The sequence below is a fragment of the Saccopteryx leptura genome, chromosome 1, assembly GCF_036850995.1.
Source record: "Saccopteryx leptura isolate mSacLep1 chromosome 1, mSacLep1_pri_phased_curated, whole genome shotgun sequence".
In the NCBI taxonomy this organism is placed as follows: Eukaryota; Metazoa; Chordata; class Mammalia; order Chiroptera; family Emballonuridae; genus Saccopteryx; species Saccopteryx leptura.
The window spans coordinates 48,274,931-48,342,363 of NC_089503.1; the positions used below are offsets into that span (position 1 = coordinate 48,274,931).

A 67,433-nucleotide genomic window follows, 5' to 3' on the forward strand; every position below is an offset into this window, starting at 1 on the left:
GCCAAGGCTCCATTGGAGCAAAGTTGGCCCAGCACTGAGGATGGCTCCATGGCCTCCATCTCAGGCACTAGAATGGCTCCAGTCGAAGCAGAGCAACGCCCCAGATGAGCTGAGCATCGTCCCTTGGTGAGCATGCTGGGTGGATCCTGGTCGGCCGTATGTGGAAGTCTGTCTGTCTGCCTCCCCCTCCCCCCCTACTTCTCACTTTGGAAAAATACAAAAAAAAATCATTAAGTCAGGATACAAATTTATATCAATAAATTGAAATTGGCCCTGGCCAGTTGTCTCAGTGGTAGAGCGTCGGCCCTGCATGTGGATGTCTTGGGTTTGATTCCTGGTCAGGGCACCCAGAAGAAGCAACCATCTGCTTCTCCATTCCTCTCTTTCTCTCTCTCTTCCCCTCCCACAACCATAGCTCTATTTATTCAAGCGAATCATCCCTGGGTGCTGAGGATGGCTCCATGTAGCCTCTGCCTCAGGCATTAAAATAGCTTGGTTGCGAGCATGGCCCCAGATGGGCAGAGCATCAGCCCCAGAGGGGAGTTGCTGGGTGGATCCCAGTCAGGCTGCATGCGGGAGTCTGTCTCTCTATCTCCCCTCCTCTCACTTGTAAAAAGAAGAAAAAACCCCCCAAATTAACTTATTAACCATGAGATTTGATAACATCATGGACGTTATTTCAAAACAGTTGGCAGCCCCTATTGGTGCCAAATAGTACAACCAGCTCTATCATGTACGTGTTATGAGTGTCCAGGTGAAAATAAGAAGAAAGCAAAATTCTGGGAGCTATGAGATGGAACTTGAGGACTGCTCAAATGTTGAGTAATACTGAGTTCTTGAGAATAGGTATAAGACAGAATTAATAAAATGACAAGAAAGTACAAAAGAAAAGTACATTTCTAAATCTGGAGCGTATCCCTCTCAGGGTCAGGGGTGGCTAGTTTCCTTTAATTATTCTGGAAAATATGGAGGAAATTACTCTTCTTGGTCTTTATTTTCAGTTCTCTGGTCTGGGTTTAGTCATTATTTCAAGACCACAGGACCTTTTACTGGGAGTTTTTGCTGTGATCTGATAACTTGTAGCTCATGAGAGTGAGAGTGCTCAGAATCTAGGATCGGATGAATTTGGCTCTGACCATTGCTGACTATTTTCCATTCCAGGCCTGCACTAATGTGTAATCTTAGGGAAAGTTGTGAAGTTGAGTGTATTTATTATCCATGAACTTATTCTATCTTGTCTGTACCATACACAACTCTCAGAGTCTATCATTTCCTTTTCGATTAAGCTTGCTACTCTCATATTTTCTGCCTACATATAATGGCATCTGGGCTTTGCCACTATGATTTCAATATGATGAACATTCCTGGTTCTTAGCTCTGGCCTGTGTAACTGATCCTGTGCAAAGACGCGATTCTAATAATTAATTAATTTATTTATTATTATTATTTTTTAGCTAGAGAGAGAGAGAGGGACAGACAGGAGGGAAGGGAGAGAGATGAGAAACATCAATTCTACATTGTGGCATCTTAGTTGTTCATTGATTGCTTTCTCTTATGTGCCTTGACTGGGGGGCTCCAGCAGAGCGAGTGACCCCTTGCTCAAGCCACCAACCTTGTACCTCGAAGCCAGTGATCTTGGGCTTCAAAGTGACCTTTGGACTCAAGCCAGTGGCCATGGGGTTATGTCTATGATCCCACACTCAAACCGGTGGTCCCACCTCAAGCTGGTGACCTAAGGGTTTTAAACCTGGGTCCTCAGCATCCCAAGCCAACATTCTATCCACTGCGCCACTGCCTGGTCAGGCTTTATTAAATATTTTTTAATCCATTTCTACCTCTCCAGCCCCTCACCACTGTCATGGTTCAGGAGCTCATCATTTCTTACCTGCATCACTGCCTTATCCCTGCTGCCAGGCTCTAACTCTCTGTTCATCCTTCACACGCAGGCAGGGTGATCTTCCGAACACACACATATGATTCTGTCAAGCCTTTACTTAAGAGTCTTCATGGGCAATGTGCTGTCTGGCCATAGTGGCTCTCAGCCTCTGTTGTCATAATACACTGGTTTGTCACAGTTGTAAGGCAGATTCATTATATAGTCATTCAACAAATATTTATCGAGCATCTACTATATGTCAGTTACTGTTGTAGGTTAGCTGGGTATTTGGGGGTACATCAGTAAAAAAAAAGACAAAATCTCTGCATATTGTCAGAAACTTGTTAGAAATAAGAGTAAAAGTCCTGTAAATTGTGGATGATTTATCTGTTTGAATATATAGTAGATACATGTTTATTTCTACAGTAACATTGTCCTAAATCACTGGCATGGTTGAGGTGTTCCTTGAAGGGGAGTGGAAGGGGAATTTATAGCTACTCGTTGGGGAATTATGTGTAAATCTGCATATGCCTTTGGCAGTGTGTGTCTGAACAGTATCATAATTTGTCTATAGAAAAAATGTGAAGTATCGCTCCTTGCCTACATGGGAGAGTACAGAGCTTTTAACTCTCGTTATTTGGCCTCGGCTTACCCCATCAGCCTCATTCTCTGCCACTCCCTGCCTTGAACTGTACGCTTGCAGGTCCTTACCCCTTAACACTGTTTCATATTGATTTAACTTTACACCAACAAAAGGGTTTGGGTTATAGATAACTGAAATAAGTAAATAATTTCCTTACAAGTCTAGAGGTTGTATTCTTGTGGGACAAGGAGCTAAGTTCATATTGTAAACTGAAAATGAGGAGTGAAAGGGGAGTTTGGTGGGACCATCAGATTCCTGAGAAGACATTACATTTCTAGTGTTTTAGAAAGGTACATTTCCTGGCATTTAGATATAAAATAGACACAGTTTTATTATAATAAATCTGAAAAATTTATTAGTATATGTATATTATTATTCAATCATAAGTATAGCAAATACATTGGAGGATGGGATAGCTTTGGAGGATAAGAAAGAAGTAAAACTTTGCATAGGCATTAGTCTAATTTGGTCCATGTATGAGAATGGAATGGACAGGAATGAACTGGAGAAGAAGACTGTTACTACCCACAGGACTTAAGGAAACTCTCAAAAGATGCAAAGAGGAGCCAAGGCTGGTAGATTCCTGAAAACATCAGAGTTGCTCTTCGTTAAAAAGTGGGATTGCAATCAAGCCTCAAGTCGAGCCACATGCCCGACTCATCTCATTCTTAAAATAAAGTTTTCCTCTTAATTCTTTCAACTTCTTTTTTTTTTCAAATAATTTTATTTTATTAATGGGTCAACATCAATAAATCAGGATACATATATTCAAAGATAACATGTCCAGGTTATCTTTTCATTCAATTATGTTGCATACCCATCACCCAAAGTCAGATTGTCTTCTGTCACCTTCTATCTAGTTTTCTTTGTGCCCCTCCGCCTCCCCCTTTCCCTCTCCCTCTCCCCCCTCCCCCCATAACCACCACACTCTTATCAATGTCTCTTAGTCTCACTTTTATGTTCCACCTACGTATGGAATAATGCAGTTCCTGTTTTTTTCTGATTTACTTATTTCACTTCGCATAATGTTATCAAGATTTCACCATATTGCTGTAAATGATCCGATGTCATCATTTCTTATGGCAGAGTGGTATTCCATAGTGTATATGTGCCACATCTTCTTTATCCAGTCATCTATTGAAGGGTTTTTTGGTTGTTTCCATGTCCTGGCCACTGTGAACAATGCTGCAATGAACATGGGGCTGCATGTGTCTTTACGTATCAATGTTTCTGAGTTTTTGGGGTATATACCCAGTAGAGGGATTGCTGGGTCATAAGGTAGTTCTATTTTCAGTTTTTTGAGGAACCACCATACTTTCTTCCATAATGGTTGTACTACTTTACATTCCCACCAACAGTGTATGAGGGTTCCTTTTACTCCACAGCCTCTCCAACATTTGCTATTACCTGTCTTGTTAATAATAGCTAATCTAACAGGTGTGAGGTGGTATCTCATTGCAGTTTTGATTTGCATTTCTCTAATAACTAAAGAAGATGAGCATCTTTTCATATATCTGTTGGCCATTTGTATTTCTTCCTGAGAGAAGTGTCTGTTCATGTCCTCTTCCCATTTTTTTATTGGATTGTTTGTTTGTTTGTTGTTGAGTTTTATGAGTTCTTTGTATATTTTGGATATTAGGCCCTTATCTGAGCTGTTGTTTGAAAATATCAGTTCCCATTTAGTTGGCTTTCTGTTTATTTTGTTATCAGTTTCTCTTGCTGAGCAAAAACTTCTTAGTCTGATGTAGTCCCATTCATTAATTTTTGCCTTCACTTCTCTTGCCATTGGAGTCAAATACATAAAATGCTCTTTAAAACCCAGGTCCATGAGTTTAGTACCTATGTTTTCTTCTATGTACTTTATTGTTTCAGGTCTTATGTTTAGATCTTTGATCCATTTTGAGTTAATTTTAGTACAGGGGGACAAACTGTAGTCCAGTTTCATTCTTTTGCATGTGGCTTTCCAGTTTTCCCAGCACCATTTATTGAAGAGGCTTTCTTTTCTCCATTGTGTATTGTTGGCCCCTTTATCAAAAATTATTTGACTATATATATGTGGTTTTATTTCTGGGTTTTCTATTCTGTTCCATTGGTCTGAGTGTCTATTTTTCTGCCAATACCGTGCTGTTTTGATTGTCGTGGCCCTATAATATAGTTTGAAGTCAGGTATTGTAATGCCCCCAGCTTCATTCTTTTTCTTTAGGATTGCTTTGGCTATTCGGGGTTTTTTATAGTTCCATATAGATCTGATGATTTTTTGCTCCATTTCTTTAAAGAATGTCATTGGAATTTTGATGGGAATTGCATTAAATTTGTATATTGCTTTGGGTAATATGGCCATCTTGATTATATTTATTCTTCCTAGCCAAGAACAAGGTATATTCTTCCATCTCATTATATCTTTTTTGATTTCCCTTAACAATGGTTTATAGTTTTCATTATATAAGTCCTTTACATTCTTTGTTATGTTTATTCCTAAGTATTTTATTTTTTTTGTTGCAATCCTGAAGGGGATTATTCTTTTGAGTTCCTTCTCAGTTGTTTCATTGTTGGCATATAGAAAGGCTATTGACTTCTGTATGTTAATTTTGTATCCTGCGACCTTACTGTATTGGCTTATTGTTTCTAGTAGTCTTTTTGTGGATTCTTTGGGGTTTTCGATGTATAGTATCATATCATCTGCAAAAAGTGATACCTTTACTTCTTCTTTTCCGATATGGATGCCTTTTATTTCTTTGTCTTGTCTGATTGCTCTGGCTAGAACCTCTAGTACCACATTAAATAAGAGTGGAGAGAGTGGACAACCCTGTCTTGTTCCTGATTTAAGGGGGAAAGCCTTCAGTTTAGTGCCATTTAATATGATGTTAGCTGATGGTTTATCATATATGGCCTTTATCATGTTGAGATATTTTCTTCTATACCCATTTTGTTGAGAGTCTTAAACATAAAATTGTGTTGTATTTTATCGAAAGCCTTTTCTGCGTCTATTGATTAGATCATGTGGTTTCTGTTCTTTGTTTTGTTGATATGGTGTATTATGTTAACCATTTTATGTATGTTGAACCATCCTTGAGATTCTGGGATAAATCCCACTTGATCATGATGTATTACTTTTTTAATATGTTGTTGTATTCGATTTGCCAGTATTTTGTTTAGTATTTTAGCATCTGTATTCATTAGAGATATTGGTCTGTAGTTTTCTTTTTTTGTGCCATCCTTGCCTGGTTTTGGTATGAGGGTTATGTTGGCCTCATAAAATGTATTTGGAAGTATTGCTTCTTCTTCAATTTTTTGGAAGACTTTCAGTAGAGTAGGAACCAAATCTTCTTTGAATGTTTGATAAAATTCTCTGGTATAGCCGTCTGGGCCTGGACTTTGATTTTTGGGGAGGTTTTTAATGGTTTTTTCTATTTCTTCTCTACTAATAGGTCTGTTTAGGCTTTCTGCTTCTTCTTGACTCAGTCTAGGAATGTTGTATTTTTCTAGGAATTTATCCATTTCTTCTGGGTTGTTGAATTTAGTGGCATAAAGTTTTTCATAGTATTCTACAATAATTCTTTGTATATCTAGGTGTCCGTGGTGATTTCTCCTTTTTCATTTTGGATTTTGTTTATATGAGTTCTTTCTCTTTTTTCCTTGGTAAGTCTTGCCAAGGATTTGTCAATTTTGTTGATCTTTTCAAAGAACCAGCTCCTTGTTCTATTAATTTTTTCTATAGTTTTTCTGTTCTCTATTTCATTTATTTCTGCTCTGATTTTTATTATCTCCTTTCTTTGGCTGGTTTTGGGTTGTCTTTGTTCTTCTTTTTCTAGTTCCTTAAGGTGTGAAGTTAAGTGGTTTACTTGGGCTCTCTCTTGTTTGTTCATATATGCCTGAAGTGATATGAACTTCCCTCTTACCACTGCTTTTGCTGCATCCCATAGATTCTGATATGTTGTATTGTCATTTTCATTTGTCTGTATATATCTTTGGATCTCTGCACTTATTTCTTCTTTGACCCATTCATTTTTTAAAAGTTTGTTGTTTAGTTTCCACATTTTTGTGGGATTTTTTTCCTCTTTTTTGCAGTTGAATTCTAGTTTCAAGGCTTTATGATCAGAAAATATGCTTGGTACAGCTTTGATTTTTCTGAATTTGCTGATGTTGTTTTTGTGGCCCAACATATGGTCAATTCTTGAGAATGATCCATGTACACTGGAGAAAAATGTATACTCAGTCACTTTGGGATGAAATGTCCTGTAGATGTCTGTCATATGCAGGTGCTCTAGTGTTTTGTTTAAGGCCACTATATCTTTATTGATTCTCTGTTTGGATGACCGATCTAGAGCAGTCAGCGGTGTATTGAGGTCTCCAAGTATGATTGTATTTTTGTCAGTTTTTGTTTTAAGGTCAATAAGTAGCTGTCTTATATATTTTGGTGCTCCTTGGTTTGGTGCATATATATTAAGAATTGTTATGTCTTCTTGATTTAGTGTCCCCTTAGCCATTATTAATTGGCCATTTTTGTCTCGGAGTACTTTTGCTGTCTTGTAGTCAGCATTATCAGATATGAGTATTGCTACGCCTGCTTTTTTTTTTTTGGACGTTATTTGCTTGGAGTATTGTTTTCCAGCCTTTTACTTTGAATTTGTTTTTATCCTCGACACTTAGATGAGTTTCTTGTAGGCAGCATACAGTTGGATTTTCTTTTTTAATCCATTCTGCTACTCTGTGCCTTTTTATTGGTGAGTTTAATCCGTTTACATTCAGTGTAATTATTGACACTTGTGAGTTCCCTATTGCCATTTTATAGATTGCTTTCTGTTAGTTTTACGTCTTGTTTGATCCTTCTCTTTCGTTTTTCTATTTTTTGTTTTTATTTGGTTGTATTCCATACATCTTTTCTCTGTTGCTTTTTTAAATCATGTGCTTCTGTGGTGGTTTTTTCAATGGTGGTTACTTTTAATTAATGAAAAGGGTTCCGACCCTGTTCATTGTAGTGCACTATTTTGTGAGTACTTTTGCACTCCATCGTCCTTTTCTACTGTTAATCTTCATCCTCTCCCTCCCTTTCTTTTTGTTGTTGTCACAGTTTAAATTTGGTTTTATTGTGTTCTTCTTGGAGCTTTTACTTGTAGCTTTATTTTTTTTGTTCTTGTATCTGATTGGAGAACCCCCTTTAGTAATTCCTGGAGTGGGGGTTTTCTGGTGATAAATTCCCTCATCTTTTCTGTATCTGTGAATGTTTTTATTTCTCCTTCATATTTGAAGGATAGCTTTGATGGGTATAGTATTTGTGGCTGAAAGTTCCTCTATTTCAGGACTTTAAATATTAGGGTCCACTCTCTTCTAGCTTGTAGAGTTTTTCTGTTGAGAAATCGGATGTTAATCTAATGGGCCTTCCTTTATATGTTGTATTCTTCTTTTCCCTGGCTGCCTTGAGAATTTTTTCTTTGCCGTTGGTTTGTGCCAATTTCATTATGATGTGCCTTGGAGTAGGTTTGTTGGGGTTAAGAAAACTAGGAGTTTTGTTTGCTTCTTGAATTTGAGGCTTTAGTTCTTTCCACAGGTTTGGGAAGTTCTCATCTATTATTTGTTTGAGTATGTTCTCCATTCCATTTTCTCTCTCTTCTCCCTCTGATATACCTATTATTCTTATGTTATTCTTTTTGATGGAATCAGATAATTCCTGTAGGGCTATCTCATTTTTTTAAATTTTTGAGTCTCTTTCTTCTTCTTTCTGTTGTGCCTCAAGTTGCTTGTCTTCTATTTCACTAATCCTACCTTCTATCTTGCCTGTTCTATTAGCTAAAATTGTTACCTTGTTTTTCAGCTCGTGAATTGAGTTTTTCATCTCTGTTTGATTTGTTTTTATAGTTTCAATTTCCTTGGAAATATATTCTTTGTGTTGTTTTATGAGCTCCCTAAATTGCCTTTCTGTGTTTTCTTGTATATCTCTGAGTATTTTTAGGATTTCTATTTTAAATTCTCTGTCATTTAACTCCAAGGTTTCCAATATATTAAATTTTTTCTCCATAAATTTTTCCTCATCTATCTGTGTTACCTCTCTTTATTTTGCATCCATAATATTCGATTTTCTCTTCCTTAATGGCATCTGAGGGTGGTTTTGTTGGTAGTATTAATGAGATTTAATAAAGAATAAAAGTTAAAAAAATAAAAAATCGAAAGAGTTGTTTTTTAAAAAATTAATAATTAAATAAAGAAAAATAAAATAAAATTAAAATTAAAAAAAGGAAATTATCTCCCCCTCATTTTTTCCTTTCCTCTCCTCTCCCCTCTTTCTTGAGAGAATCTTGTGGTGAACTGTGAATTATATTGTACTAAATAGAACAAAACAATGCCTGTAATGGAGGGCCTGAATTGGGGAGAAATAATAAAGGGGCAAAAAAAGGGTGTATGGACCCACAAAAAGCAAATAAGGAAAAAATTTGGGTCAAGAATAAAATGATTTGCTTTTAGGTGTTGGTTGACTAAGAGTTATGATGAGAGGAATAAGAGGGAAACAGGAAAATGGAGGGACAAATTAAAAAATTACTATTGTATTTAGTGGAACAAGAACTAGATAAAATGGAGAGCCAGGGATGGGAGCACTGCTAGTGAGTTAAAAAGGTGAAGTAAAAAGCCCCCAAAATGCCACAAATATAAGTTTGAGTCCCGGATAAGATAATTTGTTTGTTATTGAGATTTGAATGAGAGGAGACATAAAGGAGAAAGGAAGAAACTAATATAGAGGGAGAAAAGGAAGAGAGAGAGAGAGAGAAAAAAAGAGGGAACTACTAAAAGAAGAAAAAAGTAAAAAGAGGAGAGAGAGAGAGAGAGTTACGGGTTTTGGAGTGCAACCCTCATAGAGAGAAAGGAAGAGGAAAGAAAAGATAATGGGAGATGTAACTATTATGGGTAGTGTAGTTCAAGGAGAGGAGAGAGTAAGACTGGCAGAGAGTTAAATGATCAAATTGGAGGAAGAAAAAAAATCAAGAATGAAGATAAGAGAAACAAACGAACAAATATAATAAAATGGGATAGGTTATAAAGTCTGTGGATTATTCTTGATTTTGAGAGGTTATCTTCTTGCTTTTTCTTTTCTCTCTCTCTTCCTGGTCGGTGACTCTGTACCCCGGGTTCTGCCCCTTTGGCACGCTCAGGTAGAGGTTTGCAGTTGATAAGTCTCTATGGCGATGTCATGTATTGTGCTTCAGTCTCGTTGGCAGTTGAGGCTCATTAGCATTTATAGGCTCTGACAGTGAGAGAGTCCGTGTTCCTGGAGCCTCTCTCCTGGTATTTCCTTCCTCAATTAGTAGCCTGATAATCCAGCTATGGGGTTGCTGCTGCCTCTGCCTGGATAGTAAGAGGCTCAAAGAGCTGGCAACTCCCCACTCTATTCCCACTCAGCACAGGGCTCTGGGTAATGCTCAGTCAGTCAGAGCTGTTAGCATAATCAGGCAGGGCTTCCACCCACTCAAAGACCTCTGGCTCTGCCACTCTGTCCGGTAACACAGGCAGGTGCCCACTCCCGGGGCACTTGGAGGAAACTCTCGCTCACTATCTTCAGGTGTATTGTAGAACATCTGGAGGCTCAAGGATAGGTTTTTCTGTTTCTGGTTGAAGATCTTGTTGAATTTTGGGGGAGATTTATCGATATCACTTCCTACCGCGCCATTACTCTGACGTCATCCGCCCTGAAAGCATTTCTCCCACACACCTGCAGCCCTTGGTGGGGTGCGGGAGCCAATGCTGAGAGGACTGAGAACCGCTCCGCACCAGCGCCTGTCTCCTCTCCCCTTCTTTCAACTTCTGATGTTGGGACTTGTCTTCTCATTTTAAAAAATGTAAGGGAAAAAGGAAGGTATCAAAGATACCATTTTTACTAGGTTTTTATAGAAAGGGAAAAATTTAGGTAACACAGATATGGCTTATTGAAAATAGTCTGGCTGGAAGTCCACAGATGGCATTGGATAGAGACCCCCCATGCTGTTTTCCCCATGACATTCAGTATGGCTGGTCGGTGGTTCATCAGGGCGGGATTCACTATGATGGGTGGGAGAATGGCACAACATCCAAGACCGCCCCCCAACCCCGGGAATGTTTCCATTTCTTGAAGTAGGAAACAAAGACTCAAAGCCAAGAGACATTAGGGGGACATAAGGAAGAAGGGTATAGTAAGCAGGTGAAGGGGTACAGAGCCTATGAGTCTTCTGCTGTTGGGGTAACGTTGGTGGTTATACCACAAGGTTCTCAGGCACAGGGTATATCAGACAGCTGGCCCTCCCCGCCTCTTTCTGCCCTACAGACAGGGCTGGCAGTTCTCTCTCCCAAAGGGCCACTATACAGTTATTTTGGTCCTTGCAGCCAAGGCTTCCATGCTTGGCTTCTCTCCAACAGCGGGTGAAATGCAGTAAGGGGTCATTCTGGGGTGGCTCTCACTTTATAATTAACCCTCCTTACTAACATTTCTCTTGCTTCTGATGGGGCAGTGCACATGTTACTGGTTATGTAACTGCCAAATAGGGCTGGGCCAGCTGTTTGTTGGCATCCTAATTGTCTCCAATCACAGGGAAATGAATTGCAGTGAGAAGAGTAATGAGGAGTGGAGCACCCTGGCAGCAAGCCAAAGGCTCCACACTGTCAGCTGCAAAGCCCAGGAATCTGCCATCGAAGTAGGGCACTGGAGGTGGGTAGAAGCCAGAATCCAGGTGCCAACCTGCTTAGGGAGGTCTGTGGGGACAAGGAAGAGGGGACTGGGACCCTGGGAAAGAGCCCTTGAGTGGTGGACAGAGGAGGAGAGATCTAAGCACTTCCTCTTCTTTGTAGTCTTGCTGTCTTCTTTATTTCTCCCCTATCTTCTGATCCCCAGCAGCCTCCAATACCATCTTAGCAGTGATCTTGAGAGCACAGGGGAGTGAGGAGAGGGCAGGGCAGGGCACAAAACAGGAGGGAGTTGGTAAAAGGGGTTGACATGGATTTAAATGATGAAGAGAAGCAAAACCATCTCAAAGAACAGTTCTTCTTCACCCCGCCTTGAGTTTCCTCAAGATTACTTTCTGTGAGTGAAATTAGGAAGAATACAAATGTCATAGAATGAGATTAGCGCTCTATAAAAACATTCCGAGTTTATAAAATGGGAAGTTAGTAAAAGGCAGTCAGTAAAAAGAAGTTTAGAAGAACCTAGTCTATCAAATCTCAGTCAAGCTGGAGAATCTCACATATTCATGTGCATTAAGTTGGCTGCAGCTGAAACCTAACTGCAGACTGATGACTGAAGGAGATTTGCTCTAGAGAAGGCTGGCGTACACTGAGCTTGCAGGGGGAGTCCCATATGGCCAAATTCGTCCAAGAAAGCGGGTCTAAACATCAGCAAGACAGGGTATTCTTGACCTGGAGAATCACTTCTGGTGTAGGCAGGGCTGTTTCATAGGTGCTCACAGTGTGGTTGGGTGTAAAATTCTTCAGAACTATTCAGTTTCTGTTTGTAGGTTGGCTCATGAATCTATCCCATATTTATTGGGCACAAACTGTACGGCTGACACTTTGTTAGTCCCTGGGAATAAATCAGTGAATAAAAAAGATACAGCTCCTAAAATCATTGAGCTTTTAGTTGAGCAGAAAATTCTTTTTTATGCAAGAAAGTCCTGAGGAGAGAGTGAGCATGGTGTGTTCTGGGCACTGAGACAGGGAAATGGCAGGAGATGACACCGGTGAGGAAGGTGGGGCCCAGGCCATGTGGGGCCTTTGCTCTGTGCTAAGGGGGTTGGGCCCTATTCTGAGTGCAAGCTGTGTGAATCAGAACATTTTTTGATTGCAAGTGAAAGCAATTTAACTCGAATAACCTGCAATCAAGAGGGAAATCTACCGGCCTGGAATCTAAGGAGGGGATGAACTCCACACACTGATAGGAGGATCTGCGATGAGGTTGAGCTGAGGACACTAGGGGGTCAGGCACTTGAACCTGGCTGAGACTTTCCCTGCCGCTCCCATATTGCTGGCTTCTAGCTCTTTGCCTATGCACTTTCTTAAAATGGTAGAGAAAACAGACACCTGTAGCTTCCGAGTTTTACCCTACAGCCTCCACCCCTGGAGAAGAATTTACCGTCCTTTCTCTTGTCCCAGGTCAAGACAAGAGGAGGCTTATATCCCATTTGGACCAAGTATCCATCCAGGGCCAGTCATGTGTTCTAGAAGTGAAATAAATGAAGAGCTTGAAAGCTACACTAGGAAAGTGGGTAGGTGAGGTGGGGGTGCTAGTTTCCCATGGATGTCCACTACAGTCAGGGCCCACCACCCAACCTCTGGACTTAGGAGTCAGGTTCCCAAGATACACTGATTATGGAACAGATGCAAATATTAGTGGTAGCATTCCTGGGAAATGCTATCACATTTGGCAAGTAATTGATTAATAATTCCTATATATGACTGGTGGCTTACAGTAGAGCCTGGCACATAGTAATACTATCTGTTAGTGTTTGTTGTCATGATAACAATGATAATAATTCTTCATCTCCTTTGAGTCTATGGACATAATTCAGTTCTGGACCCACACAGCTGACAATCAGGGTTATGGTGACCCCATCAAATCAAGGTAGGGATAGCCTGAACTAACCACCAGTACCTTCCACATGTCATACTTATCTCCTTTTTTTTTTTTAATTATTATTATTTTTTACTTTTTTTTTTTTAATCTTTCTCTATTCTTTACAGAGACAGAGAATGAGTCAGAGAGAGGGACACACAGGGACAGACAGACAGGAACAGAGAGATGAGAAGCATCAATCATCAGTTTTTCATTGCGCATTGCAACACCTTAGTAGTTCATTGATTGCCTTCTCATATATGTGCCTTGACAGCAGGCCTTCAGCAGACCAAGTAACCCCCTGCTGGCACTCAAACCAGATGAGCCCATGCTCAAGCTGGCGACCTCGGGGGTCTCAAACTTGGGTCCTCTGCATCCCAGTCCGATGCGCTATCCACTGCGCCACCGCCTGGTCAGGCTTTTTTTTTTTTTTTTTTTTTTACAGAGACAGAGTCAGAGAGAGGGATAGATAGGGACAGACAGACACGAATGAGAGAGATGAGAAGCATCAATCATCATTGCGACACATTAGTTGTTCATTGATTGCTTTCCCATATGTGCCTTGACCACGGGCCTTCAGCAGACCGAGTAATCCCTTGCTGGGGCCAGCGACCTTGGGTCCAAGCTGGTGAGCTTTTTGCTCAAGCCAGATAAGCCTGCACTCAAGCTGGTGACCTTGGGGTCTCGAACCTGGGTCTTCCGCATCCCAGTCCAACACTCTATTCACTGCGCCACCACCTGGTCAGGCTCACTTATCTCCTTTAAGCTTCAGTCTCAGGGATGTCATTACTAGGAAATAAGAAGTCTATAGCAGGAACCATATTTTCCTCTGACTTTTACTACCAAGCATAGTATATGCTCAATAAATACTTGGTAAGGGTAAGTGATAAATTAAATCTAACTGGATAATTCTTCCTATTGTTTGTGTGGCTCTATTTAAATAAGCTAAGGGTTTTCCACTAAATTTTTTGTTACTTGAATCTCCATGGATCCTCTAATAACAAACTTGACAGGCAAAACTTCAAACAAACAATAATTAAGTCTCTCTCTCTCTCTCTCTCTCTCTTTCTTTTTGTTTAGGTAAGAGGAAGGGAGACAGTGAGGCAGATTCCTGCTTGGGCCCTGACAAGAATCCACCCAGCAAACCCATCTGGGGCCAATGTTCAAGTACCAAACTATTTTTAGTGCCTTAGGCTAATGTGTTCCAATGGAGTCATCCTCAGTGCCCAGGGATGCACTTGAACCAATTGAATCACTGGCAGTGGGAGGGGAAGAGGGAGAGAAGGGAGGCAGAGAAGCAGATGGGCACTTCTTCTGTATTCCCTGACTGGGAATCAAACCTAGGACATCCATTTGCCAGGCTGACACTCTATCTACTGAGCCACTCACTGGTCAGGGCAATTAAGTCTCTTAATACCCCTGTAAATCAGTGAGCCATATGGAAATTATAAAAAAAAAAAAAAGAGGATCATTTTATGGAGCAAGAAATTGAAAAATGATTGTTTATCATAACAGAGGAATAATTTACATACAGTATACACAAAAATGAATATTCAGAGTCACAGGTAAGACAGAAATGCTTGGCTATTTTCTGATGAACCAGAATCAACTAGGTTAAATTTTAGTCTCCTTGAGGAGAAAGATATATATATTCTCTGCTTTATATCCCCAATCCCAACTCGTATGCCTTGTCCTAGACCCACACTATCTAATAGAACTTTCTGTGATCATAGAAATGTTCTGTATCTGCAATCTTCAATATGATAGCCATTAGTGGCTAGTGTGACTGAGGAACTAAAATTTTAATTTATTTAATATAATATAACTTAAATGCCACATATGGCTAGCAGTCACCATATTGGCCAGTATAAACTTAGACCATTGTTCATGGATCTGGAAAATTCCTGAGATTTGGGAGGGAATGTTAATATAGTGTTAACCACATCATGATCTACAGGAAGGGGACAGGGACATCATAATGGTGAGATTGTATATTATCTTAATCATCACAGGTCACTCATTCATTCAAAGACCATATATTGAGTGCCTACTATGTGCCAGGCTCTGCACTGATTGGGGGACTACAAATAAAGATTAATTATTGTCCTGACTTAAAGATGAAATGAGCAGATTAAAAGACATACAGAAGTTTGTGATGTGTTGTTTACATTATGGGCAAGCATGTGAGCTGTGAGAATATAGAGGAGGGGCAACTGATTCATCCTGGGGGGTATGGGTTGGGGTGGGTAGGTCACAGAATTGTTCTCAGAAAAGTGAGCTGATTCTTAAAGGACCCGTAAGAATTCTTTCAGGTGATGAAGATTGGGAGAGGGGGACCTTCCCAGGCAGAGGGACTGGCACAGGCAAGGGTACAGTACTATGGAGTTTGGACCTTTGGGGGATCTTCCAGATGTGTGAATGTGTACAATAGGGTACATGTGGTGAGTGGTCAACCATGATCCCCAGGCAGAGAGCAGGAACAGTACAAAGGAGTTTGGATTTTATCCTAAAGAGAGAGAGCAGTCATTCGAAGGGCTTTAAGCAGGGGAGCTATAAGATCAGATTTGTTTTCTAGGAAGATGCCTTGGCAGCAGTGTGGATAATGACTTAGAGGGAGTGAGAATGGAGACAGGAGTTCCTGGGGAAGACAAGCTTCTTCTGTGAGACACTCTGAAGTTGTATTTACTGTAGTAAGTGCTGCTGGCCAGATGGAAAAGTCACTGCTCTCTTACATAAAATGGTGGGGATCTCCAGGGTGCAGAGTGCTGGGAGGTCTGAATGTGGCTTGAGGGAGAGCAAAGAGCCTGGCATGGCCCTGGGGAGACCATCCTTTGGAGAGAAAGTGTTTACTTGAGCAGCCTGTGTATATGGGGGTGGGTGCCTGCAGTAGGGGGGCCTTAAAGTGAGAGAGCTGGCTGGATTGCTGCGTTCCATTCCTTCCTGTCTTTTTTATTGTGCGCATGAACTTGATTCTGGGTTACCTGCTGTATTAGTCTGCTCTGATTGCCTTACAAAATAGATTAGACTAGGTGACTTAAACAACAGCTATTTATTTCTCAGAGTTTTGGAGGCTGGGAAGTCCATGATCAAGGTGCTAGCCAGTTTGGTTCTTGGTAAGAGCTCTGTTCCTGGCTTGCAGATGGCTACCTACTCACTATGTGCTCACATGGCCTAAGTGTGTGTGAGCAGAGGTATCTCTCCTCTTCTTCTTCTTTTAAGGCCACTATTCCCATCACTATTCCCTACCCTCATCACTTACTCTAACTCTGATTACCTGCCAAAGGCCTCCTTTCCAGATGCCACCATATGGGGAAGGAGGGCTTCAACACGTGAATTTTGGGGTGATACAAAGATTCAATCCATAATACCTGTATCAGGCAAATGACCAGGTTTGAGACTTGGCACACACAGTTGAACTTCCCAAAGGTACCTGCAGAGATTGCCTCCACTTGGTATCTCAAGAGCATTGATAAGACTTGGGCAGGAGCAGAGACGCTTCTGTGTCTAGATGTAGCATAGTAGATACTCTACTCCCTGCCAAGTGGGGCAAGGATCCAGATCCAGACCCAACACCTATCCTGGGCCCAAAAGAGATTTATTCATCATCTCCCCCACCTCGTGGTTTGCCTTTATCACTCATCTCTCATTCAGAAAGCAAGAGTCTGTATTCACTGCATATGCACATCTGACTGGCCAAGGAGATGTGAAGTCAGAAGAATTTGAGTGGTTGACAGTGGTCAGTTTGGGTTGAGAATCTTAAGCAGTTTTGAGCTGCTTACATCTACCTGTCATTCTGACAGTGGTGGTCCCCAGTGGCAAAGCCAAGGCCAAGAAGAGATGAAAAGAAGAAAGATTGGGGGTTGCTAGGAGAATGCACTTTTAACTCTCTAGTGATAACATGGAGGTCTAGAAAAGTTGTGGGTTCTCCATTATCTAAGGCGTGAAGGTATAGACTTGATGACAATTTGGCAAAGATGCTGTAGGAAGACAAAAGCAACAAATGAGGAGTTAGACTGGGAAAGCAACAAATAGAACAGACTGTGGATCAGAACATTATTTATAGTCTCTGCTGCATCATCTAAGTAAACAGCTCATAACAAGATAATGCTCAGTAGGGCAGTTCAGGGTGCCTTGGGAGCACACTGGAGGGGATAAGTCAGCTAGACTTCAGGAAGGCTGGTAAGACCATCCAGAAGAAATGATGCTTAAGCAGAAACCCAAAGGATAAGTAGAAGTTAGCCAGGAAAAGGGCAGTGAGATTGCGGGGCGCAGACCACTCCAGTGTGTGATTCCTACAAAGAATCATCTGGCTTGAAATGTCCATTTGCAAAGAACGCTTCATGTAGAGTCAATTAGAAATTCCTGTCTTGTGAGAGATGGCAAGCCTCTTGGTACTACTATAAGCTATTTGAGTGAGTTTATTTCGTTTCCTCATTTCAATATGTTCTCTGTTCATCAAATGTAACAATTTTTGACAGGACCTAAGACATAGAAAAGAGAATAGGACCATTGGGCCATTCTTTGCCATCCTGAATTCTTTGTAGTACTGTCAGTCCTGGGAAGGCAGTGAGGCAAATGTGGATAATGCAATGAAATGTAGCCATGGCCAATAAACCACAGAAACCCTGCTTCTCCCACCCCTTGGCATCTTCTTAGAGATAATGCTATTCAGTCACGAGTCATTGCAAAGTTCCTTTTTACTGTCCCCTGTGATTCCTCCAACCGTCCAGGCTGTCAGAACTCTGAAAGGCACAGGCCGAGCCAGAGCTGTTTATGGAGGAAAGGAAGGGAGAATGAGAAACAGACTTATGGGAGGCATTAAAGACCTGGGCAATTTGGGGGGAGGGGGAATGGACTCTTGACCTGGTTTCCATGGCCAAATTCCAAGTTTGGACTTTCTCCCTAGGGTAATGTACTCATAAATGTTCAGTTAAATATTGAGAGAACTGAAGCTCAGTTTTATGATTAAACCTGATTTTATTTGTCATAATCTTTTATATTTGCCACTTGCAGATTTTATGGTCACATCTAACCTCCTCTACTTTGTGGTTATTTGAAAACTTATCCTGCTTTAACATGTTGGAGAGATGGCATGATATAAAAAAGTTAGCATGGAATTTAGAGACAGATTATAAATCTCAACATCCACATGATTAGCTGTGTGACCTGGGTCACCTATGTAACATCTGTGACTGTGTTTCCTCATTTGAAATTTAGGGATAACCTCTTTCTCATAGAAAGTGTCTGGTACAGTATCTGATACATATTATCATTAGATACTCAGTAAATATCTCCTTTTTCTTTTCTATGTTGCTGTGTCTTAGGTACTGTGAAAATCTGTCACATTTAATGACTGCAAATCATATTTAAAATGAGGAAGAAAAAACCCTAAGCCACATGGCTTAGAGTATCAAGAAGTGTGTTATATCTTACAAGACAGAAATTCCAACTTGACTCCAGAAAGAATATACTATTTGTCAGTGTTCAACATCCATTTCCTTTTAAAGATTTGTGTAAGAACAAAGAATTGGAAGACAGGTTCAAACTACCACATTTTTGATCAACCCCAAAAATTCAGTTGTGCAAACATTTTATTTTGAATAAATTTGATTTTTAAAAATCATGATGTAGGTTCATTTTTTTCATGCATAATTCAGAGCTACCTCAATAAAATGTTGTAGACTCTTTGAGCTGAAGCAACTTTAATGATAACTTGTAATCAAGGCAAATGACAGTGGCATAGGCTATTATCAGGAATATTAGTTGTCCCATAAACTGGTCCAATTAGGATACAGACTCAGTGAGTAGAAGCTGCTTGATCAAGATGAGGTGACAGGGTTAGTGAGAAAGACATTGTATTGGTCTGCTTAAGGCTTATGCCTCATATGGCATTTGGGAGCCTCTCTTCTTGACCAATTGGCAGCAGCAGAATATGCAGGGGGACTGGTTTCTCTGACCTCTGACCTTCCCCCTGTGCCCTCCAGTTGTGGCCTAGGTTTGCCTGCCCAGTGAAGCTCGAGTGATACGTTGTGAGTTGAGCATATTTACCAGGTTCCCATATTTTTCTCTTGAACTAATAGAATAAGCTCTGGCAGAGACTGAAAGTCAAAGCAAAGGAATATCCTGGTGGGGCTTACATGCGGCAGGAGCTGGGTCAGGCCAGGCCACCCAGCGGAAGGGGCGTGGGTGGTGCCTAGCTCAGAAACATGCTCAGACGGGAGGTAATTGAGCCTGCACAGCAGCCGCTGAGACGTGTCACTCAGTGGCACTGCGGTACCTTGACAAAGCGTTGCTGATTGGAAATTAAAATGCATGGGATTGTGCGGGGAGTGTTTTCAAGAAGAAACAGATCAACTTAGTGGCACCAATGAGGCTCCTACAGCCGAACACCAGATGCCAGGATTTTTCAGAGAAACCACAAGGCTGTCTTCCTTCCCAGCGCAGAAGTTTCAGTGTTTAGGTTGGTTAGAGTAAAGCTGTTTTCAGAGACCTTGCCAAAACTCGAGTAAGAGGTGTCAGAGAGCTGTGTCAGAACTGACGCAGGTCCAACCTCGGGGCCAGTTTGGACAAGTGGCCCTTTGCTTCTCTCTGGTCTGTTTGCCTGACTCACTTGTGGGCGTGGGCTCTTCTGGCTGCCCACTGTCCCAAATCAAACATCTGCTATGCTGTGGGGCCCAGGGGATGTGTGTGTCCAGTGAGTCACCATTTCTTTTCCTCACCTTGCTGTGTTAGACTAGATCAGTGATTCCTGCCCATCTGGCAGGCCTGAGACCCGAACTCCCTGGGCCCCTCATCTCCTGGGCAGGGGGCTCAGCCAGATACCTTTTTCCCAAGCTCAGATTTCTCCCTTTAAAAAGTATATGGATGAGCCCTGGCCAGTTGGCTCAGTGGTAGAGCGTCAGCCTGGTGTGCAGAAGTCCCGGGTTTGATTCCCGTCCAGGGCACACAGGAGAGGCGCCCATCTGCTTCTCCACCCCTCCCCCTCTCCTTCCTCTCTGTCTCTCTCTTCCCCTCCCGCAGCCGAGGCTCCATTGGAGCAAAGATGGCCCGGGTGCTGGGGATGGCTCCTTGGCCTCTGCCCCAGGCGCTAGAGTGGCTCTGGTCGCAACAGAGCAACGCCCCGGAGGGGCAAAGCATCGCCCCCTGGTGGGCAAAGCGTCGCCCCCTGGTGGGCGTGTCCGGTAGATCCCGGTCGGGCACATGCGGGAGTCTGTCTGACTGTCTCTTCCCGTTTCTAGCTTCAGAAAAATACAACAACAACAAAAAAGTATATGGATGGCCCTGGGCAGATGGCTCAGTTGGCTGGAACATTGTCCTGAAGTACAGGGATTGCCGGTTTGATCCCCAGTCAGGGCACTTACTTTAACAGATCTATGTTCCTCTCTCTTTCTCTCTCTCTCTCTTGCTTTTTCTCTTGCTAAATCAATAAAAAATTTTAAAAAGTATATGTATGGAAATATACACTATGTCTAATGAGCCATGAAGGCAAGTGAGCTATTAATCAGTATATATTATGTATGTGTAAAAATTACCACATCCTAATCCCTGCAACCTGAGTGTATTACTTTACATGGCAACAGGGACTGTGCAGATATGATTTATTTAAGAACTTTGAGGTGGAAGATTATCTTGGAGTATCTGGGTGGGACCAATGGAATGACAAAGTCCTTACAAGAGGGACAAAGGAGGACTCAGAGTCAGAAAAAGGAGAGGTGATGATGGAGCCAGAGGTTGAAATGATCCACTTAGATGATGAAAGAAGAAACCATGAGCCAAGGAATGTAGGCAGCCCGTAGAAGCTGGAAAGGGCAAGGAAACAGATTCTTTTCTAAAACCTTCAGAAGGAATTCAGGCCAGCTACCACCTTGGTTTTAGACTTTTGGCCCCCATAGCAATAATATAATTTAAAAAAACATAATTTTTATTGTTTTAAGCACTAATGTGGAACTTATTACTGCAGCATTAGGAAACTAATACTACATATATGTGTATGTAGATGTACATAGACATATATATGTACTACACATACGTATATGTGTATATATACATATATATTCTGAGTTAAAAAATTCAAGGAATATGAACCATATGTATTTGTACATATTATATAAAATGAAAATAGCAATAATATACCTAGAGTACTGGTTATGACTTATAATTATAGTCCCTGGAGCCAGCTCTGCCATGTTTCCGTATTGTGACTTGGACAAGTCACAGAATCTTTTCGCATCTCAGTTTCTTCATCTCTAAAATGAGAATATGATCCTACCTCATAGGGTTTAAGTGAGGATTAAGTGAGGAAATATGTATTAAGTACTTATAAGAGTACCTGACATTTGGGAAATACCATATTGGATAATAGCATTATCCTGATTTTTCAGATAGAAAAACTGAAGTTGATTTTCCCATGGTCACACAGCTTTGTAGCGACACAGCCGGGTTAGAACCTAGCCAGTTCAGCAGCAGTATGGTTTCTGCACCATACTTTCTTACTAATGAAGGAAAATATTTGTTATGGACTGAATGTTTGTATTTCCTCAGAATTCATATGTTGAAGTCCCAATCCCCAGTGTAACCATATTTGGAGATGGGCTTCCAAGGTTAATTAAGGTTAAATGAGGTCAATGCGTGGGGCCCTGATTGGATTGGATTAGTGTCCTTAGAGCTCAGTCCCCTTGGTACCCCCCCCCCAACACACACACAAACACACACTGAGGAAAAGGCCATAGTCAGGTCAGGAAGGGAGGCCTCACAAGAAATCAGACTGGCCAGCATCTGGATCTTGGACTTACAGCTTTCAGAACTATGAGAAATAGATCTGTTGTTTAAGTCACTCAGTCCGTGGTATTTTGCTATGACAACCTGAGCAGAATAACAATATTATCCTTACCAGGCTCCAATTCCTATTCTACAACCATATATTTCTACTAACACCTTTGTGTATACTCGTTACAGACAGACAGACACACACACACACACAAATTTACACAAAACAATATATAACTTTAAATAACATGTGGTTTTGTAACTTGGTTATTCATACATCATGAATACCTTTTTTATTACATTTATTTTAATTATAGAATAATACTTGGATACAATTTTTTTTTACAAAATTAGAACATTATGAGTAACACTAAAATCTCCTTTGGCCATCACTTTTAATGCTGGTCTTTTCCTTTAAACCTTGAAATAACTGTTTGAGTTTAGTGCTTATCCTTCCAGATTTTTTTAAAAAAAAATCTTTGCACACATGCACAATTATATGTAGTAATGCTTAATTTGTGTCACGTTGTAAAAATTGTTTGGAAACTTGGTATTGTGTTTCTGAGGTCTGTTTATACTTATGAACATAGATTTGCTTTATTTCTTCTGACTTATGAGTCTCATTCTGTTACATGCATGTATTAAATATATTTGTCCATTTCATCACTGATGGACCTTTAGGTCATTTTCAATTTTATACTATTATAATGCTTCAATTAATTTCCTTATCTAGTCTTCTTGCATGCATGTTAAAGTAGTCCCTGGAGTAGAGATGTAGAATGGAAAATTCTGGGTCATAGGATATGCACATTTACAATTTTAATAGACTGCCAAAGGACCTCCCAAAGTAATTGTCCTTATATTTTCCCCAACAGCGTGAGAGTACTCTTTTCTACAATACTATTAACACATGATTTTGTCAGTGTTTTAAATTTTGAAGATCTGATGATAAAAATAGAATCCTGTTTTAGTTTTCATTTAGAAAAGTTAATTAATTCAGTGGTCCCCAAACTTTTTACACAGGGGGCCAGTTCACTGTCCCTCAGACCGTTGGAGGGCCATCACATACAGTGCTCCTCTCACTGACCACCAATGAAAGAGGTGCCCCTTCCGGAAATGCGGTGGGGGGCCGGATAAATGGCCTCAGGGGGCTGCATGCGGCCTGTGGGCCGTAGTTTGGGGACACCTGATTTAGTTAGTTGAGAAACTTTTCAAGCTGGCTATTTGAATTTTCTCACTTATGGATTGTCTTTTTATATTTTTTCCTCAATTTTATTGTGGTGTTTGCCTCTTTTATAATTAGTAGGAGTCCTTGTGGATATCTTTCCGTATAAAAACATGCAGGCCTACTTTATATACTTTTTAATGGTTTCTGGCTTCATAGTATTTAACTATATATATCAAGGGTCAGCAAATCCTAAGGTCAAATCTGGCCTTTCATATGTTTTTGTAAATAAAGGTTTTCTAATTTTTATTTTTAGACATAGCCATGTCCATTTTTCTACATATTGTCTATGGATGGTTTTGAGCTACAATAGCAGTGCTGAGCAGTTGCGACATAAGCTGTATGGCCAACAAAGGTCAAAAATATTTTTTATTTGGCTCTTTATAGAAAAAGTTTTCTCTGATATAGATAAATCATATTTTTTCACTATATTCTTTGGATGCATATAGCTTGCTTCCCACTTCCCATTATTTTTATAAATCATCTGTAGTAACTATCATTAGCACATACATCTTTCTCTGCAGATGTGAGCATTTTCTTGAGCTAGATTCCTAGAAGTGAAATTGCTGGCTTATCAGAAGGCTGCATTTAGTGAAAATTGCTTATTTGAACTGGTAAGATGTCTGAATTGGAGGATATTTTGCAGAAGTATAGTTCTTTCCTAGGAATGATAGCTTCTCTTTATTTTTTAAAAATTTTATTTAGAAAATTAACTTTAACACGGTGACATTGATCAATAAGAGTACATAGGTTTCAAGTAAACATTTCTATAGCATTTGAATTGTTGATTATATTGTATACCCATCACCCAAAGGCAGATCATTTTCTGTCACCTTGTATTTGTCCCTCTTTACACCCTTCCTTCCACCCACTTCCACCATCCCTCCCCCACACCCCTTTCCCCTGGTAACCACTTCACTTTTATCTATGTTCATGAGTCTCAGTTTTATATCCCACTTATGTGTGAAATCATACAGTTCTTAGCTTTTTCTGATTTACTTATTTCACTCAGTATAATGTTCTCAAGGTCCATCCATGTTGTCGTAAATGGCGCTATGTCATCATTTCTTATGGCTGAGTAGTATTCCATTGTATATATGGACCACATCTTCTTTATCCAATCCTCTATCTAGGGACACTTAGGTTGTTTCCATGTCTTGGCCACTGAAATAATGCTGCAATGAACATGGGGGTGCATTTAGTTTCTGCTAAGTACTAGGTGCCTTACATATATTATCTCATTTAGTCCTCCCAGTAACCCTGAAATTGGTACTGATAATTGCCTTTTATGTATGAGGAAATTGAAATTTGATGAAGTTAAGGAGCTTGTCCAAGGCCACAGAACTGGTGCATGGTTGAGCCAGGATATGAACCCATTTCCCTGGCTCTTATATTTGCTACTACACAGTAAATAGTGATGTCTTTCAGTAAATAGCTAGGTGATGTGCACTATTGACATAACATCATATTACAAGCAGTGATTTTGCATCTTATTTCTTCTTTAAACAAATAGGTAACAACATTTGTAATTAATTCAGTATGTTTTTGTAGACAGATGGGTTAAATTAAAGTGATTTTATAGACTCTTAAAACTGTTGGCATTCTTAAGTAAGCTAAATGTATCCTTTGCAATTTATTTCTGTTTCTATAAATAAAGGCACAGCTGTGATGCAGGGGAAAGAATACTGGATTTAGAAATCCAAACTTAGAAAAACTACTGTTTCTGCCTCCTTCCAAGGTCACTGTGTGATTCTGGGCAAAGTTCCTACCCTCTCTGTGCCTCTGTTTGTTCATAGAGTTTGGAGAAATTAGAAATCTAAGAAGTGCTTGACACACTATTGGCATGTAATAAGGATACAGTATGTGATGGTCCTCATGTGCTGAGGATATTCCCAGAAGGAGGGTTCAATCTAATAAACCCTAAGTATACTTCAGGGAGCTTCTATTTTGTAAGCTCTGCCCTGCTCTGAAGCCTTAATGTTACATTCTTGAAATAATAGTAACGAAGATGCCAGACATTGTCCATTTTCCAGAATGTACCTAATGCCTGCAGTTCAGAGAGTGAGGCCAGGTTGTGACCTCTGCTGGCATTTCAATATTGCTATACCTTGTCTGTGCTCTTTTGCATGCTGAAAACATTAATATTAACGGCTACCATTTACTCAATACTTATTGTGCCAATTATCTTATTTAACTTCTACCACAATACTGGTAGACCAGTACTCCTTCTATTCCTGTGAGGGATCAAATAGATGAGGAAACAGAGACCTAGACAGGTTACAAAGAGGCATGTACTAAATAGGTAGAAAAGCTAGCCTTTGACTCTACATTTCTCTGACACTTAAGCCTGGGCATTTAATCACTGTGCTATACTTTTCCTCTCAGTTGGGAAGTAAGAGGATCCCTTGCTTATTTCAGCTGCAGGCTTTGAGTTGGGAGGGTTTCCCCCATAGGCATACAGTGCATCCGACTTGTGCATGCTAAATGGTCATCTCGTAACATTTGGAGGATAGCATTGCCTCTTGACAGTCTGGTGCCACGAATCAACACATTTGCCTTAGACACATCGATTTTTCTTGCCATCTCAGGGAAGCCACCCCAAGCATCAGAAAATGAGATTGGGTGGCTGATCATTTTGCTTTTATCACTGTCTCGCTTCTGTCAATGGAGGAGTCTCTTTCACCCCAAATTGCTGTGTAGCATCCATGTCAGAACCAGATCAATTTGTCTGGGCTACTCTTTTGGGATTGCTGTCATCTTTTTGGTTTCAGCTGCCTCCCAGACCATCTTATTCGCAATATAAGCTTCAAACAGCCTGGAACTTGTCTTTTATGGCCTCTGCCAGATTAAACATTTAGAACATAATATACCCGGCTTCAAAAACAATTGCACAGCCTTCCAACCAAGCAACATATTGATTTTAATTTAGGCAATTGCACACGTTGTCAGGTTTTAGGAGGGACTCTGGGGCCCCATTCTGCCAGTGGCTCACGGGCCTGCTCCCCCTCCATTCCTGCTTCTCCAACGAGGGGCAGGAAGAGCCTAGAGATCGTAGGATTGGAAACACAGGCCTCATTCATTGTGCCACTTTTTCTCTTTTGAAATTGAGAACATTTGAACCTCAGTTCCAAAATGGCTATAAAGTTGAAAAGCAGCAAGGTAACTGGGATCAGACTCTGCCTTACCATGAGATGGCACGTGACCTTGGGCAAGTCATTTCACCCTTGGGACCTCGGCTTCTCACCAGTAAAATCGGGCAATGCAGACATTTAACTCAAAAACCCGATGCTAAGATTAATTATCAAGTATTAAAAGATTCCTCAATAAAAATTTGGTGAAAAAGTGGACTAGACTGTAAGACATATAATGCTTTTTCATTGAGTAACTAACCATGGCGGAATATTGTAATGTCCAGGAAGGTTTTCTTTCCCTTACCCTAAAGGGGTATTGATTCAACAACCACTGCATGGAGACAATGGGGACTGGTACATTGTGCATTTTGATAATGATAACAGCATCCTATATACAGCGCTGATAGTGCATAGCTTCATTAATTAGCTGGTTTCAGGGACTCGGTCATTAATACCGGAGCCCAGCGCAGTTTTCACTTGTTCGAGAAACATACATTTGTAGAGTTCTCACCTTGCTAGGTGCTGCTACATAACTGTGAATGTTTGCCTTCAAGGAAGTCATTATTTAGGATGAAAGGCTGACACGCATAATAGTAATTTCAATGCACTGCTCTAGTGGCTGTTCCCAAAGAAACATCTGCCAACACTGGGGAAAGTCGTTCTAGGTCTCCTTATTTTCCACTGTCACAGGGGGCCTCACAGTAGCAGAGCTGTTAGGAACTGAAACTCAAATACAGTGGCTTAAGCACATTATCAGATGGTTTTGTGACTTGTAAAAGAAGCCTGGAGATCAGGGGGTAGGGGTGAGGAGCTCCAGCTGTCACTTAACATGTCAGCAGGAAGAAGAGAAAGTGTGAAGGGACAAACGTGTTTACTCCCAGCTCAGTTGGCCCTCTTTGAAATGGTTCCCAGGAGCCCTGGCCACTGACCTCTTTTTGAGGCCACGTGAGTCTGCTAGCTGGGATAGAGCAAAGGAGAGTGGGTACTGCATAGACAATTACTGGTCATGGCACACCCACCAGTGGAACATTAGCTTTTCTCACCACCTCGAGATTTCTTACATGTTTAAAAATGAAGACGGATGAGGGAGATGTCAGACTGAGCCAGTGACAAAGTTCTGTGGCACCATGGCTTTCAATGGCATGATTAATGTTGATTTATAGTCCTGGTGTGATGAGTGCGGAGTAACAGGGTGAAGGATGGAGATGAGATGGAGAGGCAGAGCTGATGGGAGGCTGCCTCAGGAGGCAGGGGCTTCCTCGCAGGAGACTTTGGGAATGAAGCACCTGAACAGCTGTGTCTCCCGCGATTGAGGAGCACGTTTTCTGTCTGCAGTGGAAATGGGGAAAGCTAGAGAGAACACCAGGATATAGTTGGTCTTCGGGGCTATTTCTTTGGCTAAGATGTCCTGACCCAAATCTATAGGAGCAGTCAGAGGAGTTCTGCTACTTCAGCAAACTGCCGGAGAGGCCCCAAACCACTGGGATGAGGTTTAGCTCTTAGAAATGAGCCTGAAGTTACTCTCTCAGCCTCTTATCTTCCTAAGTTGGCCTGTCATGATGGTATGAAGCAATGGTGTCTTTCAGATCAGAATAACTTATGCTTAAAATACAAAACAAAAAAAACCCCTCTGACTCTGGTTGCAGAAAAATTAAATTAGAATAATGAGTAGAATTTGATAAGTGAAAATCTAACTTTGCCTGCTTTTAGAGAAATAATTGAATGTCAGCCAAAAGTGAGGGTTTCAGTACCTTGGAGAGTTTGATAAACAATAAGTAATAATAACCCGTTTTGTGGAGAGGTACACAAAGGTATGGGAAGACATAGGCAATGGGGTCTGTGATAGCATTCATCCTTATCACCCTTTCCCATTTTACTCACACAAAGCTATTGACTACACAGCCATTGTGGAAGTCCACACAATCGAGTGCCTGTCCTCCATCCCCACTAGGACATCTCAAACTCAGCATGTCCAAAACCGACTATCATCCCTCCTCTTAAATGCCAGGTAGCATTTATTTATTTATTTATTTATTTATTTATTTATTTATTTATTTAGACAGGGACAGGCAGACAGGAAGGGAGAGAGAAGAGAAGCATCAACTCATAGTTGTTGCACCTTACTTGTTTATTGATTACTTTCTCATATGTGCCTTGACCAGGGGGCTCCAGCCACACTAGTGACCTCTTACTCAAGCCAGCAACCTTGGGCTCAAGCCAGTGACCTTGTGCTTCAAGTTCGCAACCTTTTGGCTTAAGCCAGTGACCATGAGGTTATATCTATTATCGGAAGCTCAAGCCAGTGACCCTGCATTTAAGCCAGATGAGCCCGTGCTCAAGCTGGCAACCTTGGGGTTTTGAACCTGAGTCCTCAGTGTCACAGGCCAATGCTCCATCCACTGCATCACTGCCTGGTCAGTCATAGTTAGCATTCTTGACTTCATCTTGTACACCCAGTTCTGATTAATTACAAAGTCCCACTAATTCAAATGCCAGAAATTTTCACAAGACCATTTTCTCCTTTCCACCCTTATTACAATGGCCTACCTAGTTCATACTTTTCTTTCTCCTGTTCTACTACCAACCTTCCAATGGACACTTCTTCCCTCAGATCTTCCCCCTCAACTCTGTCTTCATATACATGTGATGTTCCCACTCTGTAGAAAATTCTTCAGTGGCTCCCTTTCCTTTACATGATAACATCCACTCTCCTAAGCATGGCTTACTCCAGTAATCTATCACAGAACGAGTGGACTGTGGCAGTTATGAGTTTATTTATCTGGAGACAGCCTGCAACTTGCTCTGTGATTTTGGGCAGTTAGTTATACTGCCTGTGACTTGGTTTTCTTGTCTGTAAAATGGGGATGATCACCTTATCTCATTAGATTGCTATGAGAATTTAGTAAATAAATAAAATGCACGCGCGCGCACACACACACACACACACACACACACACACACACACACACACACTAGTGCCAGCCACATAGTAAGCACTGCATAAACATTTGTGACTATGACCCCTTTCCTATACATTATGCTCTATATAACATCTTGTGCTTTCCTCCTCACAATGTGGTTTTCTCTCTCAGTCAGCCTATTCTTTATTTTCGTTTAACCTTTGTTCACATTGACCCCTTTGCCTTGGAAGTTCTCCTGCACCTGGATAACTCCCTGCTATCCTTGGTCGGTTCAGGAATTGCCTTCCAACCTCCCATGACACCTCAGGCGCATCCTTGGCTTCACGTTTTACCTTTATCTACTGGTTACCAGTCTCTATCCCCCACTAGCTCATAGAAGGGAGAAGTTGCATCTTATTATTATTTTTATTTCCTGTCCCTAGCTCAGTGATTGGTATTTAGAAGAAATGCAGTGAAAGTTTGTGGACTGGAAGATGTTATAGCACTAATAAAAACCCCACTGGCAGAGCTATCTTTCTGAACACAGATCTGATGAAAACTTTTCTCTACTCAGAGATGTTTATTCTGAAACAATGAGGACTATATTGAGAATAAACCACAAATCTGGCAGCAGCCCACTTCTTTGTAAGACCAGGGGGGGCCTGTGGGGATGATGTTTAACCCAGGTGACCTAAGGTGGCATAGCCAGAGGAGAACAGAAATCATGAGTTGGAGAAGCAAAGTCCCAGCTGGGTGACCGTCCTGCTTTGTTAGCCATTTCTCGAGGGAACAACTGCCTTAGCTCTTCTTATGACAAGTCAGCTCTGCCTACTTAATCCCATCTGCCCATTAGGTGACAACAATGTTCAAAGGTGACAGAGCTGTCAGTCACAACCCAGGAAGCTATAAAAAAACGAGCAGAGCAAGCCCCACTGTAGGGCAGTGACACCCAGCTCTCGGCAGCACCCAAACCTCACTATGTCCAGACAGGACCCCCAGGAACTGAATCAGAATGGCTGGTGTTGGAACCCAGGTGTCAGTTATGTTGAAAACTGTCCAGGTGATTCCAGTATACAGCGAGGTCCCCACCTGTAGGTCCCACTGCTGTAGGAGTGGGAGCGGTGCTGGGCATAAATTAAACTCGTTAACTTGTCTTTTTTCCCCTCTGGGCCAGATGTGCTTCCTTCTTAAAAAACACTTACAGATTAAGCTACTTTCCCAAATCTAGTCTGTAATAGGCAAATTGTTGTTTACTTTCTAGCTTTCATTCATCTGTTTGGTTGTATGTTTTCAGGGTAACTTGGGCTAGCCATTACTGCTGTGACCCATAGCACAAGTTCCAGCTTAGATGGTAGCTCAGGCAGGTTCTTAATTGCAAACAACAAAAATGAGTTTGTTTTTTGTTAATTGAAAAGGAAAGTTAAATAGAAAAGGGATTTAACACACACACACACACACACACACACACACACACACACACACACACACACACAAAGGGAGGGAGATGAGAAGCATCAACTCATAGTTGCAGCACCTTAGTTGTTCATTGATTGCTTCTCATATGTGCCTCAATGGGGAAGGCAGGGTGCTCAAACTGGGACTGTGACCCCTTACTTAAGCCAGTGACCTTGGGCTCAAGGCAGTGACCTTGGGTTTCAACCCAGCAACCTTTGGGCTCAGTCCAGCAACTACGGGGTCATGCCTATGATCCCATGCTCAAGCCAGTGAGCCTGTGTTCAAAGCTTGGTGACCTTGGGGCTTTGAAGCTGGGACCTCAGCAGCCAGGTCAATGTTCTATTGACTGTGCTACCACCTGGTCAGGCTAGAAAAGGGATTTTTAAAGAAAGTTTTTATAACATGAAACATAAATATATATATAACATAAAATTTGCAATTTTAACTAGTTTTAAATTTGCAGTTCAGTGGTATTAATTACATTCACAATGTTGTGCCACCATCAGCACTATTTCCAAAACTCTTTCATCACCCTGTGCAGAAACTCTGTACCCATTAAACAAGAACTCTTCTTTCTCCCTTCCCCCAGCCCTTGGTAACCTGAATCCTACTTTCTGTCTCTATGAATTTGCCTATTCTAGCTATCTCATATAAGTAGAATTCTGAAATATTTGCAGGGTTTTTGCCTGGCTTACTTCACTTAGCATAATGTCTTCAAGATTTATCCATGTCATAACATGTATAACTACTTCATTCTTTTAAATAGCTGAATAATATTTAATTGTATGAATTTGTCACATTTTTTTTTATCCAAGGAAATGAATTTTTTTAAGGGTATTGAGTAGGTTCTGTAGAAGAAAGCCTGAAGCCTATCTAGCCAATGTGGGGCTTCAGGTTCTGTAAGGGCTTTCATTCAGAATGAATCACTGCGTGTTGAATCAAAGCTTCCTCTCTACTCTGGTCTTGAGTTAACTGCTCTGAGCCAGCCCTTCATCTGTAAAACAGGGATAAAGAATCTTGTTTAATCATTTGAGATAATCCATGTAAATCACAACTCAGCACAAACTGTGACAAATGAAAAAGGGCTCATAAATGTTGCCTATCATTACGGCTTATAAAATCATTGTTTATGCTTCTCCTTAATCCAGAATCAGACAAGTAGAACTTTTTCTAAAACGTATCCTCCTAAGGGCAGAAATTAAGCTAAGTTGCTTTTCTTGTACATGATTCCAATTGATTTTGGGGGGTGCTTAGAACTTCTGTGGAAAGGAAGAAGGTTTTCTTCTGGCTAACAGGAGCCCTGCTCTGGTCAGTCCAGCCTGGTATTCTCTTTGGATGGAAGTGGCTTTAGGGCTTTACTTTCCAAGTACAAGCTCACCCTGGGGAAGCATGAAAGGGTCACGTAGGTGGAGGAGATATCTAATGAAAGGAAATAAGAGATAGTTCCTTTTGGCATAAAGTCCTGTTGACTCGAACTGGACTTTCCTGCAATGGGAACTGGTTATAGACTGGGAGGATGTTATACATGGACCTGGATTCAAATCCCAGCTCTCTTGTTTGCAGGTCAAGCTTCCCATTTTATAGGGCTGAAAGAGGTCACCCGTGGGCACTACACAGGTGGGTAATACCCAGGAGATCTGCTACACAGAGTTGCTGCGGGCAGAGGAGCAAGCACGGAGCCCCCAGGAGAAGCTAGAACATCAGGCTGAGGTGTCGTGTTGCTCATTAGTCTTTCACTCCCTCTGGCCTCTTCTTGCATAGTCAGCTCAGACAGGTTGGCAGCGGGAGCCTTTGGTGTGGTCTTTCATCCTCAGCAAGGAAGGAGCATGACGGTTTTCCATCCATTACTGATTGAGATCCAGTAATTCTGGGTAGAGCCTCAAGCCACCTTGAGTGACCTTGTGATGTAGCCCTGCCCTCTGATTCCCAGAAGTGTTTTATTTAGTTGTAATCTTGATTTTTTGTTTATGAATCTTGTTAGAACAAAATAATCTTCACCCACAATTCAGACGCCCCAAGAAAGCAGTATGCTGCACTCTGACTTTGCTCTTGCCATTGACCAGCCAGGCCATGTGAGTGCTGGCAAAACATTTACAAGGTATGTTCTGAGACCTACCATGGGCACTCCTAACAGCGGTATAGAGCAGTGGTTTCCAACCCTTTTTGGGCCACGGACTGGTTTAATGTCAGAAAATATTTTCACGGAACCGCCTTTAGGGTGGGACGGATAAATGTATCATGTGACCGAGACAAGCGTCAAGAGTGAGTCTTAGACGGATGTAACAGAGGGAATCTGGTCATTTTTTAAAAATAAAACATCGCTCAGACTTAAATATACATAAAATGGAAATAATGTAAGTTATTTATTCTTTCTCTGCGGTCCGGTACCAAATGGCCCATGGACTGGTACCAGTCCGCGGCCTGGGGGTTGGGCACCACTGGTATAGAGGACAGACTGCATTGTAATAATGCCTATAATAATGATAATCTCTCACACAATACAGATTATTTAACCCCATCGCTTAATTTAATTATTTTCAAAAACCCTTTGTGTCTACCCTGTGATGGAAGCCTAGCCTCCTTTTTACAGATGTGGAAACTGGAACTCAGATATTGAATGCGAACAGATAGTCCATCTGGGTTCAGTATATACACTTCCGACTTCTGGTTCAGCGGTCAATTGATTTCCCCTACTATGAGGTGGGCAGTATGAAAACTCTAAATTTTATTGACTTGGTGGTTTGTGATATGGTTCCAGGGAGGTCACTTAACTTCCTTCTGCCTGGAAAAGGAGCAAATCTGTGATTTTTTTCTTTCTTTCCCAATTTCCAAAGAGGAAGCAGCTCTCAGCCAGAGCAGGCGCCTGAGCCTATTTTGCAGGCAGTGGGGTGTGCAGGTGGCTCATTGCCTGTGCCCCAGGGCAGCAGTAAATTGTTATTTGCTGATCTCTAAGCCTCTGGCAGAGATGGGGGGAGAGGGCTGGAAAGTGACATTTCTGTAAATAACCACACCTGGTTCTAAGAGTAGAAGGATTGACATGTCCCTGTAGCCTCATCAATTACCATCAACTTTTGCAAAGGGAGCCCCAGGAGAGAGAATCTCTTCACACTCTTATGATTATTTATAGACACCTCATCCTGTCCATTCTTTGGGGGAAGTTTGGTTTGCTCACAGCAGCCTCCTTCCAGGTGTGTTTATATACCTCCGGGCCCAGAGGAGTGCATCCTGCAGCCCCTCCACTACACGGGGCAGAGGGGATGCCCAACACTGGGCCATAGTGAAGATGTGGAAGGAGAGACATGGGCAGGATGCCCAAATTTCTTAGTTAGACACATGTATCTCCCAGTGAACATTGATTGAATAGCCACCTTGCTGTTAAAGAAGGCAATTCAGCATAGTGGTTAAATAAACATGCTTTGTGAGCAGATAGACCTGGATTTAAATCCCAGCTCTGCCATGTACAAACTGTGTAGCTTTCGTTACATTACTTAAAACTTTTGCCTCCATTTCCTTATCTGTAAACTGGGATAAAAATACCTCCTCTCAGAGTCATTGTGAGGTGAGAATGCAATGCTGGACACAGAAGGTGATAGGTAGGTAGATGATGCTTATTCTATTTTTTTTAGTTTTAAATATGGAATACTTTATGAATTTTCATGTTATCTTTGCCTGGGGCCATGCTAATCTTCTTTGTGTCATTCTATTTTTAGGATATGTGCTGCTGAAGCAAGCACTAGTGCCTATTCTTAGGACACTAGTTATTCTGTGTGTGTGTATGTGTGTGTAGAAACCCATGGACAGGGCCGGTCAGAGGGTACTTCTTGGCAGGAGAGGTGATTAAGCTACCTGATTGTCCAAAATGTGTTACTGGACAAGCCAGCAGGGTGCCCGCCGCCTGATTGTGGGTTGGCAGAATGCCTTAGACCAGCTTTTAGGAAAAGCTGTTTTGACTTGGGAAGGTGGCCTGGGCTCCCCATGACCAGCATCAGGGCTTGGCAGCTTCTCCAGATGGAGAGTTCTGTTGCCATGCCACACTGAGTGGATCCTTTGTTCAACGGCTAATCCAGCCCCAGCAAAAGTGAGGCTGCCTAAAGACATAAAAAGAAAAGGTACATTTTGGGGAGTTATCAGCAGTTAATGAGTTTAGCAGTCAGTATTCAAATTTCCATATTGTTTCTGATTGTTGTTGTTTTTTCAGTTGAGTCTAAATAAGATTGACATACGACAAGTGGTTGATATTTCTCTTAAGTCTCTTCAGTTGATAGATTCCTCAGCTTTCTTTTTATCCCCTTGCCATTCACTTGTTGAAGAGACCAGGTGATTTCCTATTTTCTAGATAGGACTGCATCCTGTGGTTCCCTTGCTCTTTGTCCCCTGCATTTCCTATAAAGTGGCAACGAGACCTCATGACTTTGTCTGATTCGGATTTGTTCATTTATTTGTAGATATACATTGTAGGTATTCTCCTGTGTTTCTATCAGCTGAGCCACACATTGACTTGTTGTCTCTTTTTGTGATATAACAGCCATTGATTAACCATTGTCCAGATTCACTATTTCATTTATGCGTTTGCAAAATGATGGCATTCTAATTCTAGCATTCTCCTCTCATTTATTACATGGGCTATTTCTGTAGAGATTGTGTCCTTGTCAACTATTTGATTACCTCATGCTATAGTTTAATCAAGAAAAACAAGTTAAATGCTTGGTTATTTCCCTATATTTTCCAGCACTCAGAATAGCAGGTTGGGTCCCTAACATCTGCCAGAAATGACCAATGAGATGTTTTTGTTTTATGGCATCATTAGGAACTCATCAATTTAAACACAGTCTATGTGCTTCAATCCATTGCAGTTATTGTTCTCTGATGCTCAGATATTCCTGTCTCTGGCCCGTGGGAGCCTCCGTCCTGAGTTGCTTCTCAAGTTCTGATAGGATTATGACCCCAGTAGTTGTTGATAGGTTCCTTGATTTCCGGAAAGGAAAGATATTCAAGCTTGGAAATAGAAATATTTCTTTTTTTTTTTTTTTGTATTTTTCTGAAGCTGGAAACGGGGAGAGACAGTAAGACAGACTCCCACATGCGCCCGACCGGGATCCACCTGGCACGCCCACCAGGGGTAACGCTCTGCCCACCAGGGGGCGATGCTCTGCCCCTCCGGGGCATCGCTCTGCCGTGACCAGAGCCACTCTAGTGCCTGGGGCAGAGGCCAAGGAGCCATCCCCAGCGCCCAGGCCATCTTTGCTCCAATGGAGCCTTGGCTGAGGGAGGGGAAGAGAGAGACAGAGAGGAAGGAGGGGGTGGGGGTGGAGAAGCAAATGGGCCCTTCTCCTATGTGCCCTGGCCGGGAATTGAACCCGGGTCCCCCGCACTCCAGGCTGACGCTCTACCGCTGAGCCAACCGGCCAGGGCCAGAAATATTTCTTAAAGAAAATACATATTATGAGTTTATACTAATAGCTTCTTTCTTTCTCTCTTCCTTTCTTTCTCTTTCTTTCTTCTCTTTTTTTCTTTGTCAATGATTTCTAAACTTTTCATTTTTTTATTTTTAAAATTTTTTTTACAGAGTCAAAGAGAGAGATAGATAGGGACAGACAGACAGGAATGGAGAGAGATGAGAAGCATCAATCATCAGTTTTTTGTTGCGACACCTTAGTTGTTCATTGATTGCTTTCTCATATGTGCCTTGACTGCAGGCCTTCAGCAGACTGAGTAATCCCTTGCCCGAGTCAGTGACCTTGGGTCCAAGCTGGTGAGCTTTGCTCAAACCAGATGAACCCGCACTAAAACTGGCGACCTCGGGGTCTCGAACCTGGGTCCTCTGCATCCCAGTCTGATGCTCTATCCACTGCGCCACCGCCTGGTCAAGCGATCTCTAAACTTTTTATTGGCTTGTCCCCCCACAAGGGGTGCCCCACTTCTGCTGGCTTTAATACCTCAGAACTTTGGTGTCATTAACCTCAGAAACCACTTTGCCATACAAAATCCTGCAGGTAGTGATCTTTTGGGTGGAATGTATGGAGTTGCTGTTGTCCAGGGCATTAATAAGATCGAAGTCCTCCTCTACTTCCAGCAGGTGGCGGTAGGTGGAGATCTCAGCCTCCAGTTTGACCTCGATATTCCACAGTGCCTGTATTCCTTCTGGGTCTGGCGCTGCCCCTCTGCCTGGGTCTGGGCCAGGTCTGACTCCAGGTGCAGCGGGATCCCATTGAGCTGCTCCACCTGCATGGCAAAGTGCGTCTGCACCTCCTTCAGGCTGTTCTCCAAACTGGTCTTCAGATTTCTCATGGAGTCCAGGTCAGTCTCCAAGGACCGTATCATATATTTCAGCTCCTTGAGTGTCTCTCAGCAGCTGCTATCTTAGTGGTCTGTGAGGTGACCACTGTGGGGCTCTCCTCAATCTGCTGGGACCACTAGATCCTCTTGGTTCTTCAGAGCCGGCTTGTCATACTGGGCCTGGAAGTCCACCATGATCTTGTTGAGGTCCTGAGATTTGGGGGCATACAATTTCATGGTCAACCCAGAGTTGGCAATTTAGTTTGTAGGCCATTTACTTCCTCCTTGTGGTTCTTCTTCATGAAGAACAACTCCTCCTTAAGAGCCTCGATCTCTGTCTCCAGCTGCAGCCCCGTGATACTGGTGTCATCAGTGACCTTTTGGAGCTCATTGAGTCATTCTCCACAGATGGAGCATGGCCAGCTCTGTCTCATACTTGACTCTGAAGTCATCATCAGCAAGATGGGCACTGTCAATCCGCAGAATGATGTGCACATTGTTCACAAAACCTGCAAAAATCTGAGTCCTCAGGTCCTCGATGGTTTTGAAATAATACCGCCAGTCTCTGACCTGGGGTTCATTCTTCTGCAGGTGTTCCTGGATTTTGCTCTCCAGTCTCTGATTATCAGCTCCATGCCCCTCACCCTCACTAGGCAGGAGGCCAGACATAATCTCCTTCTCAATCTGGGTGCCCCCTGTGCTTGCCAGACTCTGGCTATCCCCACAGCCAGGCTCTCAGGCCCCCAGACCCCTGCATGCTTGTGGAGTAGGACACAGAGATTCAGGAGCCCGAGCCTCCAGCACCTGCACAGACATTGGCTGCACTGCTGGCCGGCCGGGCCTGGTGCCTGGGCGACTGCATGAAGTCGACCCATAGTTTGTACAGAAGCTGGAGCAGGTGCTGAAACTCATGTTGTTCAGGGAAGAAGGTGAGAAGCCGAGTCAGGCTCAAACAATGTATACAGATGTTTTCATTCAAATTTAGGATTATAGGGCTTTCCTTAATATTTTTTATTTTATTTTCAACTTTTTCCCTTATGCTAAAAATCTTGCTTTTTAATAATAGCATAATTGCTTATTTGCTTTATCTTAATATATATGTAATTAGAAAAACAATACCAAAATTATATTATTATTGCTTGCGGTTCTTGGGTATATATCATTAGAGACAGAGTTGAATTACTATATTCAAAGCATTTAAAATAATATATCTGCATCAGTAAGCTATCAGCTCAATGCACAGTTAAATTCATTTATTTTACTTTGCCCTTGACTTTAGGAATTGCCTTTTTCATTTTGATTTACATATTTACAATCACCTAAGACATTTTTATGGTTCGAAAGTAAAATCTAAAAAATAAGATATTATTCAGAGAAGTTCAGCTTCTCTCCCCAACTCACCTCTCTTTTTTCTTCTTTCCATTTAGCCAACAATTTTATTTAAATGTTTATCTTTTCAAGCTTTTTTACATAAGCAAAACTATACATGAATACCTACCTATGTACCTATGTCTGTCTGTGTGCATATATGTATTTGTACACATTCCCTAAGATATATGGTAGTTTATTATATATACTTTAGTCTACCTTTTTCCCCCCTTAGCATAATATTCTGGAGATCATTGCATAGTAATAGAGATATTCTGCATTCCTTTCTATAGTTGCATGGTACTTCACTATTTAAGTGTAATTATAGTTTATTTAACTAGTTCCCTGTTGATGGACATTTGGGTTGTTGCTATTACAGAAACATGTATTCATGTTTTGTGTTCTCTAGGACAGATGTCTAAGAGGAGACTTCCTGGGTCAAAGGACAAGAGTGTATTGCATATATATATATAATCTTGCTATCTATTGCCAAATTCTGTTCCACAAAGGGGATTTTCTCTTTAAATATAAATTGATTTTTGTTTGTGTATATGAAGACTTGATTTTTGTATATTGGTTTTATAATCAACTTCACTAATTTTCTTGTTTGTAAAAGTGTTCTGTTGATTCCTTTGTGTTTTATATACCTACTTAAATAATTCTTAGTGCTATTAATGTAATGGTTAATAGTAATGGATTTTAGAATATTAAATCTACTATACTTGGTTATGATGAATATTTTAATGTGCTGTTAGAGTTGGTTTGCTATTTATTTAATATTTTTATTGATATTTACAAGTGTGATTGGCCTATGCTTTTCTTTTGTTGATATAATCATCTTTAGGTTGAGATTGATGTTATATTCACTTCATAAAATAACTTTTAGCAATAAAATTGCCCTAAGAATAGTCTGGACCTGGTGCATTTTGTAGGAACGCTATTTTTCAATTTCCTCTATATCTTCTGTGGCATTTTATGTTTAGACTTTCTGTCTCCTCCGGGGTTGATTTTGACAAGTTGTATTGTCTATAAAATTATCCATTTCGTCCTGGCCAGATAGCTTGGTTGGTTCGAACATCATCTGGATATGCAGAAGTTGTCAGTTTGGTCCCTGGTCAGAGCACATACAGAAACAGATTGGTGTTTCTGTCTCTGTCTCTCTCTTTCTCTCCTTTCCTCAAATCAATAAATATACTAAAAAACACACAAAATTATCTATTTCATTTACTTTCCCAAATTTATTTGCAGAAATTAACACAGTAGAATTGTATCATTTTTTAAAAAGTGCTGTTTTTATGGTTATTTTCTCCTTGTTATTTCTAATTTTATGTATATGCTTCCTTCTTTATTTCCTCAATTATGTTATTGTTGATTTTTTTAATAATTAACTTTTGGATATATTTATTCGTTCTTTTTTTTTTTTTTTTTGTATTTTTCTGAAGCTGGAAACGGGGAGGCAGTCAGACAGACTCGCGCATGCGCCTGACCGGGATCCACCCGGCATGCCCACCAAGGGCGACGCTCTGCCCACCAGGGGGCGATGCTCTGCCCCTCCGGGGCGTCGCTCTGTCGCGACCAGAGCCACTCTAGCGCCTGGGGCAGAGGTGAAGGAGCCATCCCCAGCACCCGGGCCATCCTTTGCTCCAATGGAGCCTTGGCTGCAGGAGGGGAAGAGATAGACAGAGAGGAAGGAGAGAGGGAGGGGTGGAGAAGCAGATGGGTGCCTCTCCTGTGTGCCCTGGCCGGGAATTGAACCTGGGACTTCCGTACGCCAGGCCGACGCTCTACCGCTGAGCCAACCGGCCAGGGCATTTTTTTCTTTTTTTAACTCATACCTTTTTTGAGATAGAATTTACTACTGTAAAATGCATTATGAGGAAAGTTTAATGATTTTGATAAATTGAAACACCTATGCAACAGAAGCCTAATCATATAGAAAACAATTCCATCATTGTAGGAACTTTCTTCCTCCTCCTTTCCAGAAAACCTCCTACCCCAACCCAGAGATCACAATGTTCTAATATCTATCAACATAGTTTAGTTTTATCAGTTTCAAATATTATATAAGTGGAATCATACAGTTTGTATTATCTTGTGTCTGATTGCTTGTACTAAATAGATAGTTTGAGTTGCATACATTTTCTTGAGGGTATCAATAATATATTCCTTTTAATTTCTGAGTAGTATTCTATATTAGATATACCACAGCTTATCCATTCATCTATTGATAGATTTGGTTTGTTCCAGTTCAGGGCTATAAAGAATAAAGCTGCTGTAAAGATTTTTGCACAAGTCTGTTTGTGGACACATGGTTTCATTTTACTTGAGTGAATACCTAGAAGTAGAACAGTTGACTCATAGGATAGGCAAATGCTAAACTTAGTAAGACATAGGTAGTTCCACTTCTGTGTATTTATCTGAAAGAAAAGAAAATACTAACTCAAAAAAATATATGCATTCCCTTGTTTACTGCTGCATTATTTACAATAGCCAAGACAAAACTATCTAAGTATTGATCTATGGATGAAGAAAATGCGATATGTATATCTAAATACAAGGGTGGGCAAAAGTAGATTTCCTATGCTATTGTAACGTTCTTTTAAGTTAATAAATCTATTGTTGTAATCATAACCAACATGTATTGTTCCATACAAATAACTATTAACCTACATTTGTCCATCCCTGTATGTGTGTGATGTATATACACATACACATATACATATATATACAATATAATACTATATATATATATATATATACATACATACACACAAAATGGAATATTAGTCAGCCATAAAAAATAAGGAAATCTTGCCAATTCTGACAACATGAATGGACCTTGAGGGCATTATGCTAAGTGAAATAAGTCAGGCATGAAAAGATAAATATCATATGATTTTACAGATATGTTGAAACCAAAACAAACAAACAAACAAAGCCCCCAAACTCTTAAATACAGAGAACAGATTGGTGATAGGGGGGAAAATGAGTGAATGTAATATATAGTGTTGTGACTACAGTTAATAAGACTATATCGTATATTTTAAAGTTGCTAAGAAAATGCCCAACCTGTGGTGGCGCAGTGGATAAAGTGTCGACCTGGAACACTGAAGTCGCCAGTTCAAAATCCTGGGCTTGCCTGGTCAAGGCACATATGGGAGTTGATGCTTCCTGATCTTCCCCCTCTTTTCTTTCTCTTTCTCTTTCTCTCTCTCCTTGCTAAAATGAATAAATAAAATCTTAAAAAAAGACATATATGTTAAAAAAATTAAGTTGCTAAAAAGTAGGTTTTAAAAGTTCTCATCACAAGAAAAAATTATAACTATGTGTGGTGACATGTTATATAGACTTATTGTGGTGATCATTTCACAATATATGAAAATATCAAGTAATTATGTTGTATACTAATATAATGTCAATTATATCTCAATTAAAACATTTTTTAAAATAATTAAACAAAATTATTTTAAAAAAACCCCAGATACTTATTTTTCCAAAGTGTTATACCATTAACAATCCACCAGAAATGTATGAATAGTAGTTCTGATGATATAAATAGTTTTAGCAACCTTTTAAATTTTAGTCATTCTCACAGTTCTGGGTTCTGGGAGTCCAACATCAAGGTGTCAGTGAATTTAATCTCTTCTTGGCTTGTAGATGTCTACCTTCATGTTGTGTCTTCACATTGTTTTTCCAATGTGTGAAGACATCCTTGCTGTCTTTCTGTGTGTCCAAATTTCTTCTTTATATAAGAATATTGGTAAGATTAGATTAGGCATCATCTTAACAGCTTTATTTTAACTTAATCACCTTTTAAAAAACCTTCTCTCCAGATAGTCAATTTCTGAGGTATTAGGAGTTTGGGCTTCAACATATAAAATTTGGGGGACACAATGCAGCTTATAGCAAGATCATATTGATCTATAGATCAATGTTGAGATAATTGACATCTTAATAATATTGAGCCTTCCAACTTAAGAGAATTATGTCTCTGAATATATCTAAGTCTTTTTTAATTTCCCAAAGATATTTTATAGTGTTCAGTGTAGAGGGCTTACATATAGTTTGTTAAATTTACCCCTAGATATTTTTTGGTTTTGATGCTATTGTAAATGGTATTTTTCAATTTTCAGTTGTCTGTGGCTACGACAGTGTGGGGATTGCAGGAAGGAAAGGGAGTGGGATGAGGAGGAAGAGGGTAGAGGAGGGGTAGATGGAGGGAGACTTGACTTGGGGTGGTGAGCATACAGTGCAATATAAAGATGATATATTGTAGAATTATGTGTTTGAAACCTGTATAATTTTATTAACCTATGCCACCCCAATAAACTCAATAAAATATTTTTAAATGCAGTTGCTTTTTTGTTTGTTGTATCCTGAAATCTTACTAAATTCCTGTATTAATTAGTGATTTTTTGGATAGATAAATTACATATGCAGTCATTTACTTGTTCCTTTCCAATCTTTATACCCTTTTCTTGCTTTTTTGCATTCAGTACAATGTGGAATAGAAGTGGTAAGAGTAGACAGCTTCCACTTATTCCTGATCTTAGAGGAAGGTGTTTCAGGTTTTACCATTAAGACTGAGATTAATTTTAGATTTTTCATAGATACACTTTAACAATTTGGTAGCTATGAAAATGTGTCTTTCAGATTTCCAAGTGTGGGAAGCTTAAAGACAGGAGTCCAACAGCTGCATTCTTACATCTATCACTTTGTTTGTCTTGAGGCCACATCTCCCAGGGATTTCTCCAGCCAATGCCTAGGAGATGTGGAATTCCTCTGGTGGGTGATTTTGACTTGACTCCCTGATGGCTTTGCCCAACTCTCTACAAGCTGCACTGGAGTTTCAAATGCTTCTACCACCTGCCTTCTTCCTCTCCTTCTTCATCTGGGCTCAGATTTGTACTATGATCTGACAAGTCTCTCATTTTCTTCTAGACCTTCTCTTCATTTCCTCTCATAGGCATTTCCTCTAATAAATTTCTTGCATGTCTAATCCTGTCTTATTATCTGCTTTTCAGAAGACCCATACGAACACTGAGATTAAAGGATTCCTATTCTATTCCTAGTTTGCTGAGTTTTCCCCCTTAATCATGAATATGTATTGAATTTTGTGAAAGAATTTTTCTGCATTTACTGAAACAATAATGTTTTCCTACTTTTTTCTTTTAATATAGTAATATTAATTGTTTTTTTGCCATTTTTATTAATCTTTTTATTTAATTAATTGTGTTTACATAGATTTTTGAAAGTTAAGCCAACCTTGCATTCCTGAGATAAATCCTAGTTGATCATGAAGTTTTATCATTTTTATACATTGTTGTATCTTAGTTGTGTATTTTCAAGGCTTTTATATCTATATTCACCAGTAGTATTAATCTGTAATGTCTAGTATTTTTATAAAGTTTTCAAACCAATATTATTCTGGTCTCATAAAACACATTTGGAAGTATTCCTTCCTCCTTTATTTTATAAAAATGTTTTTGTAAATTGGTACTATTTATTTTAATTCTTTTATTGATTGATTGATTTCTAGAGAGAGGAAAGGAGAGAGAGAAGACATCTATTTGTTGTTTCACTTATTTATGTATTCACTGGTTTATCGTGTATATGCCTTGACCCAGGATCAAACCTGCAACCTTGGTGTATCAGGACCATGCATTTGAGCTAACCAGCCAGGGCTCTTTTAACTGTCTTGAGGAGTGTCACCAGGGAAGCCATCTGTGCCTGGGTTTTCTCTCTTTTCTTCTTTGCGTTTTTAGTCTTTATTTCTGGCATACTTCATTGTCTATGGGGACATTATTCTGATCATTCTTCTTTTTTTTTTTTCTTAAAATAACTTTGTGTGGGATTGAAACACAATCCTTTTTTGGTGTTTATGCTTAAAGGGCTTGAATTATTCTATTCACTTTGGTAAGGAGGGTGGGCCAGGATTGTTTTCCTGGCTTTATAGCTCTGCAGTTCACTATTCTGTTGTTATTACCAAGTGTTCAAATACATGGCTTATATATTCTGACATCTGCTGGCTCTGTTAACTTCCCCCAGTTTTATCAGGAACTTTTCTTTCCTTTTTCCCTGGTGCTTTGTTCTATGTAAACTAGATTCCACCCTAAGTACTTTCTATTCAGTGCAGGCTTTTGTCCCAAAGGGAGCTCTTGTAAGTTCTAAGGGTTCATGGAACCCAGACTGCTCCAGCATTCTCTGATCCGTGGTCACCAGCTAAAGACCGCCAGGCTCCTGCTGGTTATGGCTGTTTTTCCCAAATTGTGTTTTCCTTCCCCAAGGTGTTATCTATTAGCAATTTAGGGTTTTCTGACTCTCAAGTTCAACATAAATTTTGTGTCTTCTTTGCTTCCCCCACATACTTGTTGATGTCAGATGGTCTGGGCAATATTCGTGGTTCTTTTTTCAACTGCTCATATTTTGGGGCTGGTGTGAATTCTTGTTTTGCTGTAGATATTGTCTTCAGGATTTTGCTTTTGCTATCTTAGCCTGTTTTGTGGAATGATTAAAGAAAGATAAAAAAACAAACAAACAACTATGCCTCTATTACTACCATCTTCTTGGAGTCCCTAAATGTCTTTGGAAATTTTGTGGTGAAGGTGAGGGTAAAGATATCCAATTGCATGCCCACCTTAGGAGTTTAGGCAATATGTACAAACCATTAAGAGTCCTATTTGATTTTGAAAGTGGTAAGACTCTTAAGAGAAACTACAAAATAAATATCTTCCAGATTGATGGTGATAGGCTCAGAATGCTAAAAATAATACTTGTGAAATAAAAGTGGGGGAAAAAATAAGATGCTTCTCATTGAGCTCTTCTTGGTACCAGATATTCCAGCTTTTGCATGAAAAAAAATTTTTTTTTTGACAGAGATGAGAGAGAAATAGAAGGATAGACAGACAGGATGGGAGAGAGATGAGGAGCATCAATTCTTCATTGCGGCTCCTTAGGTTGTTCACTGATTGCTTTCTCATGTGTGCCTTGATCGTGGGGCTACAGCAGACTGAGTAACCCCTTACTCAAGCCAGTGACCTTTGGCTCAATCTGGTGAGCTTTGCTCAACCCAGATGAGCCTGCGCTCAAGCTGGCGACCTCGGGGTTTCAAACCTGACTCCTCTGCGTCCCAGTCCGATGCTCTATCCACTGCGCCACCATCTGGTCAGGCTGAATTTTCTTAATTAAGTATCTCAACTATCTTATAAAGTAGGTGTTATGATCACCCCCTACTTTATCACTTTTTTTATATGGCAGGTGTATCACTTTTACTTTATAGAGTTGAAAATAAGGACTAAAATGGTTTGTAGCTTTTCCATGGGCACACAAATCTCAAACTTTAAATCTGGTGCCTGTAGCCATCTTACCATCCCATCCCTCCCCTCTTTGTACATATATACAAGTGGATGAAGGGCTCAGACAGTGAGGGAATCACTCTCAAGTAGGTACTTGAACTCTTGCCTGGGTCATAGGGTCAGCATCACTTGCCTAGCCTTAATGACTTGTCCTAAGGATACAATGCAACACTCTTCCTTACCTCACAAAAAGAAAAAACTCTTGAAAGAGTATTATAAGTGGCAATTCAGTAGTCCAATGGTAGGAAGAGAGGGCCCTCCCCAATCAGGCAGGGCAGCCAATGTGGATGTGTCGATAAGGATAAGACCAGTAGTAGAAGCTTCATTGGAGGTCACCAAATGACAGATGGGAGATCAGCCTTGGCAGAAGTATCAGGAAAGATAACTGCTCTGAATGAGAAAGTATGAGCCAGACTCCCATGCTGGAGGGAAGGTAGAGGTTCACGTCTTTGGCTTCAAAGTGATTCTCTTGAGAACCAAAGGCCACTGAAGGCAGTTGCTACCCAGAGGCAATCTGGACTAAGCATGGGGGTTCTAGAACAAGAACTTCCTGACTTCACTTTCTGGCTGTGGGGCTTCAGCAAGGTCTTTTACTTCTTTTTGTTTCCATTCCCTGAGTTGTAAAATGAGACAATAGTAACACCTGTTTCATTGTGTTTTGGGTGGGTTTAAATGAGTCAGTAATGTAAAGCACTTAGAATGATTCCTTCTGCCCTATAAATCTTTGTGTATGATTTGTCCAATTAGAATCCATCCTCATTATTTGCAGATTCTATGTTTGCAAATTTTCCTACTAGCTAAAATTCATTTGTAAGCTCAGCATCAATACTCGTGGTGCTTTCATGTCATTTGTGGAAAAGAATTTGAGCTGCCCAATGTGTGTGTCCTGGCTGAGGTTGAATTAAATTGAGGCTCCGCCTTCTTGTTTCAGCTCTTATGCTCTAAACAAGTGTCCTTTCCACAGTCTAGGTCAGGCGTCCCCAAACTATGGCCCGCGGGCCACATGTGGCCCCCTGAGGCCATTTATCTGGCCCCCACTGCACTTCCGGAAGGGGCACCTCTTTCATTGGTCAGTGAGAGGAGCACTGTATGTGGCGGCCCTCCAATAGTCTGAGGGACAATGAACTGGCCCCCTGTGTAAAAAGTTTGGGGACCCATGTTTTCTTTTGCATTTTGAGCTCTTTGTTGGTGATTTCATCATCTACCAGGCCCCCAAGTATAGTGTGCTATCTACTGTTCCCAAGCGCAAGAAGGCTGTGGTGTGCAGGACAGAGAAAATGTGCAAGACAGGCAGCATCACACCTGCCTCACCATCACTCTGTGTTGCAAACTCACAAAGTCATAACACAGCAAGGTTACTATGGCCCAGAGACATCCTGGCACGCTGGCACCATAACACCATGACAGTGCACGGCCAGAGCATTACACCATGAATGACAACATGGGACTTGGCACCAGCACAACTCCACACCGTGAGATTGGAACCAGGCTCTACACCTCACCACCACCATGCCATGCACTGAGGTTATAATGGGACAGCCTCAGAGCACACTGTACATATCATGATATCCTCACATGCGTATTATGATGTTCCCCTGACAATACACCAGTATCTTTCAAAGCTCTAACCCTGTATTATCTATTTTGACCAACTTTTTAATGGAGTCTCATGGGCTCAGAGTCCAGGTATTTTGAAGGTCTTTAACCCAGCCCAGAATCACCATTGACATAAACCTCTAAAGGAATTCCACTGGCCGCTCCCTCCCTGGTGCTCTTGGTTGACACAGCTGCCTTCTCCACTGGGTGTGAGAAGAACAGAAATCATTTCTTCCTCACCTTTATCTCTTTAACATAGCACCTGGCTCAGAGTGAGTGTAGATAAGAAAAAGGCTGTTTGGTGAATGTGGCATTGATTTAAAGAAATCCAATGACATCAAAGGGATATTGCATAAATTACAGTCACAGATCTTTAGACTAGACTAGAATCAATGTTTGCCAGAGTTTACTCATCCCTATATTAATTTTTGCCATATTCATGTATTACCAATTATTTGCTCAATATCTTTAAATGTACTCATTTTAAAAATTCACAAATTTCATCCCTTAAAAAGAAAACAAAATGCCTAAAGAATTGATGGCCCCTGTGCCACCTCTCCTTGTAGGGTTATCCCAATGGTGCATTCAGGTGCTACAGATGGCCAAGTAAAACCCAAGACAAGCTGTGCCCCCTGGAGAATGGCTGGCTCCATGGATTTGGTGGCATCAACTTAAGCCAGATGGCGGTCTTTGGGTCTGTGTGTGACCAAGGCTGGGGAAGCAGTTGCCTTCAGGAGACTTCAGTCAGCCTCCTGGGGCTTCCTGGACAGGCAGCTTGGGCTCCCGCAATTTACCCTACAGGGGCTATAATCCTGGAACTATTCCAATACCACCCTAGGTAACATTACTGAGATCTTACATTAAAGTGCCCTACTTTGTCTTTCTAATTTTCATAGCAATTGAATGAGATTGGTACTTTTCACTATCCCAAGTTTGACATCTGGGAAACTGAGACGCAGAATGGTTGTGACTTATACAAGATCACACAGATAGTGAGACGTGAGCCAGGGTTCAACCGCAAGCTGGCAGCTCCGTGGCTCCGGAATCTGGACTCCTAACCATTACACCACACGCCCTCTCCTTTTTCCTGAATTTGTATCCTTCTGTCCAGGGTGGCCAGGAGACACAAATAGGGGTAAGATGATGTCTAGTTCACAATCTTTGCTTAGATGAATCCAGGCTCTGAGGATTTGGACAAGCTAGTTGTTGAGCCTTGGAGGACCTGAGAGCCAGCGATCAGCTGAGCTGTGTGGTGCTCTGTCTCCAAACCTGTCTGCGGGCCCCAGGCAGAGCTGGCCTGAGGCACTAGAGAGACACAGTGGACGGACTCTCAGGTGTATGTAATAAATAACATAAAAAGCTAGTATGTGGCTAATTCTCTTGCCAGCATTTTGCTTGATTAAATGACACTCCCAGAGATGTGTAGTAGTAATCACTTCTTCTCTGTCACGTTCCCCTTTTCTTCCACTGATTTACTCGTGAAATCCACCTACAATTCAAGGCTTACCATGGCTGGTTATTTCTCAATTTACAATGCTTTTATCTTGCTGACTTGCTGTGACTTTGTCTTAGTTTGCTCCTGAATATGAGGGTCCCCAGATGGAAGCCTTGTCATGGTGAGCACAGATATTTACCTTAGAATATAAGCTCATTAATTTTACATAGGAATCAAGTACAGGTGCACACACGTCCATAGCAGCCCTATTTACAACAGCCAAGGAGTGGAAATTGCCCAAATGTCCATCAATGGTTGAGTGGATAAACAAAATGTGATAGATTCACACAATGAAATATTATCTGGCCACAAAAGGGAATAAACCTTGAAAGATTAGGCGAAGTATAAGAAACAATACCCAAAATATCACGAGGTTCCATTGATATGAACTATCCCAAATAGGCAAACTCATAGAGATAGATGTAGATCAGGGTTGCTAGGGGCTGGGGAGAGAAGAACAGAAAACAACTGTTTTAGGGTATCCTGTTGGGGTGATGAAACCATTTTGGAACCAGTAGAGACAGTGGTTACAAAACATTGTGAATGTACTCAATGGCATGAAATGGTCACCTTCAAATGGTGAGTTTTACATTATGTAAATCTTACCTTAATGAAAATGAGGCCAAAATTTAAAAAATGCTACATAGGAGAGATTTGGTTAAAGCATTATATGATTTTTAGAAAGGATCTGAACTCATGCCGGCAACTACCTAGTCCTTCAGTGGAAGTATCGTAGATGTATTTCCCCATCTCTACATATTTCCAATGAACAGCGCATTCTGCACACTGATAAGGTTGCAACATGTTGTAACCAGGGGTGTCCCAGGAAAGTATTTGGGGTGACATAAGGGTAATAAGGACAGGAAAAGAGCCCAGGCAGGGGAGTTAGGCTCTGATTCAAGACACATTAGGCCATTTCTTCTGCTTAAGGTATCGGAGAGAGGAGACCTTTTTTCAGTTCAATTTCTCTATGATCTACATAAAAGTGATCAGAGATATATAATAAAGAAGCAATATAGTTTTAGAGAATTCGAGTATGTTCTTCATGATTTTTTTCTGTAACATTTATTGTTTTACCTAATTGTAAAAGCAACATAACACCTACTATAAATTGGGAAGAACATAAAGCATAAGGAAAAGGGGAGAATCACCTGTTATTCACCGTGTAGAAGTAGCTGTTTTAACAGTGTCATATATCTTGTCCAGTATTTTATCTGTGCCTTTTATTCACATAGCTAAAATCATATGGTATACACAAATTTTTAAGCTACTTCTATTTCCCATAATATAGAATAAGTATTCCTATGGTTTATTAAAACTACTTTGTAAACATTGTTGTGTTGGCTGCACAGTATTCTATTGTAGGAGGTATGGTTTGTTTAACCAGTCCCTTATCATTAGACATTTTTTTTTATTTTGCTGTTTGGGAGTTAATACTGAAATCTTCTCAAATACAATTGCTGTCACGGGTGGAGTGACCCCGGAGGTCACATGGAGCTAATTGTGCTACTGATGATTCAGAGGTGATGACTGGGTATACTCTTGGGAAGGTATGTGGTTATACTTTTCCTAGTAGGAACCAAACTTACAGCTATAAATATTCTGTTCGGAGAATAAACAGGAGGGTGACATCAGCACACAGCCTCGACAGGAAAGAACCCAAAGCTGACAGACTCATTCAGGCAGCTTCCCAGTGAAGAGGGAGTCCTGGCCTAAAGATGTAGAATTTTTGTGTCTCAGTAAACATTTCCTGAGCAGTCTCTAGATGGCAGGCAATGGGGACCCTGTGGGAATAAGGCACCTCCTTTACTCAAAGGAGCACGCTGTGCAGGCGCCAAGCAGACGGGGGTGTGATTGTGAAGAGTGCTGGGCCGAGGGGTCTGAGCCGCGATAGGGCTGTGCATTCTGGGAGCACAGAGCTGTGTGCTGGGCCCAGCCTTGGGTTGGGGGTGGGAGGTAGCGACAAGGAGGCTTCCCATAGAAGGTGACTCCTTTGCTGACATTCAGTAGATGATCTGGAATCACACAGCCCTCTGAGCACTACTGTGGATCCCCCCATGGGCTACCCACTTTCCGATTCCCCACTTACCAGGCGGCCACTGGTGAATACTTTGGCTCTCCATAGAGCAACACTGCACTGTGGGTGCACTTCTCGTTGCCACGGCCATGCTAGCTAGCATCTGCTCTTGAGCTTGGTTCCCATGAGTCTATCTCTGAGAAACAGGCTTGCCCTTTGTTCCAACCTGGCGAGTTTTCTGAGCCTGTAAGGCAAAGGATGCCAGGGCTCGAGACATGATGAATTCACCAAGCTGATCCAACTCCCAATTGCGGCCTCTCCAGGAGTACCACAGCTTCCTGCCTGCCTTTTCCTTTCTAGCCGCTACCGCTCCCTCTCAAGGGGGCTGTGCCAAGTAAGGAAGATGACGTGAGCAGTGAGCCTGGCTCAGAGCTGCTCCGCAGTCCGATTCTCGGCCCCCTTCCTTGCAGACTGTCCTGCCTCTGTGCGAGGGCAGCTGATGAGTGGGGATGAGTCACCAGTTCACAAATACCCTCCAGCTAGTTCTCCCAGTTCATTATCCAAACCATCAGTCAGTGTGACTAATTGTTACTTTTTGAGATAAATGTTTAAAATATCATCTCCTATGACAACGTTCTTTAGAAGCTCAAGGACTTGCTGGAGGTGGCAGGGAAAGATAGCACGTATGCACCGCGCAGCCAGAAAACAATACTGGAAACAATTGGACTGTCATGGTTCCCGCGCTGGAATGCGCCAGCACAGCCTGGCTGGTTGGTTGTGGCTGGTGTGGGATCTGACCAGGCAGCACTCACGTGCTAGCACTTCCCCTCAAGGCCCAGTACAAAGGCGAGCTTCTTTCTTGGCTCTCCCCCGCTCTGCACCTCTGCTAGCCCCTGGCACCAGACACCTTTATACTGTGTGGGGCACAGAGGCTCTCCTTCCCTAGACCTCTGTGTCTCAGCGTGTACCTAGAAACAGTCCTATGGAAAAGCCTGATGTGGCTGCACCAAGAACAACAAACACCCTGCTCTCCGTCCCTCCTGTGAACTGAGAGCTGACCGAGTTGGACTGAGTGGCTTCTCCGGTGGTAGGAGCAAAGTCACCAAAGAATGGGAGGCAGATGCCTTAGACCAGGGGTCCCCAAACTTTTTTCACAGGGGGCCAGTTCACTGTGCCTCAGACCGTTGGAGGGCCGGACTATAAAAAAAACTATGAACAAATCCCTATGCACACTGCAAATATCTTATTTTAAAGTAAAAAGACAAAACTGAAATAAATACAATATTTAAAATAAAGAACAAGTAAATTTAAATCAACAAACTGACCAGTATTTTAATGGGAACTATGCTCCTCTCACTGACCACCAATGAAAGAGGTGCCCCTTCCAGAAGTGCGGTGGGGGCTGGATAAATGGCCTCAGGGGGCCGCATGGGGCCTGCGGGCCGTAGTTTGGGGACCCCTGCCTTAGGCGGTAGTTAACATCATTTCCATAGGCCTAGGGGAAGTTTTTGAGAACTCCCACAGATGCCCAAGGTGGTCTTGGAATTGAACTTGGACCTTTGGTTGGCCAAGGGTCAACTTGCATAGATGGGATTCTGGATGAACCGACCCAAGAAAACAGCCCTGGGATGTCAGAGCTGACTGGGTCTCCATCAGGAATACTCCTGATCCACACATACCTAGACTCACCCGTGGCTTTCACTTTCCTTCCTCTGTCCCCTCTTCCCTTCAACTTCTTTCCAAGTTATTTTTTGTACACATTTGTCATTCAGAGCCCTGGAGTCACCCTGGCTACAGTGGAGGGGAGGAGGTCATGCTGAGGCACTTGCTCTAAGTGGAGTTTGGTGCTAGTCACCCTTGGTTGGACACAGCCTCTGGGTCCTAAAAGGGCCACACAAACCCTCCTAATTCATGAGTTGTGACACACTCCATATATAGCAATGGACCTGTCCTGCTACTGCTGCCCTGCCCTGGGTCTGTGGGATGCTTACTAGCTTGTCAGTGGGCTGAGAACATCACTCCAAGCTCCATACTTAGACTCACATGTAGGAATAAATAACCTTTTTGAGAGATGGCACTAGCAAGTGATAATACCCCCCCCCCCCCAACAAGCATCACCAAAAAAAAACATGGAAAGAAAAAAGTAGATCCTCGCACTCAGTTCCCAATGCCATGCTCATGCTCATCGCCTCTTCCTTCCCATCCCCAAGTGCTGTTTTAGTCATTTGCTTCACCTCGTGCACAAAAGGAGAGGCCTGAATCTAGCTCATAGCCAAGAGCAGAGAATCTGGGGCCAAATACTTGTGTTCAAATCCTGGCTCATTAGATTATAGCTATTTGATTTGGGATCATTCTTAGCTTCTCTGTGCCTCAGTTTCCCCATATGTAGAATAAAGATGACAATATTACCAACCTGATAGGGTTACTGTGAGGACTAAATGAGTCAATATATGCAAAGCACTTCAAATATAGTGCTGAGAATATGGTAAGCTATGTAAGTGTTTGCAGTTAGGAGATTCTGAGTGGGCACTGGGTTTCTGGCCAGGGCAACTCCACCATGCTTCAGACAGGATTCTGCTTTGCACTTTGGGTCTCCCTCACCTGTGCTTTGAGCAATGGGGTCTGTCCTTTGCAGAAAAAGATAATACTTATTGCAAGGGGTTTGATTAGTGGGTCATTGGTAATTGTCCTCCAAAACAACTATGGGATTAAAAATGAAATTTGAATCAACCAGAGATGGCATGAATAAGTGAAACAAATGGCTGTTGCTCTCTCTCTCTCTCTCTCTTTCTCTCTCTCTCTCTGTCTCTCTCCCTTTCTCTTTAAACAAAAGTCAATAAAATGAAATCTGACTTCGAGAAGGAGTCTCAGTAGAGTAAGCTGGGAGATAGTGGTTCTCAGCGGAAAGACAATGGGAGCCAGTTTATTTCTTGCAGTAGCAGCCAAAGTCTTTGAACCCACCCCTGTGCATTCCTGACTCTCCACTGCTGCTTTCTCTGTTGGTTTCTAGATGCAGGCACGTGTCAAGCACGCATTAGGGGTATGGGGGCTCTCCACGAGCCGACTGCAGCATGAAAGCCCACCTCTGACCTTCAAAAACAGAAACAGTGCCCCTGTGGGGCTGTGCTGTCAGCTTTGCCACATTAAAGCTGAAATCTCTGACATGGTTGCTGATGTACCTGGAGTTCTCAAAGTGTCCAGGGCACTCAGGGAGTTTCTGGCCAGTGTTTTATGAATTTAATGAGTGAGAAACAAACACTCTTTGGTAAAATCTTCAATTACCCAAAACACCTGCCCTTTGACGGTATATTGGCACGTGTTAGGAGGGGGATCTCCCAGTCACCTAAAGCCCCAAGCAATCCATATATATCTTCTTTGCCAGTGCAGAGTTCTTGTTTTCTGAATTATGTCTGTTGGCCCTTTCAACGGTTAATGAGAGTCATAGTAGTAAAGGCATTAAGCACTCACTGAGTCTTTTATGTCTCATAACACTTAATCGTTAGAACTAACTTGGAGGTGGGTACCATTCTTATCCACGTACAGATTCACAAACCCAAGTTCAGAGAAGCAAAATGTCTTATCCGAGGCACACATCTAGTCACTGGCAGAACTGGAATTCAAATGTGTTCTCTCTTTCTAACCAGGTGAGGCTATATGCTTGCCTGCTATGTGTGGTGCATGTCTATGTGACCAGTGGACAGAAAGGTCATGGGCTGTGGTGTCAGATTGGCCTGGCTTTGCCTTATGAGCTGTGTAAACTTGGACAGACCACTTAGCAGTATCTCTCTCTCTCTCTCTCTCTCTTCTGTGACAGAGACAGAGAGAGACACAGAGAGGGATAGATAGGGACAGACAGACAGGAAGGGAGAGAGATGAGAAGCATCAAGTCTTTGTTGTGGCACCTTAGTTGTTCATTGATTGCTTTCTCATATGTGCCTTGACTGGGGGGTTTACAGCAGAGTGAGTGACCCCTTGCTCAAGCCAGTGACCTTGGGCTTCAAGCCAGTGACCTTGGGCTTCAAGCCAGTGACCATGGGGGTCACATCTTGATCCTATGCTCAAGCCAGAGATTCAGTGCTCAAGCTGGTGAGCCTGCAGTCAAGCCAGTTACCTCAAAGTTTTGAACCTGGGTCCTCTGTGTTCCAGTTTGACGCTCTATCCACTGTGTCACTACCTGGTCAGGCAAGTAGTCTCTTTAATAACAGCAGCTGCGGCAGCACTAGCAATAAAAGCCAATACTTGCATGGCACTTGCTAAGAGCCAGGTGTGCTTTACTATATTAATTTGAATAACTTGCAACAACCCTACTATTATTTTCCCAGGGTGTTAATAACAGCAACCTCCGTGTGGTCTCATGATAATTAAATGAGATACTATATATTTAATGCAACTACTTTATCTGGCAGAGAGTAAGAGCTAAATATTAGGGAATATGGTTGACCACAGCTTTGAGAAAGAAACATAGGCCAGCTTTTCCCTGCCAACCTCCTCCATTTGTGACAAGACCCCATCCTGAGCTGGACTAGAAATTCATGTTCTCTTTGATTTTCTGCGCTAAATGTAATGGCTCTGTGTCAGGAAGCCACTGGTCCTGTTACCTTCTCCAGAACAGCCGGGGCACTCCAGTAGTGTCTGCTGAATGAATGAGCTAAGGGCTTATCAGGTTTTGTCATCGTGTACTCCAGAACAGACAGGCCATTTTCTCATAAACAGAGAAAGCTTGTCTCTGAAGGAAGGTGCAGGGGCCACTGCTGAGTCTCTGCTGCATTTGTATGGTGTTTGGGAGCACTCTGCTTTTTAGTGTCAGAAAAGGGAGACGCCTGCATGGTTCACCACCAACCCACTCCCAAAAGGATGAATTATTTTTTTCTACACAATTCCTAGAATTTGAGGGGGGGGTAGGAGGCAGGATGGGGGTCTGCAGTGAGGGAGACGGGGCCCCACTGCATCCACCCGAAAGACACTTGGCGTCCTGGTAAACGGCAGTCCGCTCCTCATAGCCTTGCCTGGGCGGGGGCACCTTCCCAGCTCAGGAGGCTGCTCCTCCAGACATCGTGCTGTACCACTGGACGTGTCCCCTCCAGTTCCTTTAATGGCCCGTTTCCACCCTGACAGGAAGATTTTTTTTAAACCTAACCTGAGCATCTTCTCCTCTGGAGTGTAAACTCATTTCTTTTGGTCCTGTGCTCCGAGTAGGGGTGGGGGGGAGGGTCACCTGGTCACCAATTTCGATAGAATAACCCTTCAGATCCTCAAAGACTATTATTAAATCTCTCCCTGGCTGCCTCTTCTCTTACTAAATAATTCCTGCTCCTTTCACCTCTCTCCACAGTTCCAATTTTTCCATCTGTGCAGCGTTGTTCCGAGCCAACCCTCTTCCTTGCGTGACCAGAAAATGAGGAAGCCGAGGCGTCCGCCGAGTGCTAGAGGCCGCTGAGGGCTGCGGGCTGAGGGTGAAGGGCAGCTGGGGGGGGGGGCAGCCCACTGCACTCCCTGTTGCCCCGGCTCGCTTGCACGCAGCCTCAGCTTCTCTTCTGGCTGCCGCCGCCAACGGATGGAAAAAAAGAAAACTGCTTTCCACCAAGGGACAGCCTTGGCCCTCAACGGTTTCCCCCTTCCTCTTCCTCCCAGCTCTGCCCCCTCCGTGCTGACTGCAGCCTTCCAGCCTCCTCCGCTGGGTTCAGATGCACAAGAAAAAACAAAAAGAGAGCTCAAAAAAGGCAAGCAACAAAAGCAAATAACAGCGACAGCTAACACTGTCCGTATTTTACGCACGAGGATTCTAAAGCTCCCTGGAGAGCCTGCAAGGCCCTTGTTTGAGAGCACACCTAGGAGTCAACACAGTCAGAAGTGCAAGCGAGGCAGTGGGGCTGAAGACACAGCGCTTTTAACACCTACTGTCTCATTCTATTTATTTTGCAGACAGTATGTCAGGGGTGGGAAAGAGCCCAGGGTGGGTACACCAGGGGCATGTGACTACTGTGGACAACTAGGGCTAAAGAAAAGGACTCCGAGAAACAGAACGGTAGGAGAACCAGAAGGGAAAGTCTCAAAAGGAATATTGTCTGTGTCAAATACATAGATAGATCAAATGTAATTTTTCCATGTTTGTCTTCCATCTGGGCCCAAGATACCATAATTTGTTCCCATAGGGTCCATTTTCTGGCCTCTGGAAGAAGGATGTTTGTGTCCCAGGCCTGTCCTCTGACTGCATGAATGTCACTGGTCCTCTTCTCCATAAAGGCTCTTCCTGAGCTTCTCCAGCTCCAATGCTCCAAATCCACCTCCTGGTTCCCAGGTGGGCTCTCGGAGCCAGGGGTGTGGATCCTCCGCCTCCTCCCCGTGTACAGGCCTGGACCTAACTCTCCTGCTTTCCAGTTCCTAGGGTCTGACCTACTCCCCGCACACCCTCACTTCCCAGTTTCTCTTCCTCCTGTCCCACCTGGCTATAGTCTGGGTAGGAAAGAGGTCTTTTGTTTTATTTAGCTTTGAACTATAATGAACTGGGATGTGGTTGGCTGAAACCAGCTAAGAGATATCTACTCCTAATCCCTGGAACCTGTGAATGTTGCTGTATATGGCAAAACAAAAGAGAGATCTTTTTTAGAAATGAGGAGATTGTCCTAGATTATTTTGATGGGCACTAAATGCAATCAAAAGTGCCCTTCTAAGAGAGTTTTGACCCCAAATTGGTGTCAAAAGCTGAGAAGAGGAAAAGGTGATATGAAGACAAAACAAAGAGATTTGAGGATGCTGGTTCTGAAAATTGAAGTGATGTGACCACACGCCAGGGAATGCTGGAAGACTCCAGAAGCTGGAAGAGGCGCAGGACAGAGTCTTTCCTATACCCTCTAGAGCAAGCATGGCCCTGCCAACCCCTTGATTTTGGCCCACTGATATGGATTTCAAACTTCTAACCTCCAGAAACATAACAGAATAAATTTTTGTGCTTTTAAACCACCAAGTTTTGGTAAGTTGTTATAGCAGCCTGTTATAGCAGCCACAAGAAAACAAATATTAATACTTAGGCATCACCAGTACACATTGGCAGATTAAAGCCTACCACTATTTAAAAATGTGTGGACCCTATTTTTGCAATTTAGTGCCTAGGGGTGGAATATGAGTGGGGGTATAGCCCAAAATTTGAATCCCTAGTTTTAGGGGGGTAGTATTTTGCCATCATTCTTTTATATGCCTCTATTTCCCTCTTTCCATGTTAAGGCACTTAAGCCATAAGTTTCTTCTGTGGGGTAGGAGAGGAACTTGTTGAATTTGTTAATGTGTCGAGGGAGGAGCAGGAAGCATCAACTCCCATATGTGCCTTGACCAGGCAAGCCCAGGATATTGAACCGGGGACCTCAGTGTTTCAGGTCGATGTTTTATCCACTGTGCCACCACAAGTGAGGTGCTTGTATTTTAAAGTGAATGCTGTCTTCCCCTCTCCCCGTTCCCCCCCCCAAAATGCAATCTTTAATTTTGTACCTTCCCTAGGCTTTGCAGGTCCCTGAGAACTGGCTCTTCTGCTGACCCTACAACGCTAGAAAGGAAATAAAGATGAAGAATAATGAGAAGCAGGTTGGTTGAAGGGTTGAGGATACTTAGATAGGGTAATCAGGAAAGGTTTTCTGAGGATGTGACTTTTATGCTTAGAATCTGGGCTATTCCGGGCAGAGAGAATAACATGAACAAAGGTTTTAAGGCAGGGGGAAAATCAGATAGATGTGTTTTAGAACCAAAAAGCGGCCCTGGCCGATTGGCTCAGCGGTAGAGCGTTGGCCTGGCGTGCGGGGGACCCGGGTTCGATTCCCGGCCAGGGCACACAGGAGAAGCACCCATCTGCTTCTCCACCCCCCCTCCTTCCACTCTATCTCTCTCTTCCCCTCCCGCAGCCAAGGCTCCATTGGAGCAAAAGATGGCCCGGGCGCTGGGGATGGCTCCTTGGCCTCTGCCCCAGGCGCTAGAGTGGCTCTGGTCACGGCAGAGCGACGCCCTGGAGGGGCAGAGCATCGCCCCCTGGTGGGCAGAGCATCGCCCCTGGTGGGCGTGCCGGGTGGATCCCGGTCGGGCGCATGCGGGAGTCTGTCTGACTGTCTCTCCCCGTTTCCAGCTTCAGAAAAATACAAAAACAAACAAACAAACAAACAAAAAAAAAAAACCCAAAAGGCAGCCAGTGTAGCTGAAGAGTCAGGCTAAGCTGATCACGCAGTTTTGTCACTAATCCTGGAGAGCCTGGATTTTCTTTAAGTAAAATGCAAAGCAGGCAAAATCCCTGACCCTTCACAGTTTGTAATTTACCAGAACTATCATTTCCCACAGCCCAGATAAAGAAATTGGGACTCAGAAAAATGAAGGTAAATAACTGTTTGAAGTCACACCACTAATAATATATAGAGTCTGGATGGAAAACCAGTCCCAGAAGACTCCAGACTCCGTGCCCTTAACCCCCGCAGGCCAGGCTCTCGGTGGATTTCACTTTGATGTACGGCTCAGCCTGGCTGTCAGTGAAGAGGGGCCTCTTGGAGTGCAGGCTCCAGAGTCGCAAACTTTATGTGAGTTAGAGAACTGATCACTCAAGATGTGGTGAGGGAGGGCGGTTAATTCATCTTGTGGTCAGACCTATTGGGCCCATGGCTTTAACATCTAATTGTCTGAAATGCCTTTGTAATCTAGTGTGCTCTAATGTGGAATGTTAATGATCCAGAAACTGCTGGCTGATGTTAAAGAAGAGAGATAAAGAGATAGACGAGAAGTAGAGTTGGGATGGGGACAGAAAGAGAGAGAGAGAGAACGGGAGAGAAATTTAGGTAGCCCTTTGCCTGGGATCTATTTTCAAAATGGTCTTCTCATCCTCTTTCTACCTCTACCTTACTACTTAATAAATGTTACTATTATAGTTATTATGACCTCAAAAGAGCTGAATTAGCCCTGGCTGGTTGACTCAGCGGTAGAGTATCATTCCAGTGTGTGGATGTCCTGGGTTTGATTCCTGGTCAGGGCACACAGGAGAAGCAACCATCTGCTTCTCCTCCCCTCCCTTTCTCCTCTCTCTCTTCCTCCCACAGCCATGGCTTCATTGGTTTGAGCGCATCTTCCCTGGGCACTGAGGGTGGCTCCGTGGAGCCTCTGCCTCAGGCACTAAAAATAGCTTAGTTGTGAGCATGGCTCCTGATGGGCAGAGCATCAGCTCTGGACGGGGGTTGCTGGTGGATCCTGAACCGGGCACATGTAGGAATCTGTCTCTTTACCTCCCTTCCTCTCACCTAAGAAAAAAAAATGAATGGAATTGTGAGGGAACTCCCAGAAGAGAGAGAAAGCCAAGAAGACGGAGGAAGGGAAGACATGGCCAGAGGGCTTGCCCCTGGGATAGGTGGGGCCAGTTCTGCTGGGTCTGAGCTGAGCCTGGAGCCACTGGAGGGGATAAGTGGAACGGAAGGGTCCAGAGGGCCCAGCAACTGGACTTTTTTGAAAATTGTTCATTTTAGTGGAATTCCAGGTTTTATGGTTCCCGCTGTGCTACCAGGTATAAGCAAAGAAAAGGAGAGCCTTTAAATGTGGGAGAAACATGGGACATAGATAAAAGTGAAGTGGTAGGGGGAGGGGGATACGGGAGGGGCGTAAAGAGGGACAAATATATGGTGACTGAAAATGATTTGACTTTGGGTGATGGGCACACAACACAATCAATAGTTCAAATGCTATAGAAACGTTTACCTAAAACTTATGTACTCTATTGATCAGTATCACCATATTAAATTTAATTTTCTAATTTAATTTTAAATGTAGGAGAAAGATATCCAGCTTTGCAGGTGAGGGTAGGGGGGCAAGGAAGGGGGAGGGGGAGTCTCTTTGTTCATTTCTATTCCTATTGTTTGGTGCAATGCCAAACGCACAACTGACCCTTAGGAAGTATTGTGCTACAGTAGTGTAAGGAATGAAATAATTATAGATCAGTCCTGCTGCCTGATCTCTGGGTGACCTTGGTTAAGCTGTATTGCCTCTTGGAGCTCAGGTTCCCTATCTTCTGAGTGGACATGAGAGTAGCTGAGTTTGTCTTGGGGAGAAAGTACAGTGAATGCACTATGTGAACTTTAGAGCTCTAAACAATTCTAAGGCATGAAAATCTCCCCGGCTATGTCTGTGGTTCCTTTTCAACAGTGCCATGGTATCACATCTTGGAATGGTTAAAAGCACAGTTCTCCCCCTAATATATTTCTGCATGATAATGAGAATATATATATTCTCTCCATAGGATTCAAGAAAGCTATTTTCATTTTGAACAGGAGAGAAAAATGCTGTCAATAAACATATCACAGACTTCCCCCCACCAATTACTTTGTGCAAAAAAAGAAAAGAAAAAGTAACTCTCCACTGGCTTAGGACAAAAATCTCAGCAACATTATTTTTGTGCATCATAAATCCTTTCTCTTTGTCCTCAGATCCAACAATGGAACTTTCTTCTCTTTCTCCTTCTCAATTTAACTTTGGGTAGTCTTATGTCCTGAACAGTGCTTTCTCAAAGATCTCAGAATTCATTGTGACCCTTTGCTTTTGAGTTTCATGGGCCACTCGGAGGGACTTGGCTCTGCCTCTGAGCTCTTTCCCCTGAGCACAGAGGGTAGCAAGGGAGAGTTTGGGGATGTGTTTAGCTGTGAATGCTGCATTCTAATGGAAATGCCTAGCAATGCCAAGGTGACAGCAGCCCTCCTGCTAGGAGAAGGGACTCATTACCACCCATTTTCTGACAAAGAATATAAAATCCACTCACAGTGAGGGTGCATTTAAAGCAAAACCTACCCAGTGAGTTCAGTATTCTGGGAGCTTCCATCACTGCCTTCCCAGCCCGCGGGCCCCAAGCCTCTTTTTCCTTTTACACAGTCAGGAGGTTTCCCTATCACCTTGGTGTGTCAGCTATCCTGGGCTTACCTGGGAAGGCACCCTATTCTTGCTCCCCAGAAAGGTCTGGAAGAGTGCTTTGCCTGGTGCCCCTTCACTCCTGGGGGTTCTCACACAGACTCAGATCGCAGCTGGAGGTGAAGGCAGGGCCTGAACCTGGGGACTGAGTGCCTTCTGGGTCCCACACCTAGGGAACTGCAGAGCAGAGAAGCTGTAACAGAGACCTTACCTCCCAAATGAGGAGAGAAGAAAAAGAGATCACTGTGTGTCCTTGTTTTCCATATACTTCCACCTGGGAGGACAACAGAAATTACATGTGCAGCTCGATGTCAGACACAGTGGGTTGAGGTTGAGAAACACCTAACCTTGGGCAACAGGTGGGTGAGCTGCAGTTTCCTTCCTGTAAGAGCGGAATAACTGTGCTAGAAGAATCCAGTTCAAAGATGCTGGGAAGAGGAGCAAAGAAGAAATTTCCAGCACCCAAGTGCTAACACCCAGGGTGTTACAGGGGGATCCTTTCCTGCATCTAGGGTGATTTGGAGGTGACAGAGAGCAAACGAAGCTTGGAAAGAGACTAAATCACTTACAGGTAAGTATCTGTAGGTAGATAGATAGACTGTGGTTCCAATCCTGGCTCTGCCACCTATGAGGTCTGTGGCCTGTGCCTAAAGCTAGGAACTTCTTAAAATACTATTTTTGCATCTATAAGATGAGGTCAGTAATATCATCCTCTTTGGGTGAGGTGAGATTTAATTAGAGAACATACGTGGAGCACATGGCACAGGGGCTGGCATCATGAGCTCCGTCACCAGGAGCTGTTGCTGGGACCTCAGAGCTCAGCTGTCTGATGGCTGGAACCCAGAGGGGGACCGCAGTGAAAATAGTCAGCTAGAGCGTGGGGTTTTACAACCCCCCAGATTCTACAGCACCTTAAAGTAGCTGTCCCTTCTCCCCCCAGAAATGGTGACAGAGGACCTGTCCTGTCACAAACCCTTGGGAAGACATGTGATTGGTCAAATTGTTGGCCATGCATTGGCCTGGAAATGGCTGCCTCTGGCATCCAGAAAGCACTGTGGAGCCTTAGAGAGCTGCACCGTTTGAGACACTGTTCTAGCTCATTCTGCCACCCCTTTTGAGCCAGGCTCAGTGGCAGAGTGAGATCTGGTTTTACCTGGTCAGTGCGTCCTCCCCTCCCGACAGGCCCCAGCTGCAGAAGTGCTGTGCTGGCTCCAGTGGGCTAATCTCCCGTCATGTGTAAGTGATTACAAACGCAGGCATGGCCTGGGCCCGGAGCATGACCATCGTGAGAAGAGTAGAATCAGGCCTGGGATTTGGTACATGACTTTGATCCTTTTTTAAAAAAAAAAGCCCTGGCCGATTGGCTCAGCAGTAGAGCATCGGCCCGGCCTATGGAAGTCCTGGGTTCAATTCCTGGTCAGGGCACACAGGAGAAGCACCCATCTGCTTCTCCACCCTTCCCCCTCTCCTTCCTCTCTGTCTCTCTCTTCTCCTCCCACAGCCAAGGCTCCATGGGAGCAAAGATGGCCCGGGCGCTGAGGATGGCTCCATGACCTCTGCCTCAGGCGCTAGAATGGCTTGGGTTGCAGCGGAGCAACGCCCCAGATGGGCAGAGCATCACCCCCTGGTGGGCATGCCGGGTGGATCCCGGTCGGGCACATGTGGGAATCTGTCTGTCTGCTGCCCCCCACTTCTCACTTCGGAATAAAATACAAACAAAACAAAAAAACGAACAATAAAAAAGAAGCATAATTAGACCTTGAATTAAACTGTTGACCTGAGTGCTAGATTGGGGAAGCCCCTGGATTTCTTACTGCCTGGTCTGTTTCTACTTCTCTTTTCCTGCTGGTGTTGTTTGTGTTATGTTCTAGACATTTTTTTTCTAGGGTTGAAAGCCTCGTGAAATTGGACCACTGATCAGCTTGTTCTCAGTTCCTCACGGCTCCAGTCCTTAGGCTCAGTCATGAGGATCTGCTGTGGACTGAGCAATGCTGTGTGATTTCGTGTCACTACCTTCAGCTTGGTCTTATCATAAGAATAACAATATTTACCATATCGAAATACAGAGTCAATATGTGGGTAATCAATAAATGATTTTTGGGGAAAAAAAAAGATTAAAGTGAAAGCATATAGCCTGATGTCAAGTAGGTGATCAAGATATATCAGTAGAGTCTGGATTTCATCCGTTCCCTTACCTGTGAAAGTAAAAATAATATTAATAGCACCTACTTTGCATAGGATTGCTGTGAGAATGACGTGGGCAATCTGTGTGCAAAGAGCCTCGCAGAGTGCCTGACACACACTGGTGTTCAGTATCTGTTCCCTGTTTTATTATCAACTGTGCAGGCTTGCGGATTTTTCTAATGTGGTTAATCTGAAAGCAGGAAATGAGAAATGACTGCCCCCTCAGGAGTATCCAGCAAGCCTGGGAGTGTTAGATGTGGGGGATCGGATGGAGAAGCAAGAGGAGGGACAAAGGCAAGGCAAAGAATGTTTCGGCCTCCTAGTTACTTTCCAAGGAGATAGGATTCTAAATCAGTGCCTGGCCTGACCTGTAGTGGCGCGGTGGATAAAGCGTCGACCTGGAAGTGCTGAGGTCGCCGGTTCGAAACCCTGGGCTTGCCTGGTCAAGGCACATATGGGAGTTGATGCTTCCAGCTCCTCCCCCCTTCTCTCTGTCTCTCTCTCCTCTCTCTCTCTCTCTCTCTCTCTCTCCTCTCTAAAAAGGAATAAATAAATAAAAAATAAATAAATAAAATAAAGTATCTAAATCAGTGCCAAATGATGTCCCCTCTCCCTCTTTTTTTTTTTTTCCCCCAAGAAAGAGAGCAATTAGTGTCTACAAGAAGTCCAGGCATGCTGTCCTTGAAATCTTGGGAGCATTTCAGGGGACAAGTCTGATTTTTGTCTGCATATGCAGGACTCAGAGCGTTCATGACAAATAGCTTCATTTCTAGACATGGCTGCTCGCCTTGGAAAGCAAGAGCCGAGGGAGTGTCTGGTGAAAACTGCATCCCAATAATTGATTGAGCAGATCGGCAAGACCTTCTGTGATCAGATCATCAGACCAAAGCTGGTGCATATATGACGTCAGCCGGCTCCTCCCTGTCTCTTAAGCTTTGGAGAACATAGAAATGAATCCCACTCCATGACTATGGAAAACCCAGCTTCTAAGATTTCTGTAATTCCCTGTGGCCTCATATCTGCAACCTGTTTACTCCAGTGAGGGAGTCATCCCTCTTCTAACTCGCACATGGAGTTGTGTCTACCAGACTTTAGTGAACATTTGTGTAAATAAAAACACCAACATAACTTAAATGGAATATTAGACCTCTGTTCCTAGCATGTTCCTTAGCTATTCCTCAGCTGGGAGAATTGCTTCCAATCTTTCTCTCCCCTCTTTGCTTCTTCTAGTGACTAGTCACTCCTTTCCAATTCAGCCCCCAGCCTCCTTTGCATATCCATCCAGAAGGGGCTGTCATTGAGGGGGACCCACCCTCCTCAGGTGGCAGGTGTGCTTATAAGTTGCTTCTTCCCCACTACATATTCAAACGAAGAGGGGTTCTAAACCTATTATTGAAAGAGGACAAGAGAGTGTGCCCCATGCATGGGAGGACACTTCTTATTGATCTGAACAAGACAAAGGGTCAGAGCCATCTGTCCAGAACCAGAGGCCTCCTGTTCCAACCTGAGGAATAGACTAACCAGGCTGGCACCGTGCCCTGCGGTCTGCACACAGGGCTGCCTCTGTCGTTAGGCATGTCCAACACTCATGCCGACCAGACCCAGCTCTCCAGAGCAGTGCTGGTACCACCTTGCAAATCACACCACTGACATTTGCTTTTGCTCCATCCTGCAGTAGCAGTACAAGAGCAATCAAACAGATCTCATCTTTTGTTTCCTCCTGAAGAGCAGGGGGCACACAACGTTCCTTCCCCAGCAGTTTCTGAAGGGAACTCCATGTCTGTGCTCACAATAGCCCTGTGGGGAGAGAGGCTCTCCCCTTCCACAGGCAGGTGCAGGTCTGGGATTCTAGCGGGCTTCCAGAGCTAGCTCATGTCACCCTTCCTGGTGAGGATGGCCCATCCTTCCTGGGAGAAGACAGAGGACACTGACATTGTCTGGGCATGAGCCGGGGTGCCTGGTGCTTCTCCTACTTGTCACCCTTTTCAGTTTTCATTGTACAGCTTTGATATATTATAAGCCCTCCTTTTCAGACAAGGAAACCAAATCTCAGAGAAAGAATTGCCAGAGGTTGTATTATTACTCTGGCTGCAGCTCTCCTTGTTGTCACCCACAGAGCAGTGACCCTGGGCTCAGCCCACCATGTGTGGATGCCATTGGGAAGCCCCCCAAGCTCCTCATCCAGCTCTGCTGGCTTGTTGTCTCCAGCTCTCCAGTTGCCAGCTTTCAGAACCAGTAACTGTGCCCAGGCCCACAGCCCTGGGGGCCTGGCCTGGCACAGTGGCATTCCCTTCCCGGCAGAGAGTGACTTCTGCTGCCCCTTGCCCTGTGACCAGGTTGTCTGGAACAAGTGAGCTCAGCAGGAGGTGGCTGCAGGAGTATCCAGCAGCAGCCTCCGCCCTGACCCCCTTCGTCTGCCTCTATAGAGAAAAAGAGAGAGAGAGAGAGAGAGAGAGAGAGAGAGACAGGGGAGAGGGTAGGGGGGATTTATTTTAAGAAATTAGCTTAAAGTATATATAGCTCTCTCTCTATGTGTGTGTATATATGTATATATATGGGGGGAGAGAGAGGGTGGGGGGATTTATTTTAAGGAATTAACTCACTGATGGTGGGGGCTGGCAAATCTGACACCTGCGGGTCATGTTGGCAGGCTGTAGACTCACGTAAGTGTTGATGTTGTGGTTATGATTCTGAATTCTTCTTAGCAGCAGACTGAAAACCCATACAGGATTTTTACATTGCAGTCTTGAGGAAAATTCTTTCTTCTTCGGGAAACCACAGTCTTTGCTCTTAAGGACTTCAACTGATTGAATGAGGCTCACCCACATTATGGAGGATAATCAACTCTGCTCAAAGTCTATTGATTTAAATTTTAGTCACATCTGCAAAATACTTTCACAGCAATATCTAGACTGTGTTTGACCAACCAGCTGGGCACCATGGTCTAGCCAAGTTGACGCTAAAGTTAATCATCACAAGTGCCATCTATAAATAATAGCAGTGAATCCAGAAGTCCAGGTCAGGCCCCTCCACAGCTCCTTACTGTATTGGGGGTGGCCTCCTACAGACATTGCTGTGTGGCCGCACACAAGAGACACCGTAAATAGCAGTGAAGCTCTCCTCCGCATTATATGCTCCAGGGAGGCTAGCTACTCAGTGGATCTGATCAGGGCCCTTTAGGTTAAAGCTTTTAAAATTAAAGCAAATCCTGGAGGGAAAGGGGGAGGGCGTTGGGGGGAGGGGGGCAAGGGGGATGTTGAGGGGAACACGGGGGTGGCGGGGATGTACTCGATGGGACACTTGAATCTATGTAAACACTATAAATTTAAATCAATAAAGAAAAAAAAATATTTCCAGGCATGAAGAGGTGGATTTTCTATGGCAGACTTGTGAACTTGGAAGCAAAATGCCACTGGCTGGGCGGGCACCACGGCATTCAGGAATAAAGCAGGAAGCAGAAGCAGGTCAGCTACCCGCAGGTGATGCCCCGAGCACAGCAGTGGAGTTGAGTCCTCCGCTCTACCCGCCTCCTGGGACAGCAGTTCGTGGTGTGGTGTTCAGCTACGGGCCTTCCTGCCCTCGGAGGCTTAACCCCAAAGGGAAACAAAGAGAGGGATGACAGGTTTTGAGGCTTCAGTTCCTGTTTCTAATTGTATCAAGGTGCCCTACCA

The 67,433-nt window shown here is 42.7% G+C and overlaps 1 non-coding gene and 1 pseudogene across 1 annotated transcript; both read right to left on the bottom strand.

The window, feature by feature from the left end:
- Window positions 1–34,188: 34,188 nt before the first annotated feature.
- On the bottom strand, window positions 34,189–34,294 carry LOC136390304 (U6 spliceosomal RNA). Its single transcript, XR_010748720.1, has one exon. It is a non-coding gene; the product is annotated as a U6 spliceosomal RNA (small nuclear RNA).
- Window positions 34,295–36,489: 2,195 nt separating this feature from the next.
- LOC136388765 (keratin, type I cytoskeletal 18 pseudogene) lies at window positions 36,490–37,748 on the bottom strand (annotated as a pseudogene).
- Between the last annotated feature and the right edge of the window lie 29,685 nt (window positions 37,749–67,433).